This window comes from Perna viridis, chromosome 7 (genome assembly GCF_037379345.1).
Source record: "Perna viridis isolate PV_CMFRI_1.1 ecotype Kerala chromosome 7, ASM3737934v1, whole genome shotgun sequence".
NCBI lineage: Eukaryota > Metazoa > Mollusca > Bivalvia > Mytilida > Mytilidae > Perna > Perna viridis.
In genome coordinates, this window is record NC_142451.1 from 37,569,653 (window position 1) to 37,641,741 (window position 72,089).

General features: G+C 32.6%; 3 protein-coding genes and 2 long non-coding RNA genes across 10 annotated transcripts; 2 read left to right on the forward strand and 3 right to left on the reverse strand.

The window, feature by feature from the left end:
• Nucleotides 1-3,143: 3,143 nt before the first annotated feature.
• LOC148612559 (outer dynein arm-docking complex subunit 3-like) lies at nt 3,144-12,614 on the reverse strand. 2 transcript variants are annotated; one of them, XM_088594127.1, is made up of 13 exons: nt 12,454-12,614; nt 11,344-11,465; nt 10,922-10,999; nt 10,469-10,648; nt 10,167-10,271; nt 9,373-9,621; nt 8,648-8,791; nt 7,557-7,717; nt 6,935-7,091; nt 5,775-5,792; nt 4,839-4,994; nt 4,237-4,324; nt 3,144-3,737 (listed from the first exon to the last, which is right to left on the reverse strand). In XM_088594127.1, the coding sequence occupies exons 1-13, from the start codon at nt 12,530-12,532 to the stop codon at nt 3,610-3,612; spliced, it is 1,665 nt and encodes a 554-aa protein (XP_088450253.1). In that variant the 5' UTR covers nt 12,533-12,614; the 3' UTR covers nt 3,144-3,609. The 2 variants fall into 2 exon arrangements, with proteins under 2 accessions (XP_088450253.1, XP_088450254.1); XM_088594128.1 differs by lacking the exon at nt 5,775-5,792.
• A 53-nt stretch (nt 12,615-12,667) lies between these two features.
• On the forward strand, nt 12,668-15,372 carry LOC148612560 (anaphase-promoting complex subunit 13-like). 4 transcript variants are annotated; one of them, XM_088594133.1, is made up of 2 exons: nt 12,668-12,714; nt 14,761-15,372. In XM_088594133.1, the coding sequence occupies exon 2, from the start codon at nt 14,770-14,772 to the stop codon at nt 14,995-14,997; it is 228 nt and encodes a 75-aa protein (XP_088450259.1). In that variant the 5' UTR covers nt 12,668-12,714; nt 14,761-14,769; the 3' UTR covers nt 14,998-15,372. The 4 variants fall into 4 exon arrangements, with proteins under 4 accessions (XP_088450259.1, XP_088450257.1, XP_088450258.1 ...); XM_088594131.1 differs by lacking the exon at nt 12,668-12,714 and adding an exon at nt 12,726-12,879; XM_088594132.1 differs by lacking the exon at nt 12,668-12,714 and adding an exon at nt 12,731-12,932.
• A 1,205-nt stretch (nt 15,373-16,577) lies between these two features.
• Nucleotides 16,578-29,809, reverse strand: LOC148612561 (uncharacterized). 2 transcript variants are annotated; one of them, XM_088594135.1, is made up of 9 exons: nt 29,506-29,809; nt 25,904-27,606; nt 25,451-25,566; nt 22,609-22,758; nt 21,422-21,541; nt 20,906-21,080; nt 20,545-20,590; nt 19,820-19,885; nt 16,578-19,327 (listed from the first exon to the last, which is right to left on the reverse strand). In XM_088594135.1, exons 2-9 carry the CDS (start codon nt 27,475-27,477, stop codon nt 18,743-18,745), a joined length of 2,832 nt encoding a protein of 943 aa, XP_088450261.1. In that variant the 5' UTR covers nt 27,478-27,606; nt 29,506-29,809; the 3' UTR covers nt 16,578-18,742. The 2 variants fall into 2 exon arrangements, with proteins under 2 accessions (XP_088450261.1, XP_088450260.1); XM_088594134.1 differs by having other exon boundaries at nt 21,422-21,560; nt 22,589-22,758.
• A 9,205-nt stretch (nt 29,810-39,014) lies between these two features.
• On the reverse strand, nt 39,015-46,566 carry LOC148612562 (uncharacterized). The gene is made up of 3 exons (XR_015924425.1): nt 46,450-46,566; nt 41,240-41,387; nt 39,015-40,255 (listed from the first exon to the last, which is right to left on the reverse strand). It is a non-coding gene; the product is annotated as an uncharacterized LOC148612562 (long non-coding RNA).
• LOC148612563 (uncharacterized) lies at nt 45,353-54,046 on the forward strand. Its single transcript, XR_015924426.1, has 4 exons — nt 45,353-45,421; nt 47,234-48,288; nt 49,024-49,052; nt 49,300-54,046. It is a non-coding gene; the product is annotated as an uncharacterized LOC148612563 (long non-coding RNA).
• The last annotated feature ends 18,043 nt before the right edge of the window (nt 54,047-72,089 follow it).

Genomic DNA, 72,089 nt, shown 5'->3' on the forward strand with positions numbered 1-72,089 from the left:
CTGAACACGATATAGTCTGATAATATTTCAAGCACCTGTGCCTCAGCCGCTCAAGCCGACATGTTTTGCACTACTTGCTGAAAAAAAGTTTTTATTATTACTTTTCTTAACTCCGTAAAAAGAATTTCAATCTTGCTGATTTTTTTCCACTTGTGAAAATGTTTTAAATTGAACATCTTCACAGGTATCGAGTGTACAATGTACTTTTTTCTAAACTTTAATAATATTGTACATTTATTTTAGGATAGTCCTTACTCCAGCAATGCTAGAGGTTGTCTGGCAAGCTATTTTCTGACTTGGGGTATAGAGGAACGGAATTCCAACCTCTTACGTTGTAGGAGTAGGATAGTCCTAAGCTAGTCTTACCTTGGTCTGTTCTAAAACTGTTTGTTCTTTATGCAGAAGGAATAGCTGACGATGATTACTTGACATACCTTCTGAGGGAACATTTAATTGTTATAGGTTGTGACTTACAGCGAGTACTAATATCATAAATAATTAACTTCGGGGTGACAATTACCTGAAGAAATCAAGGTGTACAAGCATACGCACTGTACGTGCTACTTTTTATTATAATTGAAGTAAACGGGGACAAAACAGACTTTAAATAATGAAAATTTATTTATCTACATTTATTTATTTTAAAAAAAATCATACCAGTCATGTTCTTTTCGCGAACTTTTACTTTTTTTGGAAGTAAGTAGTTTCAATTTTGCAATTGTAAAATAGCTTAGAATGTACCTTCTGTGCAGGGAATTGGCTTTCGGCACCTACGAATTTCTCGTTTGACAAAGGTGCGTTACCATTCCCGAATGGCACTCAAAAAAGTTAAAGAGGATTATCTTAACTAAGTACCCCTGAATAACATTACAAACTTCACTTATCAAGAAAGTTTATGTATAGTTATGAAAGTTGATAAAATATTTGGAGGAGAGGCTAATGAAGATGTAAAATCAAGAATACGAAAAGCCAGAGCAGCTCAAGAACATTTGGAAAACCACGGATCTGATAAGACAAACAAACATACGAATTTTTATCAGCAATGTCAGTGCAACCTTCTTGTACTTGGAGGACGCATGGCAACAATAGAAAGGATACAGACTTTCATTAACTAGCTCTTGTTAGGACGTATCTTATAGTTCCGTCAGTAACATTTTTAAGGAACTATGGGAAATTATAAAACCAAGAACTTTTGCGAAGACGTTGGAGGTGGATTATGATTTTACATGTAGATATGTGGATATACCACATATTAGGAAAACCACCAACAAGTATTACACGGCATGTCCTAATATGGAATCCTAAAAAATATGATATTGACAAAACATTAAATTTCGACAAAAATATACCGAAGCGTCAGTAGTGAGATTATTCAGATGCGTGGCCTAAATGTGAACACGGGAAACAAAGACGATCAATACATTGTACTGTACCAAAACTAAAGCACTAGCAATATGACCTCCCAGCATTTACTCCGGAAGGATAACCATGTCCCGCTCCACCAATGGCACCCATCATATTGCAAGTTAGTATGATCAAGTAATAGTCTAGGAACAACAACGCTGTTTCCCAACACAAGTCCCAAAAGGGTGCTGTCAAAACAATTCACACTAAGGCGATATCATTTAAGTGGTACCCGCCACGTAAAAATGAAAAAAAAAAGGGATGGCAACATCTTCAAAATGGTCCAACCAAAAAATTATATTTTGGATTTTTGCTGAAAACTGAACTTAACCTGTACTTTGGTACTAAACAACTGTGCACAGTACTAAAATAGTGTCAAAGACAGAAATTGGCGAGTTGCCGTTAAGTCGTAAACAAAAAGTAGAAGAGCACAACACAGGCGGACAGACACAAAACTTTTTAGTAGGGTCTCAAAAAAATTAACCTCGCCAATTGGTGTGGCAGGTATAAAAAGCAAAAGAGGTAGACCTAGTAATACTTGGAGAAGGGTTTTAGAGGTAGACATAAAAACAAATGGAAAAAACTGGAATGAATTAGAAAGAATACCACAGGGTTACATAGAGGTAGCTTGTTGGGAGCCTATGTCCCAGGAGGGTATCTAGTACGATGAAACATGCCTATACCGAACCCAATTTCACATGTTCAAAAAACATTTCAGCTAATTTGAAGTGATGTCAAAAACCGTCTGCTTTAGACAGGTATTAGGTTTATTCAGGGTTCAGTTGACAGGTTCCAGTGTTCTTTTACTTCAGCCAATCATGGTTAAAGAGTTACACAATGCTTTTCAATATTGTTATGGATACTTTAGATTACTGTAAAGAGTAATTAAGGAGACCAAATTTCTAGTGGAAATCAATAGAATGTAATCCAGAGACAAAGACCAGGCATGGAAAACAGGCACTCACAAGAAAGAAAATAAAATAGTCAAAATAATTCATACAAAGTAACAAAAGTAAATGAGCAACTTGGACTCCACTTAAAACTGGGACCGTAGACCAGGTGCAACGGTACGGCAAGTGTCCTCTGCTTTTCTAGAAATACATGCTGAGTTGATAATATAAAGTTCAGGGTAGCTGAAAGAGGAAAGGAAAACTATGACACATTGAACAAATCAGTTTTCATGGTGCAGAAAGATACATCATAACGGTCATGAAGTGTTGATTTTGGCAGATTCTGTCAAGTGAACATTTTCACAGTTTCACAATGATAAGTGTTAGATAATGTTAAAAATCAATTTCACCGTAACAACTTTTTTGGAGTTTTCTGTCCACAGTGAAATTAGTGAAAATTAGTACACCATGAAAATTAATACATTTCCAGTGTTGCATCAGATTCACTCTTTTACCACTAGTAGAAACTGCTTTGTTTACTTTTAATTGTTAAAATGGCAGCACAGTGGATATTTTGCAGGAGAAGAATCTGTACACCCTTCTACAAGCACTTGAGTTCACCAACTGTTTTTACTGGGGTTCAAAGATGCTCCAGACTTTGTTTTCTAAAATCACAGGTTATACACTTCGTATTTTTATACATTACACACTTCTAGATGTTTTTTCTGAACTGTTGCTTTTGATATGCCATGCATGATTTATTTAAATAATTGGTGAAAGGGCTCAGCACACCATGATATGAAGTTTTAAAAGAACAACTTGATTTGACTTTTTATATTAACACAAGAATTCAACAAAAGATAACTTTATTTCAATAAAGTAGAATTTAAAACAAAAAAAATAGTATCACCATGATCACAGATAAGCTCCATGTTGAAAACAACATAAACTTAAAATAATTTCCGTAAAAATTATTTGTGCTTGTTATTCTAATATTTGCAATACTGCCACTTACTCATAGCTAACATGACTTTATAATATATAGGGTCAATAAAAAACAATAGATATCCATGCAGTTTCATATATACAGTCCTACTGTCTTTTTCAAAATATTTAAAAAAGAAAGGAGAAAAAGATGACGAAGGTAAATATATTGGAAAATCTATAATGCCTTGTCTTTGATGGACAATTTCAATTTTCCTAAAAATATGTTTGAATACATTCAATAATGTATAACTATATGACAATACTGTTAATTGCAAGTCAGAAAAATAAGTCAAGTCTAAAATGTCAGGATAACACAATATTTAGCACTTTATTTTTTGGTTTTCTTCTTTTTGGTTGTTCTACGTTTGGTCTTAGAGTCCACGATAAATTGTGAATTTTTCTTGATTGTGTTTCTGTTTGGAACATCTCCATCATCTTCACCACTGTCTTCATCATCTGAAAAATTCATAGAAAAAATATTAAATAGTCAAAATGAACATCTGCCCTACAATGAATAAATACTATAAATACAAAGTCCTTCAGATTACAATGCAAAATCTTCTATTTTATTCTTTTCGTAACATTTTTATCACATAAAACTATAAACTTGTGATTTTTATTGGTATTTTAACACAGGAAGATGTTTTGCTTTTAATACTAAACACAACACTATGTAATTGGCAATTTTCCAAGGATTTGAATGGTAGACCAGTTCACGTTCTCATGAAACCATGGAGTCACATGACAACACTTACATACCCTATTTTCAGTCTTTATATTGTTTAGTTAACTAACCTATCATATCTCAATTTTCTAGCAAACTTCAATGTTGGAAGGGTTATTGGGTTGTCTATGTTTAACTACTCTACTTTTATTAGTCTGGCATACAGACTATTTATACACGACTCACTAGCATAGTCAGAAATATTCGAATTCTACCTAGAGTATAATATACCTTCAAATACAGCATCTCCTCTTTCTTTCTGTGGTAACTTAATTCTGGTGTTGTATGTGGGCAGTTTAGAGTCAAGGCTGGCATGATACTGAAGATAAAATATATTGATACATACATGATTGTAGTTCTACAAGTTAATTTTATCGGAAAATATTTTTAAAAGGGAATCAGCTTCAGCAAACGTACTAATTTTTTGCTATGGACAGAAAACTGCGAAAAAAAAATACCACTGAAATCAATTTTTAACACTATTTAATTCTCATAATATTTTTAAAACAGTGAAAATTGATGCCCACCAATATACCCACTTGACAGGATCCGTGAAAATTAGCAACTGCGAAAACAAATATGTTTACAGTATTTAGCTTGTGTCTCTCATTTTGTTTGATTTTCTGCATATAGTAATCAATCTAACAAAAGCAGTCAGATGGTCAAGAAAAAAATTGAGAATGTTTTTCCCTGAATTTAGCTTAGCTGGGTTTGAAACTTTATACAGTAACCGTGACCTTTGACCTGTATTAAATAGATCAAAAGTTCAAAGTCAGTTCAAGGTTAATAGAAACTAGATTGCTAGAGGTTGCTAAAATAAAAACTATTCCTACCTCCTCTTCCTCCATCTGTTTAAAGACCTCATTCAGATCTTTACCATCTAATTCTTCTAACAATTTCAATAATTTCTCTTCACATGTGGACAGCTGATCTAGTACATACTCATCTGATGTAGGTGGAATCTTAGCTGATGGAACATGACCTTTGGTCTAAAACAAATTAGAATAATTAGAAAAAATTAAGCATAAAGATAAGATGATACTACATAAATTAAATAAAAATCTTAGCTGATGCAACATGACCTTTGTCTAAGACAATAAGAAAATTTAGAATACATTGTATTAAGGTTGTCTTATACAAAATAATTGTTATGTACTAAATAGGGTCAAATTAAATAAGAGGTCGAAGACACTTAAATGTTCTTCTCTTGAAATTTTGAGAAAGTTTACCGCTTCCAAGAAAACTCCAAGTGGCTGATAATTGTTCTCCCAAAATGGCTTTAAACACTTTAGACAAAAAAATCCTTACTTTAAAAAGTAACTTTAAACCCATTTACAAAGGAATATCAACAGCCCAAGGTCATAGTCAAAATAACCAACTTTAAAAAGAATTTTAAAAGTAAGCTGGGTTCAAATCCTAATTTGAAATATTTGAACACATGAACAGAAACTATGCAAACAAACAAAAATACTACATAATAGGAAAAACAAACACATAGTAAAAATTACACAGTTTCAAACATGCTAGTTAGATTGACAGGTTCTATTTCAATATAATGAAAATTAAGTTATAACAGATAATCTGAACTTTAGAAAAATCAGTTAAAGTAGAAACTCATAATAGATGTACGTTGTTTAAAAATCTTGAACTTCATATGGAAATATCGGTTGGGAGAAAAAAAGAAAATCACTACTACAAAATCAGGATTTTAGAACTAAATATAGGAGAAGTCTAAAACATTTCAAATGTCATTTTGTTCTACTCTGTACCTTGCTTTTGTGTTCTTGCTGCAGTATGTAGAAAAAAATATATCATTTGAATTACCAATCATCTCGTTTTAGAACAAACTACAGCGAAACCTGTCTAAACTGAACCCTGAATAATTAGAAACCCTGTGTACACTAGATGTATCTATAAAGTCCTAAATCATTTGAATCTATGTCTAGTAATAAGAATATCCTGTTATAATTAAATTACATAACAACACATACTCAATCAATTTATACTATTTAGATATGTCTAAGAACCCAAAAATAAACAGAACACTACAACACCCCAAAATTTTTGGAAGTCCTTAAAGCTTCCTAAGAACATAATTTTAGGGGCCAGGGCCACCGGGTCCCTGGCTAAATTCTCAGACTGATATCAGTATTTTGAACCTGTGTTAACTGAACACCTGTCTAAACCAAACACATTTTAAAGTGCAAAAGGGTTTTGGTTTACAGAGATTTCACTGTATATATGATATAAATTTAATTCAAGACAATGATATCATGAAGCATTGCCTTTTGTAAGCAAACCAGCTTATAATGTGGTAAATTGTAGTTGATAGAAAATAAAAAAGAACAAATTAAAAAAGTTTTGCAACTGTAACACACTAGATCAATTAATTGAACAATATTTTACCCAATATCGAAACTGTAAAATGTTACAATAAAATTTCATGAAGACCTTATCAATTTAAATTTCTTTCAAGTTTAAAGAAATAAACAGGGGCTAAATAACTAATACTAATATTTTGTTTACATTTTTAGTCTATGCAAAAATTCAACTCTTTGAAAGAAAGATATAAAAAGTGAAAAGTAAAGGCTTTTCTCTGTCAAAGCAGCTGTAGTTTACACAGTCTACTAATGTGCACTGAAAATGAATTACGAAATCAGAACAGGACATAAAAATAAAAATAAAAATTACCAATATGATTGAGACGAAATGTCAAAAATATAAATTGTATTATGGTATTTTTTTAAGGTAAAGACAAAACAATTCTTTTCTTCAATTTTTTTTGGCGATATATGATAAAAGTGTTTATCCTCACATTACAGTTCAAATAACATATCAATGTCTTGGAAAAAATGAATTATTTGTATATGAAAGTGTGAGGTGAGTTGATATAAAAATGTAAAATGACAAACACTTAAAAAATACCTACAGCTTTAAGAAGGTAGAGTTTATCAGCAAGATGATCCACACCAGCCTTGACAGAGACCATGATGGTACTGTTTCTGTGGAGTTCTTCTTCAGCATCATCACGTCTCTCTTCTTCCTTATTTAAGTGGTTCTGGAAGTCCTCAAGCATTCTCTGGCCACTACAATGAACAACATATTGAGTTTATAAAAAATGTTCAAAACCTTTTTCCAGAGGTGCAAAGAGAAAAGGACTTTTTTATGTTTCAGACAAGATGTCCAGAAAAATTGAATTTTAAGCAGCACCTACAATTGAACAAACTAATGCAGCACCCTTGTTTATGTATTTTTTTACATAATGAAAATATAAATTTTTCATTTATCTTTAACAATCTGTTTAAAAAATTACATGGTAAGAAAATTTAAGTACACATCAAGCTTTACAACTCGGTAAACAATTTATGACAGTACAAGTAAAAATTGAAATTTAGAATCCAGGTTTTATCTGAAAGTTTACATTATAGTTTGACAGCATCACAAGTACAACAGAATATGATATTCTAAGAAGCAATTAGTAGTTCTGTTGGGTTTTTATATGTTCTAGAAAAGATACTTTCAGGAGATTTTTAATTACAAATAAATCTTACCTTGATAACTTAGCATCACCAGAATATTTCATCTCTTCAAACTCTTGTTGTAATTTTTCCTTATCTTCCCGTAATCTTGTAATAGATTTTTCATTTTCCTTCTTCAAGTTCTCAAGGTGGGTGGTAGTGTCTCCTTGGTTTTCAAATCTGTGGACAACTTCCTACAAATACACATTTCAAACTGTACACTTTTTGTTTGATCATATCATGGTTTACACAGACATGCTTTATGAACAACAAAACTGGAAACTTGCAAATTGGAAGTACACATATGGTAAAAGAAATTAAAAACAGAAGGGTATATTCTGGATTTGAAAAGGTGGAAGAAAATCATGTTTGCTTACAGCAACATCACACCAAAGTGAAAAAAAAAAGAAATTATGTGGGCAGACTAACCAACAGAACAGACAGTGATTCCTATATATCCTCAAATCTAAAATGACAATAATAATAATATGTACAAATTCCCTCGTACTTCCTGGTAACAAATAAGAGGTTGTCCATGTAAAAACCTAGCAATGGGTGGCACATGACAATTTTTTTTCAAAAATTTTCATCCATTTCATATCACAAATGCATCCTTTCTCAAACTTGAATGTTGGTTTTTGTTTAACTGAAATGGTTAAAGAGAAAAAAATTACATAGAAAGTGTGGGAAATTCATTTAAAAAGGGAGATAATTTTTTTGCAAAATTTGGTTGCTTGTTTAACTTAAAAATTGTTTTCCCAGCCACCCATTGTGACTTAAATCATATGATATAAACATTACATTGAAACAAATTTCAGTGGGATAAAAGTTCCATGTGCCAACCATACCTGCCTGACTTTTACATGGACACCCTCTTAATTACAATGGTAACTCAAGAACAAAATATACAATTAAGAACATTCTCGGACAATAATAATTTTTTAAAGTTTAGTGGCCTGAGCCAGATTCAAAATAAATTTTGGATAACTGTAAACTTGAAATTCTGTACTGTATTAAGACATTACACTAGTTCTATAATTAACAAGCATAGAACCCTACTGATTTCTATTTCTATAATTAACAAGCATAGAACCCTACTGATTTCTATTAACTTATCATCTCACCATTGTATCAGATACACCAGTAGCTTCCTTGATCCTCCTGAAAGCCTCCTCATATGAGGTAATCTTCTGTTGCTGTTCTTCACCCTGAAGAGCCTGTTTCTCCTGGGGAGACAACTCATCCTGTTGGATGGAACCTCTCTGTTGCTGTAAAAAAACAAACAATGATGAAACAGTCTTGAGCTTTAAATTAAAAACATTTTCACTTCATATGATTTTTATCCTGAAGAAGTTCTTTCACATTTTATGATTTAATGAGGTAGACCTAAGGTAAGGGACATACCTCATGATATCAGTGATATGTTTGTATCATATTTAATTTCATCCAAGTCTGTCAAGAATTCATTTGAAACAGAATGAAATCAATCCAAGTTACTTTGATGCTTGCATGAAATTCAAGTAAAATGGATTAAACAAGCATACCAATGAATTGTAAGAGTTATGCCCGTAACCAAGGTCTACCTCCTTATTATGATTATTTGAGTTATTCCCCCTTTTTTGCAAAACTTTTATCAGTGAGTTCACACTAAATTTTACTAATTAGTGTATAATAAAATGTATATGGATAATACAAATATCTGTATTATACAAATCAGTAAAGTTTTTCAAATTTCCCTCTAAAAATATATTTTCTGCCTTTAATACAATAATTAATGTTATTGTAAAAAAAAATATGTGAAAAGATTACTCTTTATTTCTAGAAGTATTTTTTAATGATGACAACTTACAATTCTCCTCTCAATTCTCTCATGCTGTATTTTCTTCTCTTCTGCTTCTTTTTTCATTTTCTGGAGTTCAATTTCTCTCTGTTTCCTTTCAGAGTAAACAATCTTCTCATGCTTAGACAACTCTTCTTGGGCAGCAGTTTTAGAAATTTGGGCATCGTCATGCATGGCTTTCAACTCCTTCAATTCAGCCCTTACATTTCTGATCTCACATTCCATGGCATCCAAAACACTTGGGAATTTCTCTGCCTCCTGCAATTTACATGAGAGATAAAAAAAAGGGTAAAATATATTCAAAAATTCAAATTTTCTGAGTTAGCAAAGTCTGTCAAAATCTTTTCAACTTTTGCTTCAACTGTAATTTTCCTACAAATATCAAGAATTGATATGATTGAATTTTCTATAAGTTTCTAGGGATGAAATGATACTCCAAGCTACATATTTCTGGTAGACGGTGCAACTTGCAGTGTTTCCTATTCGATATATGCTCAGGATCAGAAGTAATTATTATTTGTATTTCCCCAATGGCCCATGGGAAATCTTAACAAAAATGTATCGTATCAAAAGTAATAGTATCATTTTGTCATAAAACAATACATATCGTATTGTGAGGTAACTGTATCATTTCAGCCTTATAAGTTTCCAAAAATAAATCTATCCATGTTCTAAGGCTTCAGCATCATTTGTTTGTTTGATATAGGACTAATCAATAAAAGCTTCTCAAAGTATCAAAAACAGAAAATTTAATAACCTATGTTTGTTTAAAAAAAAGCAGGAAAAAAGTTTTTACTACTTACAACTTGCAATTTCCTGTTAATGTCCTGGTAAATTCTGTATAGATGTGTAGCTTCATCCATCTTCAGCTTTGTCTTGTCATAACTGTTTTCTAGATATCTGAGAGTCTAAAACAAGTAGTCAGAAAAAATAAATGGTTCTGGAAAATCAAACCATATTTACTGTTAAATTAAAATATGTATTCTTGTTTGATAAAGACTGTATGGTATATTCATCATCAACCAGCCATAAGTTTGTGTAGGTCATTAAGTTCTATTTTTCTTGGTTCATATTTTCTTTTTGATAAAAATATACCAGTAAGTACCTGTGCATCAACAGATTCTCCTTTGTCTGTAGAAACTGCATCAGCAGAGTCCTTCATCATCTGGTCATACTGTGTCTGCAGACTCTCAATTTTCTTCTGTTTAGTTGCAGTTTGATGCTTCAAAGCATTCAACCTCTTCTTGGTGTCACATAGTTTGTGTTTCATCACAACAATGGCTTGCTGAAAGATAGATATTCATATTCTGCAGACCTAGTGTCCATGACTAAATTTTATCATGTGTCATTTCTCAATATAAAAAAAGAAGTTGTATTCAAATTTCAATAAAAATCAATCCTTAAAGGTTGCATTTGAACCATATACTATGAATAACACATTAACCAGATACATAATGATTAAAAAAAAACCAAAGAAATAAATTGCAGCAGCAATCTTAAGAAATATTTGAGGCAACTATCAAAATAGAGCTATTTCAAGCCACAACATGATACTTACATCTCCACTTTTATTTTTGAACTCTGCCCTCTGGACTGGCTTGTCTTGAAAAGCTTTGTTGATGACATGCTGATCTTGCTAAAATAGAAATTTTAATTCGTGAAATAATTCTAGATTTCTGATGAAATTTTGTATGACCTTTTAGCTGAAAACACCTATAATGTTTACAATATAGCTGTTCATATATCTTTAAGTTCCTAGCTCTCAAAATTATAAATGTTAATTTATATAGAATAACAAGCCTTTTTTTGGGTATATTTGTACAGTTAAGGTAAACTTTGAAAGTATATTTATATATGTTTATTGTTATAAGGAGCTATTTCAAAAGAAGAGCATTAGATTTGTTAAATTCTATTTTTCCAACATTAATTCAAAAGGAGTCTCTCGTGAAAGAGAAAAAAAAGGACAATCCATATACTCACAGACAATGAATCGCTCAGTTTCTTTCTGAGTTCTTTGACCTCTTTCCTTAACTTGAGTACAGTATCCTGGTTATGTTTCATAGCATGTTGAGAGGTTTCATAGTAAGCTTTTCTGTCACCCTCTGAAAAAAAAAACAAACAAAGCACATAAGTTAATGGACTGATTCAGAAAGTGTACAAATACTAATACTCATACTAATGTGCAGCATAATAGGATTACCATGTAGTTATTGATTGGTCAGAACCTATTTCATTTGTAGGCATTGACTGTACTGTTGTTTAAGATGATGAAAGTTGAATTTTTTAACTGGTCCATTGTGGGCTCAGCTTAACACAACAAGGAAACCTCTATATTCGCCTATAAGGTGCTATTTTTCATTTTTAGGGGTAAACAGACATTTGGTGCGAGGGTAAATAATGTATACATGTATCTCAATCAGGAGATCTTGAATAGACTAGTACATATATACATGTATGGACATTATACTCTGTTCCCACTATATTGCCATATTGCTAGAACAAGAACATAGAACAATGCACATTTCCAAAATTTGTTACACAAGTTCTCTCAAAATAACCCATGGTCACCAGTGACATCTTCTGCATTTTGATTGGCATCGTGGATTTGACATTATTTATTTACTTTTATTTATACGTTCAAGTATTCAATTATAAAAAAAAATATTATATGTTTTCGTATTTCTTGAAACAAATTTATACGATACAAGAATGAAGTCTATTTAGATAATTTCAATTCTTTGTTTTCTATAGGTGGCAGTTTACTCAAATATTGCTAGTATCCATCTCTGATGACCTGAGTCTATATCTTTAGGATATTGACCAGGAACCTAGACCTAGTGACTAGTCCCAGAAAACATGTATAGATCAAACTATATAAAGGTGTCGAATCCTACACATTTTCAAAGAAATAAATTTAGACAATTGTACATTGGTAACTTACAGCACTTTTGTAAATATCAGTGTATTTAAAGTAAAGGTCTACATGTAGCTACCATTCTTACTGATTTTTTTTCCCATATCACAGACAAATTTAACAGACCATATTTTTACTTTTTTTTAGCCAATTTCAACAAACAAAATATGACTTACCAAGAAGAGCAATCTTAGCTTTAAGCTCCTCTATCTGTTCGTTGACAGGACGCTGCATTAAAGAATTTCCCACCGGCATCTTGAATTAATGAGACAATTATCAAGTCCCAAAACACAATCCAAGTTTTTTGTTGGTGCGTCTCCAAGGTGCCCTCCGACTGCGCATGACCAAGGTGAGTTAACTCTGACGAACAGAGTTATCTCCACTTGATTGGCTTGGAATAATTGACTGGTTTGATTCTACTTATAAAGCCATTACAGGTTATATTACTTGGGAATTTATTAAACAATTTGTCACTTTATATCGCACAGTGCAAGTCTGTACTTTTTACATTGATCTCCGAATTCATAAGCCCTGGCCTGCTGTCAGTAAGAACGGACAGCTCGAATAACCGAAAAGCTCGCTCGGTATTAACCGAAAACCAGGTGAATACATCCAAAACTATACACTGAAAGAGATTTGTAATAAGTGAGAATACGTATGTATCTTTTCATTACAGGTCCATGACGTTATTGTATCCTTGATAGATCTGTTAATATATTTTCAGTTTCATTGTCAAAACTAGCTCTTGTAAGGGACCGGTCAAAATTTATCGCCACATAGGACCAGTGCAAAAAAAAAAAAAGTTGCAACCCTATGGCTATCTGACTTTAAAAAAATGATGTATTATGTCAACTTGGTAAGAAAAAAGATAGTGTCCTATCATGGTTTTCTTATCAAGTTTATTTGAAAATATTATATTAACACATACAGTGTATTAAAGATCTTACAAATGAGGTATTGATATAAAGTTATTTCTGTTTAAATACATATAGTTATTCCAATTACAATGAATTATGTTAAATAGTTGTATTTTCTACTGCATTTATATGTGGTTGAATATTTCTGTTACATAGATTTTTCTAAAGTTAATAAAAAAGTAATAAGGCGTAGCTTGTATTGAGGCAGTTGCCTCGGTAAAAACAAGAAAAGAAAAAAAAACAGAACTGATAAAGAAAGGACAAAAGATGGTATGTCTCGTTTACTATGGTTTATTTTATACCTGGGATTTTATATGATAAATGTTTCCGTCTTCTTTTCGGAAATATCTCATGATTAATCCGTTATTGGTTATGATTTAGAATGTATAAGTTATGTCCTGCTATCATTTGATTTGCAGTGAAAATGAAAGTTGACTCAGGCCAGTTTGACCGATCTGTTTAGTAAAATGAGTAAGGTTTCAAAACCATCCGAATCATCTAAAGAAAAGCAACAAGTCGATGATCGTCAAGATCAAGTCCCAATCATGTCGTCTTCAAGTTGTCAACATTAGATTCCCAAAGGTATGCATTTGATTCTATTTGTCTTGGAATTTGACAATAATTCCGTGAACAAAATTTGAATACTATTTACTGAATTTTAAGTTGAACGTCAACTTCCCATTCATTGATCATTGTTTGGCTCAACTAGAGGAAAGCTTCTTCGAGGTCAAATCTGGGATGTATCTCGTGTCTCAACTTGTGCCAAATAAAGTATACGGATTGAGCGAGGCCGACATGGCGAAAATTTTTGAATGGTACAGCCCAAGACTTGCCGGAACCGGAATCCTTTCATTCAGAAATTTTGAGATGGAAAAAGCTTTGTGAAAAATCTCTAAAATTGAGCTCCTTGTCCGATAGGTATGTCCATGCAGATCTGGATTACTACCCTAACATTTGATGTATATTGCACATACTTCTTACTATGCCTGTTGGTTCTGTTCCCTGCGAAGAATCGTTTTCAGCCTTACGAAGGCTGAAAACATGGAACAGAACCATCATGACTGAAGATCGTCTCAATGGGTTGGCGTTGCTTCACATCCACAGGAACGTTGACGTTGATAGAAAGCATGTAGTTGATGCATTTGATGCAAGCGGAAACAGACGAATTGGAGCTTTACACTTTTGACATTCACTCCCTCGAATTTGTTATTAAACTTCTTGTTCCTACATTAAAACCTTGAAAAACTACTGAACTAATTTTATCATTTGAAACTAAAATTTGGGCTAAGAATTTACATTTTGGGTGCAAAATTGTCCTCAATGTCTGCTGGGGCTGCACCCTTCCTCGGTAAAAGAACGTAGCAAGGTACGCCCATGAATGGTTTAAAAAAAAATGTGTCCTACTGCTATTTGCACTGGCCCTATGTGGCGATAAATTTTGACCGGTCCCAAATATTGTCCACTACATTCTAGAATTCAAGGAACATAGTGGACAAATTACAAGGCTAGTTTTAATTTGATTGATTAGTTACATATGTTTTAAATTTTTTTATCATACACTTGTAGATTTCACCAATGGACAGTGAAGTATGCCGTGATGGGCGACTTATGGATTTAGTTGATGATGAGTGGAGAAAAGACAAGTTGCCAATGGAAGATATAAATGTCCCACAGATGGAGTTACCAGAACTTGAACCAGATAACGGTCCAACGAATGAGACCTTAAGTGAACAGGAGCAGAAATGGTCAGATTTAGGACTGTCTGCTCTGCATGAACAACCTCCAACTACTGTTAACAACTAACATGATTTAATGTTGTTATAGAAACCAATATCACATAAACAATGCATGGAGTTACGAGTTCTGTGATTATTGCAGTTATGCTTGTATAAATGGTGAATATTGAACATGAAGATGAAGCAAAAAAAAACATGTACACAAACTGAACTATCAGTGTATATACGCATGGACAATGTGAATGGAATACTTAAAGAAGTGAAAAATGGTCTTAATTTCAGTACTGAAATACTTGCAAACTAAAGATCAGTGATAACTCTTATTTACTATTTGAATGGATGTACATAATAGGTTTTAGGTAGAAACAAAATATACAGCCAAATAAATGCATGTACATTATCATATTGCATATTTATTGACTACATGTACATGTAACTCTGAAATGCCATTAAAATAAATTATCAATGAATTGTCTTTATTGTTGATGATACTTAGTTGTCATGGTTCAGTAAATGAACAATGTTCAAACTACAGACAAGGAAAGCTTTGATGGATTTGGATTGAATGAGTATGACCCTAACCTTTTTTTTTAAGACTTTCGAGTCAGAGGTAAACATTTCCTTAAACTTTTTGTAAATTGCTAATTTTTTATGTAAACTTGCAAATATCAGCAATCTTAGGCTGTGTCAAACATTTCATTACAATTTAAATTCAGAGCTGTTTAACAGTTGTCAAGGTTGAATGTTGTGTCCATACTTGTCCCAACTGTTCAGAGATTGTATCATGCAGTACCCTGTGAAACATTAATGAGCTGTTTTGTAGGCTTTGGAAAATATCGATCAAAGGATGCTATTTGATGTTATCTTATTTTCTGGTAGTGGCCAGTCTAAAATAAAAAAAACAAATGTTTGCTGTCAATCCAAGGTAGTCAATATAAGACAGTCACAAACAAATACGCTACAACTCAATATGCGGAAGCCATATATATCAAATTTCAAATCCTTCCAACCAAAAGTTCCGAAACAATTTATTGGACAGACTTTTGCACTGAAGTATTGTAAGAAGTATTTCCACTGACAACAGAATTTTATTTAAAGGTTTAACAGTACATAAAAGATTGTAATGAAAATTTTACCTTTTGGACTTACAAATAAGGTCGTTTTTATGCAAGTGTTTATTTTGTGTTGTTCATTTTTAGTAATGAACCTGTTGTCAAAGTCCGATATTGTTGGGTTTAGAAAAGTTCTCAGTTAATTCAAGATTTGTTTATGATTGGATATTTTATATAATAAGATATTATAAACATGGTAATTTATTCAAGCTCATGCTCACAGTCTTTAGCTAAGTCTGGGTTGCTCATTTACATTGTACCTTTGTTTCTTAGTCTGTTAATTTGTTAGTTTCATGTTTTATGTTGTGAGTGTCTATTTTCTTTGTCTAGTCATCATCCATTCCTAGGATTGTATTCTTTTTGATAATCATTTGTATCCTGGTTCCCAATTTCCTCTTACAAATACAATTTTTTTTTAACAAATTGATTCCATGGGTTGGGTTGTCTGACATATTCACCAGATCCTTTCTTGTTATACTTGCCCTCCTTTTCAGCTTGAAGTCCTTATTCAATAATTCAATAACAAGAACAAAGATACAAAAGAAGTATAATTTATTTTCAAAGTTGTTATATGAATCACAGCAATCGGAACACCTCAGCCTTTGTAGTTACACAAAAGAAGTACCTCGGAGGCACTAGGCGGATGGATCCGTCTTTGACAGATCCGGTTCTAAAATTATAGTTAAACTGGTTGCATTTTTTATCCTTACTTTCTTTCTTGGCGCTTCACTTCCAACCAAAATTCTTGGAAGAGTTGTTGTTCTTTATTTCTAGTGCTATCTAACTAAAATTTTCAGTGCCACCTGGTGGATAGAACTACTTCGATTTGCATATGACTACAACTCCCGCATTTTTTTCAAGAAGAAATTCTCCTTTCTGCACCCGAGAATATTTTTTAGTGTAGCGGAAATGGCAGAGTAGCTGCGATTGCGAATCACAGTAGACATCAATAATGTCAAAGGTTAGTACAACAAAAGTAAACAAATAAGAAAATAAGTTACCGGGGTAAAGGAAAACAACAGTAACTAAATGCAGAAACAGAACTATATAAAAATAAAACAAGATATATTGGCTCATATAAAATTACTGCCATAAAGAATATTATGCATGTGCTACCATTCAACCTACTTTTCAGAATAATACTTAACTACATGTCAGTATATATACATGTATCCCAATCCAAAAAAAAAAAAGGAGTTACAAATTCAGACTGTTCAATTAAAAGATATGAGGTATCCACGGAAGGCACTTTTTCACCTGGAGAGCCACCCATAAAAGTTCTATTGAGGTTTTGTATTCCACTTTATATTATAAAAAGACCTGAACACCCACCTATATACCAAGAATAGAAGTGCCTTCCCCTTCCTTCGTTTGTTTTGCTGGAACAGCCTTATGTATACTATAAGAAAAAAACTAAGGTCATATTTTAAAATACACATATATTAAACCACCATTTATTCCATCACATAATAATAATGGAACTCGCATCATACAGTAATTGTTTATAGCAAAATTACTACAACTGGATAAAATCATCATTATTTTAAACCACTACAAGTAGAAAAATTTTTTTTGTGACAAGGCCCTATAATACATTTCAAACTTTTCAAAGTGCCAAATTATGTATTTAATGTATCTTAAAAGAAATGCTCTGGATTAATGAGCTTTAACATGGTTGTAAATGCTGTACCCTTATAAACTATTGGGTCATTAGCATTAACACAAAATTCAGATATTTTTTTTATTGTGATAAAATATGATGATACTTAAGAATAGGGGTGTGTCAATATTTTTTTATCCACTGAGATATAAACAAAATTATTTTAACCAATCAGATTAAAGTATTTATCTCAAATTAATTTATAAAGGTATGTCAAATTCTATGGTAGAAAAGAACACTGATCTGAAACTACAGTACATTGCCACAATCTGTGTGGTTGCATACAAATCACAAAGTTGCAACTTGCGTATATAAGAATATATGTATACCAATATCTGAAAAATAAATAACAATAACAAAAATAGAATTCTAACTAGAACAAATACATCTACAGTCCTTGAACCGATCCGCGCAACAATTTGACGGATTGATGACCGTTGACTGATTGATCGCTGACGGATTACTGACCGATGACCAGTGACCGATCTGATCACAGTTTTGTTATGTAAAATGACATAAAATGTGTTTGAAATAAAATAAATGTAAAATAGAAGTATAAATTGATGTTTAAATCTATTACATTATGTAAATATGTGTAAAATTGACAAAGACAACAATAAAAACCGTAAAATACATAGAAAGCTCTGCGATCACCGGTTTAATGGATCAGTTTGACGGATCGATGACTGGCCGGAAATTGATCGGTGATTGTTCATAATTTTTGTTGCACGGATTGGTTCAGGTACTGTATGACAACTGTAAAAAGTTAACTTGAAGATCACAGATACTAATACATTCAAATTAAAAATCACAAAAGGCTATATCTCTTGAAATGTAAATGAGATACTCATTGTAATAAAACTTGATTTGTACCAAAATGTATTGTCCATGGCATTGATCTGAAGTTTGAAATGATTTGGTTGAGTAATTTTTAGGTTATTAATCTTGATATCATGTGTGACAGACTATCAGACAAACAAATGGGCTTGACAACCAATATTCATAAACAAAAATATTAGTAATAAAGTCAATAAAGACCACTACTTTTCACTGTCAGAATCAATTTCCCTCTTGATATACATAACACCATCTTCAGTTTCAACAACCTCCTGTGTAAACAATGGAGACCCTTTACCATCACCATTAGTACTTTGGCTATTTTCATCATCTGCATCATTGCTCTTTTCATCTTGCTCATTTGACATTTCATTTTTATTGTCAGACCTAACAGATTTTTCTATTTCCTCCTCAGCATTCATCAGTTGTTCTTTATTTTGCCAGATGCTCTTTGTAATATCAGCACCAAACTTCTCATAAAGATTCATCTCCGCTGTTGTTAAATGGTACCGCAACAATGGCATGCCTGGTGTCAGTGCTTGCTGAATTGCTGAATGCATCTCTCTAGAAGGTAGTGAAGAACCTGAAGGAAGCATATCTGCTCTAACATTAGGTGGAGGTCCATCAGAGATACGAGTAGGATCTAATGATGTACTGGTCCCCAATGGAGAAGGATTGAATGGTCCCCATCCTCTTGTGACTATGGACTTCCTCAACATATCTCTAGCTGCCAATCCCCTGTTATCAACTGTTCTAATGGCATCCCTCCATGTTAACTTCGGTTTTATCTGAATAAAAAAAAATGACGTGGAATGACATAGAAATAACTCCAAAACAGGAAATTTAAAGTAAAATGCATTAGTAAAAGATTAACCAATACTCATGATCTTATCAGGCACGAGTTCCATAGCAACTTCTACTGTGTCTTAATAAGGGAGTACATTTTATAAGGACTACAATGTATTTTCTTTTAGGCTAAAAAAACTGACAGTCCAAAATGGATAAATTACTCTATAAAATGAAACTTACCAGTAGTCCACTACATGTGTTTGTACTATTCATTGCTCTGGATATTTTGGAATCTCAAATTTTATTTTCAAAATGTCTGATGTTTGCATATAAAGAACTTCTGTGTATGTTTTTTGAAATATATATACATATATCAAAATTATCAAAATTTGCTCAAATAAAAATACTATATTAGAGAAAATAAAGGATTATCATGTAGCATAAATTCTCATTCAAAATCATTTGCATTAAGCCTGCTACAATATATGTACCCCATCGTCTTTGATCACTGGTTTCTGTGGAGGTTTTGCCTTTGGTTCAACTAGAGATGCAAAGTCCTACAAAATATGTTGTAATGAAAAATGAAATATTAAATTTAAATGTTAATGGTATTTGATTAAAATTTTCTTTCTCCTTGAAAAATAAGCAGCATACCATAATACTTAAACATCTTTCAAAAGCAGACATGGTTTTATGGAGTTAACCAAAAAAGAAACAGAAATTGCTGATATCGGCAGTAATCTTATGGTGCAAAAGAACAGTAATAGTAAATTTCTGATTTGAAAAATTATAAGTCCACTTTAAAGCTGAAAAAAAAAACCATAGAAGACAGATATTTGTTTTAAAATTATCACTACAGAGTTATCTCCTTCTTCTTATAGCAAGTTTAATGGGATCATAGATAGAAAGATTTCATAGCATAAATCAAACATATTCAAAGCAATTCATTTTTCCTAAGAAAAGACAACTCTTGTAAATAGAATACCCCTTAAAAAATGACAACAAAAACAAAAACAAAACAGAAAGTTCTCTTACTTAAATATTGATGCAACAGTTTAGTGGTATTGGTAGTAGTAGTTTTGAGTTACCTCCATTTTGGTTAAAAGTTAATTAACTTCACCGTTCAAACTACACAACATGATTTCCTATATCTTAATACATTTTCTTGCATTGTAAAGATTATTTTGAAACATTTCTATTACAGAAATATACTTACTTGTTTGGTCACATGATCAGAAAATGTCACTCCAAAATATACAGTAGTAAGTGTGTTAAGGAATATACATCTTGTAAAAAAAATGAATTTTCAAAGTTTCCTATGCCTTAAATGTTAAATAAGCAACTAGAAAATGCAAAACCTGGAGATCCCTTTGCCTTGAATATTAAATTTTTAACTTTGAATTAAATATTCAATAGCAACACACTGTAAGTTTCCTGAAGATAATTACATTTGAAGCTGTGATCAATTATACCAGTTTTCACACTGTCCACACCCAATGGCTTTAAAAATGGTGTATTTTTCTTTCTTTCTTTTAAAGATGCTGTCGACTGATACATTCTTGATTTATAAAGGATATGCTTTATATTTTCCCTTCCTTTTCATCTGGACTTGAGGAAACAGTATCCTTATAGCTCTGTTACACTGTAATCCCCAATTCAGAACCTCTTGGTCCTCAATCCTTCGTCCTAAAATCTGAAGTACATCATCTCTAGATACTCCTGCCTCTAAATCACCTTTCCACTTGAGTATAGCTGCAATAGAAGATAATGGCCATAGTACATAGAATATTGCAACTCATATTTATTGGTACTTAGATAAAATCATTTTACCCAGTATATATAATCCTAAGGTTTTTGGCATATTCAAAGGTTATGGTTGCTGTTACAATTATGAACTGCAAGAAGCAATTCATACTTTAGTACTGTGACTTGTTAAACTAAGAAGTGATTTTCTGCTCAATTTTGATTTCGGTTTTGCATGTTGATGAAAAAATAGAAATTATGCCCCCACCCACAAAAAAAAAACAAGTCTTATTTAAATTAAAAATTGTATCTTTTTCACAAGTTTACAAAATTATAATAAAAATACAAACTAGGTAGGTGCTGTAGAATTCTATCCAGATCCTGTGTCATGTCCCTCAAGGCAGTACACTCTACCTCTGTAGAGTCATTGGAAGCAGCAGCTTCCTGTTCCTGCAGTTGTTCTATCAAAGCTATACCAAAGAAATAGGTTGTGGTCTTGTTAAGGAAAACAATATTGAAAAGGTTAAAATATTAATTTAAAGGGAACTTCAGCATGTACCTGAATTCATTCTGGTTGATATTTTCATTCTCAAGCTGCTATTATTTATATAAAACATACAGATGCTTACTGGTATGTAGAGGGCATTTTCATGATACAATGACTACCTAAGGGACAGTCGTATCATCTAATTGAATTGAGTCCACAGAGGAGGGCATTACCGATGCTGAAGGTAATATCACTCCCCACGGGCAGTAATTTAATCAATGATGCCCTCAAGGCATTTGAACACACACTAAAAACCACATGACCAAGTTTTAACCAATAATAGGTCATTTTTTCCTGATCTGAAACTACGAGTCATCACTGATTAGGTAAACAGAATACCTGTAAGGCTAATTGTGATCCTTTGTCTCTCAAATTAACAGTTCTTTCAAAGTACAATCGGGAGGGTTGAGTGCTCTCCAACATTTTAAATCCTGCCACATATTTTATGTGCCAGTCCCAAGATAGGAACCTGTAGTCCGTGGTTGTTGTCATTTTTATGTTCATTATTATTCGTTTTACATTTTTGGTCTATAAATTAGGTCCATTTTCATTTTTTATGAATAGTTGCACTTCATTTAATTGTCTGGGCCTTTTACAGATTGCTTTATTTGTTTGAGTTTTGCCCTTCATTGAAGACAGTGAGGTGACCTGTAGAAGTTAAAAATGTTTGTTGCATGGCTTTTGGTTGTTGACTATCTCATTGACAATCATTGAGCAAGAATATATTGATAAACATGATTTAATCTTTATACTCAATTTTTTTATGTTCAGGGACATTTTTCTATCCACTGATAAGCCACCGAGTTGGAAATTCACTGAAAAGTGTAACTATTATTGAACTCAATAATATACATATTTTTGCATTATGGATACTTCAAATCCCTTTAGCAGATCAGGCTAGTATAGTAAACTCTACCAATATGGACTCTTAAGTATTTTCAACAGTGGTAGTATTAGAATCAAAAGGATATTTTTTATATTTTCCCTTACGTTGAGCCAGGCTATCAGGAAACATTTCCCTCACAGCTCGGTTACAAGCGGGTCCCCATAGAGCTATCTCAGGTTCATTGGCCATGATGCTGGCTTTCTGTAACAGTAAATCACGGGAGACATTTCCTCTAGGATGTATCAAAACTACACCTGAAAAAAAAGTTTGTTTGTTTCTTTGTTGGGTTTTAACGCCCGAGCAGCAATATTTCAGCTATATTCAGGCGATGAACATGAAGTGGATGATAAAATGAACATGAAATGATGATGAAATGAAAAATGGGATGGGAAACATGGACAATGGGGTCGATAAATTTTGATTGCTACTGGAAACAGGGAGAGGTGGGTAGGGTCGGGCAATTTAGCCTCCTGTGGCGGAGCCCTATGGTTCCTACTTTGGGAGAATACCACAGTAGGGTTTTTTAACGTGCAAGGAACGTGGCGTCTTTCCCAACACGGTGCACCACTATGGTTTGCAGTCAGTTTTCCGTATTATAGCCTGACAACCCCAGCATGTAACACACCAGGGATACCCCATTCCACCACCTGGGGCACACATCCCAGTTGCTCTGTGGTCAGAGCGCCCTAGCCTCCGGCTAGGGTTCTGAGCACTATTTAGTCGCCCTTTACGACAAGCTTAGCGCTGCTGCAGGCCTATTCTTTTGACACCCGGACCTGCACGGGTCACATTGAATATAAAGCTGTTTACCATAAGTGAAAACAATACAACCACAGTGTTAGATACATTATGTTTTACATGTATTGTATTTTTAGTTGTAATTTTTGTGATTACAAGTTTAGACAAAATTTTAATTGCAACTGCTGGGAAAGAGTAATCAACGGAACCAAGGTTATAGTGGTAATCAAAAGAATGTAATCCCGAGACAAAGACCAGACATGGAAAACAGACATACACATCAAAGAATATAAAGTAACTAAAATCATACATTCAAAGTAACAAAAACTCGGACCACTAAAAACTGAGAGCATGGACCAGGTGCAGCGGTAGGGTAAGTGTCCTCTGCTTTTCTAGAGAGACCCGCCGAATTGCTCATAAAAAGTCGTCCGGGGTAGACGAAAGAGGAAAGAAAACTATGACATGAACAAATCAGTTTTTATGGTGCAGATACATTGTAACAATCCACAGGTTCATGATGGAGACCATAAAACTTCTGTAGTGAAGACTTCAATCTTGTAGCAACATAACCCTGTTCCAGAAGCCTATTTGTTAGAATTCTAGCTTGATACAAAAAGTCTGCATAGTTTCTGCAAGCTCTGGCATAATGTATGAATTGTGATATGAACACTCAACACACGGGTTGAAATTATGTTGCCACAGATGACAGGAAAGTTGATAATTCTGAATGAAAATTCATCATGTTTCTCGTAAAGTTTGGTCAATAGTTTTCCGTTACCATCGACTTCTAAGTGTAGGTCAAGATACGAGGCTGACTTCACAGTGTCTGTAATATCCTTTATCTTAAATTCTTTGGGGTAGATGCAATGTATCAAATCCGCAAAATTAGGATTGTTTAAAGATAATACGTCATCGATATAACGGAAACTGAGATTAAAGGATATAGCTAAACGATGTTCTTTCTTTTGGATCAGATCAGATATAAAGTCTGCCTCATAAGATGAAGGAAAAGGTCAGCAAGTAGAGGAGCACAATTTGTTCCCATTGGAATGCGGAGTGTTTGTTGAAAAACGCGTTCACCACACTGGACAAATATGTTGTTGATTAAAAATTCCAGCATTTTTGTGAACATCTTCTTCTGTATATTTGGAAGATAATTTGGAATTATCAAAGCAGCTTGATATGACCATAGATGTCAAACTCCGAATCAGTTGGCGTGAAATGTAAAGGAAGGCAAAGGAAGGACAGAGCTGGATGGAGGACACCTTATGTATTGAATAAAACAAAGAGGATCTGATGTTGATGAAATGAATAAAACACAAGGCCAAAGATTGTTGAATACACAAGTAAAGACACAACATTCAAGCTTGATACAGTTCAGAGTTTTGAGTCTGAATAAATATTTGACACAGGGTAAGAATTTGACTGGAATCAGAGTGGCCCCTTTTTACCCCTTATCCATAAATAGTTCCAGTCACAACCCCAAAATCAATACCAGCCTTCCTATAAAGGTATAGCCCTTTGTGGCACAATTTCAAAGAGATCCATTGACTTTTAATCAAGTTTTTGCCTGAACATTATAAAAATGTTTGTTTCAAGGCTCTTTTCTGTTCCTGAATTCCTAAAAGGTTCCAGTATTCTTTTTGTAGTATATTTTCAAAGAGATCCAATTATTTATAATCAAGTTATTGTCTGGATATCATACTTGTTTCAAGATATTTTTTGGCCACTAATTCCAGAACAGTTCAAGTCACAACCAATGAAAATAACCTCAGGCTTCCTTATGAGATATGGCACCTTGCGGTACAATTTCATAAAGACCCTCACATTTTGGAAACCAAATTGTCTATGGAAGATGGCAGATAGATACATGTACCATTATATGACCACAATTTTTTCATGGTCTTCATAAATCTGGCTTTGTTGTTTGTTCAAAGTCTATGCTCTATCAAGTAAAAACAAAATCAGTGATTGGGGTTACATGGAACCATGCACCATCTATCACATTTTGAAAATGTCCGTTTGAATCAGTATTAATTTATGCAAGAACATTGAAGACTGGCCCATTTTCATTCTGATTACAGATAAGAAAATGGCCGATCACAAATTTTAACCCCTGTAAGAAGCCTGCCAATCTTTACATTAAGTTAGAAGTAATCTGAAAATTTATTTTTAAGCATGAAATTCTAGAGAGAGATATACCCTTACATGGGAGGAGTTCTTTGATCTTTTGGATTTTCTTTTGTTCTGTTTTGCAGTCTGTATAACCTATATCAGTGATCACATCAGTTTGTTCTGGCTCATGCTCAGTCTCAAAATGGACTCTTGAGAAAAAAAAAAAAAAGCAAATAAAAAAAAAAACAACAAAAAAAAAACAAGTATTAGTTTGAACTAAGTTGTTCATACATGTACATAATTCAAAAAGTCATGCAACATTATCCTAACTTAATACATACCAATAATTTTGGCATTGTCACTGATTATCAAGACTCATTGCTATTCAGGTTATTTTTTATCATGCTCTCTTTTACATTTTTTTACACTTTTAAAATATGTACAGGACTACACCTACATGTATGTGTGTACTATTCACAAATGTACATGTAACAATTGATTTGAATACTTATGACCTTTTCACAACTAATAATTATCTCCCCTTACCTGTAATGAGAGATGTCATTACACCCAAATGGGCACAGAGAACACCGGTATAAGAAATAACTAGGGGTGCTTTGGTTCAGCTCATTCTCAATTGTTCTTGGGTTCATCTCTCTCTCAGAAACTTTTTGGAATAGTTCTGTATCAACTGTCCGTGCAATAATGTCAGTGAGATTCCCAGTAAGATTAAGGTGTTCATTTGATGTAAAACTATTGGATTGAGGATCATCTTCAGACATTTCATTATCTTTATTACAAGTATTTATACTTTGATCATTGTCATCACTTTTTGTAGATTCTTTCTCATTTTGAGATTCTTGAATAGCACTTATTTGATTAAATGGGTGAAAATCTGACACTGTATTTTTCAACCTGTCAAGTCTTGCATGATTTTGTGAATCTTCTTTTTTTGATACATGTGGTGTTGGCACTCCAATCACCTTTCTGGAGATCTTACTTTTAGACGGTTTTCTTGCACTGCCAGCATTGATATCTGAGTCTTCATCAGATTCAACAGTTAGAGCTTGCATTATCATGTTTGTAAAATTTCGTTTTCTTCTACTTCTTCGCCCTTCTGTTGGTGGATTAGAAATTTGGTTACTTTCAACTGGTTCTGTTTTAACTACAACATTTTTTACCAATTTCTCATTGTCATTGAAATGTTTTTCAGAAACTTCTTTCCCATTTTGATTTTGATCTTTCCCTTCGCAATGATTAACTTCAGAATTCAAAGATTCACTTGACAATTTTTTGTTAATATAGAAATTAATTTTTTCATCTAAAAAGGACATAAAATGGCCCCTCTCATTAGCATTCTTCTCAAGATTGTCTGTTTGTTCTGCAACTGTAACTTTGACCAAATGTGCAGTACTCTTACAGTGCTCTGAAAACATTATTTTCATTTGGGTCTTCCAATTACAGACTTGGCAAAAATAAACAATATTTCCCCCTTCTCTTACAAGCTTTGTGTATTTCCCAAACTCTGGTGTTGAACTAAGGTAGTTTGTATTATTTCCCCCACAACCTGCAGGACTCGCATCAGATGCAATCTGATCAGTCAACTTTTGGAGATTTGCGTAATCATTCTTTGTGCATGGGTTTGATATACCCTCGGCACCATGAGAAATAAGGAAATGTGGATCTTGATCAACATCTTCCTCTTCCACATCCCTCAACTTTTTCTTCCTTCTAAATCTTTCTCTTCTTCCTCTTTTTCTTTTATTACAATCTATATTTTCTGTGTTGACATCATTTGTCATCATCTGATGATTCAAATGGTCTTCATCTTCATCTTCTGAACTGTCATCATCACTATAAAAATCTGAATGCACCAACTTCTTATGAGCCCACAGATCTTCCTTCGTTCTAAATTTCAAGCGACAACTAGAACATTTTTTTAGGATGTCACTGTTTTGCAAATGAGTATTATTAACATGGGCCAAAAAACTTTCTTCTGAAGTGAGAATAGATGGCAAAGAAGTACAAAGCTTGCACTTGTAAAGAATTTCTGCAAATTTTCTCACATTCTGGAATGATTTTTCTAATACTGCAAAACCTCTGTTACTTTCTTGATCCATTTTAGATATTACAGTTGTACAAAGCTGAGCAAAGCAAAATTGTTCACTGCATAAGGAACCAAGTCCGTTTGTGTATGTAGGACAGATTGTAACAAGTCCGCACAAGGGACACACACATTTCTTTCAAATCTGTAATGAGAAAAACCCAAGTTCATTTAAGTTAATCTGTATATATGTATTTTTGTTATATGGTATAAATATACTGGTATACATGAAGTTTTAATATTTTTAAGTGTTGTCTCTTACATACTGAATATAACATGTAAAAATCCGCATATTTTTCTATATATAGGGCCACTGGCCTATGGGTTGATATAGGTCGAGGGTTGATAAAGCCTGTCATACAGAATTTGACATGTCATGTTCATTATCTCATATATTTAACCATACTTCAAGTATGGTCTGTGAAGGGGTGTGATATAGGGTATGCTATATTCTAGGGGTGTGATATAGGGTATGCGATATACATTTGTAGGTCTAATGGTGTGATATAGGAGTGCAATGAAAGGTAAACGATAACAGGTTTAAACAAACACTTATAATGCATATACATGGAAGTTATATTTTAATCTAGATATATGATATAAAGCAATAGTATCAATCACTACAAGAATAACTCTTACAAATGTTAATTTTGCATGTCAACCAATACTACATGTACAACTTGTAAGATGTAACCAGGGGAATGCAAAAAAATACATTCATATATTCCCTAGCAGTGTAAAAAAGATATGATATTCAAAAGGACAAACTTTAAATGTCTAGCAAAATGTTTCTGCAAAGTTTGGTAACAGTCTAAACAAGAGACTCCCAGGAGCCTGAATATCTCATCTGGTTTAATTTTTGCCTTTTAAGGGCAATAACTCTATCAAGGAATTGTCTGACGATTTTGATTCAACAGAAGACATTGGTAAGCCTAATTAAAAGGATCATGTACAAATGTAGTGTAGTAGCTGTTGAAAACTATGATGGGGAGTGGATAATTATTATATCATTTTAATTAAAAAAAAAAATATAAAAAAAATAATGGGTATTTTACAGTCTTCATGGTTAACTTTCTAATCACAAACCATATTTTGTAATTTTGAGATTTTGTAATATACATGTACACAGTCAAATGTATATTCTCATATTCGGTGTGGCGTCACACTTAAATTTTTAGGGTAAATTGAAGGATTAATTCATCTGGAACTACAAAGTACATATTCCAAGTCCATCTACTGAAATGTAAAAATCATTCTTTTTCAATCAAAAAATATGTATCTTCAAATAAAGAAATTAATATTTAAAATGCTCTGGATTATCTGTTCAAAGGTTGTTTAAAGAATATCATTTATACAGAAAATAGCAGTAACATATTTTGAATTAGCTTTCAGGGTTCTATTGAAAATAACCATTAAAGGTACAAAAGTACCTACATGTACATACATTGTACATGTATGAATGATGTATGAAACATCACCTCACTATGTTTACCTCCTGATCTTGAAGTGCCTTGATGTTTGGAAAAGAAAATTATTTGCAAGTGAAATAAATTTTACAGGCCTACATGAACATGTACCAGCCCAATGGTTCAGACTATTCATTGTGAAGACTGAACTATTGTGTAGTCTCCATGGTGGAAAGAATGCAAAAATGAAAGAAAAACATACTTTGAAGATCTAGAGTTCAATGTATTACACAGGTACATGATATGTTAACCAATTATGACATTAAAGAATGTGGAGAGTAAAATAGGGAAGGGTGTTGAATCCTTTCAATTTACTTCATCTGTTAATGCCAAACAAGATCACCAACCCCTTTTAAACATTTTAGAAGCAGCACATTTTAATTCAGTGATGGAAATACAGAGGCCACTGTAGAGGTTACAAACTTGCAGATAGGTATCAATTGGTATTTTTTGCTTTCATCAATACAATATATTTAACTCCTTGTAAAAATCAATTAATTTTAAAAGATAAAACTTTCAAAAATACAAATTTATCATAATAAAAGGCGTACGAATTACAGCTACAACAAAATACCAACCGTTATCTCTCTAAAACATATTTTCAAAAGCTGCTGACATTGGCGGCTGACAAACGTAGGATGTCATGGAATGACCTTCCAAGGCGTCAGGGTCGACAATGGTAGTCGTCAGGAAATGCGTGTCAGTCTGTCGCGGCGTGATTTTCGCTTCTGAATGGTATTTACTAAGTATGCAATGTCATGCATAATTGCATTAGTTGCCATCAACATCTTTCTTCCTAAGAAGTTACAACTGACAGCTCAAAACATGCTTGACAGGGGAAAATATTTGTAAACAAACCAAAGCACTATTGATTTTGTTGACATCCGGTAAATAAGGGGGGTAATTTTTCGCGCGCACATTCAAAAACTACCATGCGACTTCCACGTTTTCCTGAGAAAAAATTAAATCATGGTTGAAATGTGATGGTGCGTACCTCCTCGGGACATGTAAGGTCATTCTCAGAATATGGTTATTGACCGGGGCTCGTGATTTTTTTTACGAGTTAAGTTCAATGACGAAATTGTGTTTGCCACTGTAGATTTCAAACCTTTCCGACAGGGACTTAGTATCAAGTTATACACTTTTTTCTAATAATTTTGATATGGGTAGATATAACAATGAAAAAATATAGCATTTTAGAATCCATTTAGTTTTTTGTTTAAAGTTATACAGTACTTTTTAAGATATATGACTGATAGTCTCAAAAACCCGTCCGTCTTTTCTAATACTTCAGCGTGTAAGACCCTCCCTTCCCCTCTTTTGTCTAACGCGCATTTCCGTGTTTCAATTCCTGCACCTGACTCTGTAGTGTAAAGTAAAGTACAAATGTAGTATAACTTAAAATTTTATTTGTAAAGTTAGCATAGTGTAAATATGTACATATTTGCAAGACAAATATGCATGATCGAGCTCTTTAAATCGACTGATATTTTATAATTAAAAGCACACCAAAGGATAATAAGTAACATACATACAAATTAAGCCTAGCATGTATTGCACAAGCACACATAGCACTTACACACAGTACTTTCACACGAGAGTTCCATAGCTTAGCTGCTTCATATCCGGAACTCTTCATTCTTAATATTCATGCCGTACCTTGTGGTTCTTGTTCTTGGCATGTGAAGTCAGCTGTGTTTTAGTACCCGGCAGAATATGTTTTAGTTTTTAAAGTAACAGTATCCTAAAAAATCAGGACTGGATTTCGTAATAGTTTTGAAATTAAGTGTCTTAGGCCATGGTACTCCAGTGCCGTAACCAGAAATTTTGAAAAGGGGGAGTGCACTTGTATAACAGTTTCACCTTTCAAAGGGGTGCACATCCAATTTTAGCTGATTTTCTCTATGATTTTTAAATATTTTAAGCAACTGAGAGTGCACTTGCACCCATTGCACCCCCTCTAGCTACGGCCATGTACTCAAACGTTTGATTTTTTTTATTGTTCTAACAAATATTGATAAATCTTGTGTTGTCTGACACAAACCATAAATCATAAGGCTTTCTCTTGTAGTTTGTTTATATTTGGTTGGTGTTCCACTACAGAGGGCAATAACTTCTAGGTTTCATTGACATGTTGAAAGAATAGTACATTGTGACAAAAATCTCTCACTTGGCATTTCTGCATATAACATTACACCAAGAAAATTGGGGGAACATACAAGAAAGGAGATTTTGCTTTATCTTTGACTTCCGTTTACACGAATTTACTGGAAAAAATCTGGTATATCATCACTTAGAATCAGGAGGTTAAGAACCATATATAGCATATGCATGGTTTTACAAGCATATAAAAGTGTAGCAAACACAGCTCTCTTTTTCGCCATTATATTTGATTTTTTAAAGAAATTTATGATAATGGTAGATCTCAGCACATACCAGAGGTAAAAAGATCAAGGACAACGTTACAAGGTATGGTAAAAACCGCTTGATAAATACAGCTTTAGCAACCAGGCAACAACTTTGTGGAATTCCTCGCCAAACGAGGCAAGGAATCAGTCGCCATTTGACGACGTAAAAATATTTGTACAGGGTGCTTTTTGAAAGAGTAATCAAGGGAACACAGGTTATAGCGGTAAGAATGTGATCCTGAGGCAAAGACCAGACATGGAAAACAGACATACACAACAAAGAACATAAAGGAACTAAAATCATACATACAAAATAACAAAAGCAAATGAGCAACTCGGACTCCACTAAAAACTGGGAGCATGGACCAGGTGCACCGGTAGGGTAAGCGTCCTCTGCTTTTCTAGAAACACCAGTCGAGTTGCTCATAAAAAGTCAAGTCCGGGGTAGACAAACGAGGAAAGGAAAACTATGACCCGTTGAATAAATCAGTTTTCATGGTGCAGATGGATACACCATAACGATTCACGAGTTTATGATGACGACCATGAAAAATTACCGATTGGCTAGACCTGTTTTCAGTGCTTTGTGCTATTTCTCGTATGTGTTTCTCATTTCTGCTTTTTAAGTGCTATTATTAGCACGTGCTCTTTATTCCTTTGATTGTTGTTCAAATCAAGTTCCCAACTGTCAGGTAATAGATGGATAAAGCTAGTACTTGAGTAACTAAAGAAGACTTAAAGTGGATTTGGTTTTATAAAACTAATTAAAAAGAAAATGTCCCAGGGTTAAATTCTTTTGATTTCCGCTAGAACCTTGGTTCCCTTGATTATACTCTTTCGAATGTAAAAGTGATCATTTAGTACCCGTAGCTGTTTCGATGAATATATGTAATTCCCGAACTTAATAGAAATGATAGAAAACAAAACAAACAAAACATAAAGAAAAAGAAAAGAAACCAAAGAAAACACGAACACGAAACCCCAAACTAAACTAAAAAAGACAATAAAAAATAAAAAACAAAACAAAACAAAACAAATAAACAAAACAACAAAAATAAGCTGATTACATTTTATACTTACAAAATGTTAAACGGAAATAGTTTTTACCTTACATATGCATTCAAACTCTTTTTTTGCCTTTTCGTCAACAGGGTATTTCAATATTAATTATCAAATTATTGACATTTCATGAAATATTAGCATTTTGTTTTAGATAGTCCCAATGATAATCGTCGCATAATATGAACGCAAACTATTTGGGCAATATATTACCACTTCAAAATAGCATTCTGGGATCACACGCCACATAAAAATACTACTAAGTTTTCTGAACGCGCAATGTTTAATTGCAAAAAAAAAAAAAATAAAAAAAAAATAAAAAAAAAATAACGTTAATACTCGACAAAAATGGCAAAATTTGCAAATAGGCTTGATATTCCAAGCCTGCGTGTTATCAGACAGAATGCTCCTCTTTTTTCTACAAATAGGTATTGACGTGTAAAAACCACTTTTAAGTACATCTCGGTCTACGAATCAGACAAAACGTGTATAAGGTGTAGAGAAAAGAAACGCGGAGATTTTCTATTGCATTATCCAAGTATTCTACCTCATTATTCCTAGATATAAAAGTATTTGTAAATTATTAATTCGTCAATTAAGGTTAGCCGAAATGCACTACGACAAAATGGCGGATAATTTTCCCGCGGTTTGTTTCTAATATCAGCAGTAAAATATCTACGTCACAGATGCTTCAGGACAAATTTAAATAGCTTTTAGGTTATCTTGATGTGAATATATTTTAGGCGAAACTGAATAATTTTTGAAAAATGATGTGCCACCCGTTGCTTAATTTTTACACAAAATTAATGGTACTTAAAGAGGACACTAACTACATAATCTTGGGGCAATGCTCAACAGGGAAATTCGAAAAGGTAACACTATTTTTTTATTCATTTATTGCAAAATAAACATTTACAGGTTAGGCAAATAAACAGAACATACAATACGATCATGGCATAATAGAGATAAGAAACATGTATGCCTCTAGAAAATCAACACAATTAAAATATGAAATAGTTTATTGGACGAGTCAAGCTGGTTAAAATCTGAGCATTTACCATACATTAAATTTCAAAACTAAGTTCTTTATCTATCATTAGTTTGGCAGTTGAAAAATAAATTATTGTAATATAGATCAAGATTGGGATTGCAATGACTTGTAAACTCACACTTGTAACAATACGACTATTTTCAAAACAGTTGACTCCTGGTTGGCTTTTATTTGGGGTAATGAACGGTTTTTGATTATTGTGGAAGTGGAAATACTATATGCTATTATTGTGTATAAAGTATATAAGAATTAGTTTAAAGAGCCATCATTTTATTCATTTGTAAACACTTCTGGAAAATGGTACATATAACACGACCCTTATTACAGACAATTTAAGAAATAGTTGTTAATATTATTTGAATGGTTTTCTACTTTCGTATAAAATTTATTTGTAGGTTTCAATCATTTACATGATATCTAAAAAATCAACTAAAAAAAGTTAGATTGCACTTTCTCAATATTGGCAAAATACTAAAGCATCAAAACAGAAGTTCAAATCAGAAAAAAAGACGGCAATTAACGTAAAACAGGAAACAGAGAGTGTCCACACACACACACATTCTGAGACGTATAATATTGATTTGTTGTGACATGCATCATTAATATGATCCTCTATCCTACATAATAACACCTAAATAAACTGTCCCGTACTACCATACATTGTGTACCAAGTTACAGCCCTAGATTAATCCTACGAGGAGGAATGACCCGGCCAGCGAAAGCTATGTTTATTATATAGCCTAGCTGGCCGAGTGGTCTAGGGCGCTGGACTTTGTGCAGGCGGTGTTGCCATAGATGTCACAGCTGTACGAGTTCGAGTCCCGCGGAAGGAACGACCAAAAATTTGCATCGCAAATTTGACAGTTCTAACATCGTTGGGAATTTTTCAGACCTTTATATATATATATATATATATATATATATAGACCCCTCCCTCCAAAAATATAAAACCAACCAAAAAAAAAACCCACAAAATTTGCATTTGCAATATGAAATCTCACAAAAATTAGGAGTGTTTTCAGGTGCTCCGGAAGGGTAAACATGTCGATTTTTGAAAAGAATTGCATGTGTTATGGGTAAATTGTGTTAGTTAAATATATATATATATATATATATATATAGCGACAGCAGCGTAATTGTCCACACTTGGTTATTTTGAATATTTCTTTCAAAACTGAATAACAAATCTCTATATTAGGAAAGCACATTGCAGGTAGTAATTCACTTTACACTAAAAGTCTTAATGACACATCTTTACTAATATGTTTGCATCGATATGTGTTTTGCCTCTCCAAACAAACTGTTTCCGGTAAAGTAACAAATAGAAAAAAATAAATTGTCTTTTCAATTTTGCTGTAACAGTTCTTAAGTTTATGGATGTTATGGACACTCCGAAATGGAGAAAAAGAATTGTTTTCGGCATACGCGTTCGACCAAACTTTACAAGGTAACGTGATTTTACACTCCAGTGGTCAGACTTGCCTGACACAGCTTAGATTACATGTATCGTAGATCATAAAGGGAATGGATATGGTGAGGATTTTAAAAAGACAACAGCCCAATCGGGTTAAAAATTGCCAGCTCAAGGCCAGTATTCCGAAATTCCAAAACCCTAAAACAATGAGGTACATTCATTATTTTGCACATGCATGACAGAAATATTCGGTGCTGAAATTGGATACATATTTAAATATTTTAAGTTTTGGTATACAATTAATATCTGGACTTTAATCTTCTTTTGTACTCCTTCAAGCAAGTGTACATGCAGAATACCGACCTTTGCATTATCAATATGATTTGTATTTCTTATATATGAGACAGAAAATGTATTATTGATTTCATATAATACATAATGTGGTCCTTTAATAAGCTTATACATCGCGAAAACTGACTTAAGTCGAGATAAGGCACTGGAAAATATAACCATTCTAATAACTTTTCAGCGTGAAATTATCACTAAAAAGAACATGATTTGTATTCGGCATTAACAATCAAGTTTTACGTTACATATTTTAAATTTTGATTTTACCTAGCAGTCAATCTAGGTAAAAGTTCATTAGAAAGATCATATGCAAATCCAAACATTTGACTTCCGTTATTCTAGAAAACAATAGAAAATGGTTGCTATATAAATGACAGCGTATTGAACCAAAAGAAAAGATGTATGTCAAACAATTTTCCCTTTACTATCTTGCTAATATCTGTTGTACACTCCCATCTCATAAGCATACAGTTATTTCTAATCACATTCGCGGGGTATCACGTGGTATCAAATCACATGGTTAACAAACCTACTTGAATACTTATCTTCATCTATTTTTGTAAATCTTTGAACAATGCGCTTGATGTCAGTGTTTTTTGTTTTGTTTATAAATATATTTTTAGAAGGTTATTAAGGCAATACCTTTTTGTCGAATATATATTATTTACATAATAGCATATATGAGAATATGTCCTAATTTGTTCAATCTATAGCATTTTAATATTTAACAGAGAGATTTGACAAGTTTTATCCTTATTCTTTATTGACACCAATTGAGAAAGAACATTGCCAAGTTTATTGTTTATGTTCTTACCACAAAAATTGTTGAGTATGTTTTCTTGTAATACCAGAAAGTTTAAGACATGATTTATAACTTTATAAAGAGCATAATTATAAAAAAATACAAGAGCTACAACCAACAGGTAAATACTAAATAAAACTTTTAAAAATATAAATATTACTTCCAATTAAATACACCAGTTGAACATGTCATACTTATCAAATGCCAACTATCTGAAGATCAAAATAAGAAGACAATGTCATTTAACTGAGTGAGAGACTTTGCTAGAATAATAATAGAATTTGGATTAATTTCGGTATATGTATCATCAGTTATTAACCCCGTATACCATCCTACAAACATAGTTTATACACCGACAGAAAATATTACAAATTGCTTGTAATATTTTTAAATAAATGAAAAAAAGGACATTTTTAAACAATGTAGTTGATGCATTCATTTTCGTGCATTTTGGCTGACATGTTTTAAGAGACCTTCATAATAATGAATACACGGCAAAAATTTTACATGGAGTAAAACCAAATGGGGCCCTGTGTCCACCCATGGACGAAATGGAATAAATCAAAAACCAAATGGGAAAGGCAACTTCCATGATAGAAATTGCTAATGAAAAAAAAACATCGCTTATTTTATTAACATGCTCTGCTATATATGCCTGTTTGTATTCTTATATGGTATGAAACAATTTTATAGCAGGACTGCAAAAGCGAAATAAATAACAACATTAATAAACAAACGAAAATAAAAAAAAATACAATAAATGACAACAAAAACAGCAAAAGTGACGAATTATAACAATGTTTCAAGGGGTGGGGATTCACTGTTAAGTTAAGAAACAACAATTAAATACTATATTAAGTCATTGTGTTATAAAGCTTACTGCGTTTAAAAAAAAGAAAAAAAAAAAAAAACCTTTGCCATGTATTACAATACAACGCAAAGAATTTCCACCATACAATAAAGTATGTGCACGATAACAATATTACGCAAAGAATTTCCACCATACAATAAAGTATGGGCACGATACTAACAGTTGGTTTTCTTTCTTAGCTATGCTACAACATACTAAAACAAGTTAAAATTCTACAACGTAACAGTACACAAAATTTAGAATCAAAATCAGAAATGACCACAGTTCTACGTGATCTTGATATAGCTCCCATAGATACAAAAAACTCAGACTATTTCGCTGTACTTGTGTAAATTGTTGTTATGGGACCAGTTGCAGCCTGCACTGTGGTGTGAGGGTTTCCTCGTCATTCATTTAAGACACATGGGTGGCTTGAAGCTGACATTATACATCTCGGCGGGGTTGTTGTCTCTTTGACATATTCACTATATCTGTTCTTGCTTATCTATGTTTGTACCATCCTTTTCACCCGAGTTGCTCATTTGCTTTCGTTACTTTGTATATATGATTTTAGTTACTTAATGTTCTTTGTTGTGTATGTCAGGTTCCCATGTCTGGTCTTTGCCCCTAAATTACATTCTTTTGATTAACCTTGGTTCCTTTGATTATTCTTTCATTATTCCTCAGTTTTTTTTTTATTTTACTGAAGTCTTTAGCGAAGTTATGACATTTCTAGGATGTATTTAACGTGAACAAAACTGACATGGGAAAAATATTCACACAGATATAGAAACGAAATAAACACCTAACATCCATGATTTTTTACCTTTAACGGTATATAACCTTGTACCGATGGCACATTTGCCCAAGATAGTCGACACGTTTTCGGACAGAAAACTGTTTTTTATCTGCTTTGTAGGGAAACACTTTTTGGCGATCTGTATCTAAACTTGTTGTGATTGTTTAAATTAGAAAAATGTTGAAAGATTATTCAAGGGAACCAAGATTCTAGCAGAAATAAAAAAAAAAATGTAATCCAGGGACAAAGACCAGACATGGAAAACAGACACACATCACAAAGAACATAAAGTAACTAAAATAATGCATACAAAGTAACAAAAGTAAATGAGCAACTCGGACTCCATTAAAAACTGCTTTTCTAGAAACACCCACCGAGTTGCTCAAGAAAAGTTAAGTCACTGTAATAGATCTGATGTTAACAAGAACTAACAGCATTCGTCATGGCCATTTAGTCAGCAAATAAACATTAAAATAAGCTCAATGAAGATTTGTTTGTATGATGTAATAGACGTGCTTGAATAATTTCATTAATTATCTTGAGATACATGTACGATGAATCACTCCCTGCCTGATTTTTAGACAGACCAATACTTAACCTTTTTGTTCAGCTGCGTATTATCTTGTGTTGAGCTCTTAACGACACAAATCACCATCTGTGGATATCAAACTCGTTGTGTAGGATACACTTGTGATAAACCTTGCCAGTTTGACCCCTTACCGTCGGCACATCATTCTTTTCGCTTTGCTTTTTTAGTTGTCATGATATTTCTTTCGGGTATTATGATGGCATTGTCAACATTTGAGTCACTGTAATGGACTCCTCTATTTTGATTTGAAACATTTGAATAATGTTATCTTAAAATGTTGATCTGATATTCCATTTTAATGTATACCATGATAATGCTCATGCTTAAAAAAACTTTTCTAAATGGATTTTTTGTGGTTGTTACAACTTTTCTTTATGCTTATATCTGGTATGGAATCATACTGATCACTGTCTATCATTAGGTGTTTCATTCATGTTTTAAAAAATGTATTCAATGGTAATTCAACGAAATTATTCTGTGCACAGAAACCTCGATTCTGATGTATAATACTAATTCAATATGTACTACATTATTCAATATTGAGAAAAATGTCCAACTAGGTCGGCTTTCCCTCAATATTTAATAATAAGTCTGGAAGTTGTTTTACAGTCATGAAGATCGACATTAATTATTATAGGGGACTTATACTGAAATTATGCTGTCATATTTTCAGTTTAAGTTTAAAAAAGTTAAAAATAGATTGCATGCTAATAAATAAACAACATATGGTATAAAATGTTTTATATATATGTCAATGATCCGAAAATATAACTACAGCTATCATTTTAAAGATATCATAGTTTAATTGTAATATATCAATATTTAAATTTGGAACAGGCCAATGTTTTTCGTCAGCTGGGGCTAAATTCAATGCTGGACGAAACAGGGAGTAACATCGCTACTTCATTCAATGTGTTCCGTCGCTGAGAAACATTAAATAAGAAATTACTTCATTAAAGTATAAAAAATACTCAATTGGACAAAATTTTTATCAGCTATAACATTAACTGGTAAGATAAGCAATGCGGAGCAAAGTATTACCAAGGAATGAACTATTTTTTAAGTATTCATTGGACGTTTTTCCATTGTATTTTGGTATAATATACATGGTATATTAATAGTTTCTTCTACAGTGGAGATTTTTCTCTCTCAGATTTGTGTTTTCTGATATCCCTAGAACTGCGACTTTTTCTTAGTTGTTTTTTCTTATTTTGTGTAATGTTTATCAATGTTCACTTAATTTAGTCTGTTATATCACAACTCAAACACATCACCATTTGTTTGCATTTAGTTCGTTCCTTCAATCGTCCACAATGTTTAACTTCAGTTGGTATAGTACTGATAATATGATATTCATTAACCTTGATCAGAATGATTTCCTCGAGAAGTCAACAAAAAAGAAACTGTATAGCAGTTTACAAAATGTCTCCATGAACTTTACAGGGTCAATATAGTATGTACAAGTCTGATTATTGTCAGATGGAATAGTAATAGATAAGACATGTAAGACCTTTTTGCCGTACCTATTTTCGAATATCTCGTTATTCGGAACTTCTTCGTGATAAGCTTTGGAACAGTGTTATTTTATTACTTTGAAGTCGGTGGCAGACGACGGAGTTTTTAATTCATTTAGTATATATTAAAGTTAATAACACCTGTGGTAGATATAACAAACCGAAGATATAATTCTATGTCTCGATAGCCTGATCCGTAGTATAAAAGTTTGAAATCCTTATTCACAATTCTATTTTAAGATTGTTTTATTTTATATGTCCATATGACTCTATGTGTGCTAACAAATGAAATAGATAAATAATTTAAATATTGAAATATTTTACGTTAACGAATATTCACAGCTGTCAGTAATTTCGACCTTCTACTATTGTTTCTTCAATTACAAACTGTTTGAATCGTTATTTGCGGTTAAAAATAGGCGTAGCTTCTTCATCTAGGAGCATCTTCTGAATAGGTAACTTGTCTTGACACAACACTGTCATTCTGTCAAAGTCTGAAATAAAAACAAATATAATGATAATAGGTATGGTGTATATGTCAAGGAAACAATCCCACTGGAAAATGTAAGCAACCTACACTACCAACAAAAACGTGATTTCATTGTTCACACACACACACACACACACACACACACACACACACACACACACACACACACACATGTGGCTATTTGAGACTAAAATATATATACTTGACAATATTACACATAGGTTCACTTTTCTTGAAATTTCATTATTGTTCAAGAATAAGAGTCTATTTCATTCGTAAATTACTTCTTGATATTTGATACACAATAATATAATTCAGGATTTTTTCCCCATTTTGAACTTTCATATAGTCACTTTCCCTGACATTAGAAACTTATATATTTAAATATTAGTTTACCAGTGGGGATAATTTGATTATCTTTTAATGGTTTAGTGAGTATGTAAGGTATTCAACACACAAAGCGCAATCCATATGCACCAAGAGAACCAATTTGTTCCACCTGTCATAATTTTCCCTTTCCTCTTTTGTATATCCCGGACTTGGCTTTTTATGAGCAGCTCCGCGGGTGTTTCTATAAAAGCAGAAAACGCTTAACCTACCAGTGTATCTGGTCCATGCTCCCAGTTTATAGTGGAGTCCGAGTTGCTTTGTACGTATTATTTCGGTTATTTTAATGTTCTTTGTTGTGTTTGTCTGTTTTCCATGTCTGGCCTTTGGCCATCCCTAAATTGCATTCTTTTGTTTACTGTTTTTCATAAAATTTCTTTTATCAGTTGTGTTAGATTAACAAAATATAATGGAAGGTGAAATCATTTCAATGAATAATATCCGGGCATGATTGCTAGTGGTTTTGATGTTTCACATTGTCATGTGCGAATTAATCTATTTATATTAGAACTGGATTCATGCCATATATAATTTTCGAGATGTTGCAAGTCATATTAATTAAATAACTAATAATAATTATTTTTCGTCATTTAGTGCATACCTGCAATGATTCTGGAATGTTCTAAATATTTAACAAGCTGTCCAACTGCTGAACTAGAATTGGCATCTTTTGATACCGGTATAGTCTTCCCTAGATAAAACTCCGGAAAAGTATTTCCCGATTTTGGGATAGGATCCAGAAAGTAAGCCTGCAATTTTATTTCAGAATTCAAATATTAGTGATGAAATTAATATAACATTTCTTTCACATAACTTATATACTTACTGACCCCGTGCGGGTCCGGGTGTCAAAAGAATAGACCCGCAGCAGCGCTAAGCTTGTCGTGAACGGCGACTTAATAGTGCTCAGAACCCTGGCCGGGGGCTAGGGCGCTCTACCCACAGAGCAACTTGGTTGTGTGTACCAGGTGGTGGAATGGGGTACCACTGTCGTATTACATGCTTGGGCTGTAAGGCTATAATACGGAAAATCTGACCACAAACCATAGTGGTGCATCGTGTTGGGAAAGATGCCACGTTCCTCGCACGTTAAAATTTTTTTCTGTGGTACCCTCCCGGAGTAGGAACCATAGGGATCCGCCACATAAGGCTAAACTGCCTGACCCTACCCACCTCTGCCTATTTCCAGTGGCAATCAAAATTTGTCGACCCAATTATCCTTGTGTCCCAACCCATTTTTCATTTCATTATCATTTCATTTTCATTTTATCATTGATTTAATATTTGCCTGAACATAGCTGAAATATTGCTGCTCGGGTAACAATCAATCAATTATATGCTTACTGTCTTAAAAAAAATCCTTGACAATTACTTGACTTACAGATCAAACTTCAGGGTATACTAGTGGAATGGTCTAACATAAAAAAGGATGTTTATCAGAGGTCCATATTAGGTATCTTATTAGTTAACAGACACAAAACAATAATTTAGACTTGATAGAAGCATGGTAAACTTTATAATTATGCCAATGACAACACTCTGGTGTCAATTTTGAAAAATCGGAATAAGTAAGTAAGTAAGTGATTATTTTTCATAGTGACCTATGTCAGTATACATGATAGCTTTTTTACATTATTAAGTATGTTTTAAACACTCGGCCCCTTGGACCTATACATCTGCGTATCTTTTGATATAGAAACAATACGGTAATTGACATCTTTAACGTAATAACAAAAAAAAAAAAAAAAAAAAAAAATGGAATTTGAATATAGAAATATTTAAAAAAAAAAAGCGTTATCAATTATTTGTATATGTGAGAACGTCTTAAATTGAAAGCTCAAACAATAAACTTTGCATTAAAAGGTTAGTCTTTGCAATAGTGTGATGAATGTATATTATAGAAAAAAGTGCCATACTCATGGAATTTCTAGTTTTATTAAAAGTTAAAGGTTATTGTTGTAGGGTAGAATACCTTTGAATTTAACACGATTTTTAATTTATCTGCTGTAATTACTTTAAATGAAATTTTTAAACTAATAAGTGTTTATACTGATATTTTAAACACTTTTGTATTTAAAAACCTTACTAAAATTTATTTCAAGAGAATACGTCAATACTTCATACTTTGGAATCCATCCAGAAAACAACACTGCATGTAATTTTATTCCATGGGATTGAATTTAATTTTTTATTAAATACTATTCCAAACTATGAGAAGTTAGACGATATGTGATTATATATATTCGTATACTTGGGATAAAAGATTCATTAATAGGAAAAGAGAACTTATATCTTTGTAAGCAAAACTGAACTTCACTTTGAAATGAACTGAAAAATAGAATAAATGATAAAGTATCAAAGTAAAACATAAAATTGCAATATTTTCAATTTTGAATGTTTTACTTAAGTTTTTTTTTCAGTCAGTTCGCGTTTATAACCTATGCATATGTATAGACAAATACAGAGTGAAAGTGCTAAACTCATTTCAGCTATGTTTTTCCTTAACTTTTGCTGAACATACTTGTGTTCTTTCTTAAGTATTCTTACAAGTATTTGAATTATATAGCATTTTTCGGACAGCACACTTCAAGATAGAGAAATTATTTGAATTCACAAATGACTCAAAATTATAACTGTTGTCGTATAGCTTAATAAATCGACTTTGTTTTTATGATATATTAAGATTTATTTTTGTTCAGTAATCAAGGGAACCAAGGTTACAGCGGTAATCAAAAAATGTAATCCAGGGACAAAGACCAGATATGGAAAACAGATATACACAACACAGAACATAAAGTAACTAATATCATACATAAAAGTAACAAAAACAAACGAGCTATTCGGACTGGAGAGGAATGGAAAAAAGTAATCTAGCTGATAAAATTTATACTTATCCACTCCCACAAAACCATTCTAATAGATTATATTTAATTTGATAAATTATTTACCCAATTACTTAGGTTAAACAATGACGTAGTTAAAATTTTGCAAACTATACTTTTATTGAAATGTCTTTTAACGACAAGGACGTTTAATATTGCAGAAATTAAGATGGCGTCGTTTTTTTCACCTATTTCAGTACAAATGGCGGCAACTACTATCGGAAGTAGTTCGAAAATAAGTCAACCTAATGTGGCGGAATCTTCCATTGTGGAAAAAAATAAAGTATAAAAAAATGTCTTGACAAAAACAAATGAATATTTTTAATCTGGACCACACGCGGAAGGAGGAAAGAACGAGCAGATGCATAGGGCAGAGGCAAACAGATAGGTCTGTATATACTTTATGTACTATGAAGATATTAAGAATCTAACATCTGTACGAGTGCAAAACAGGAAAATCGCAGACACTTGATTGTAAAACTAATATAAACAAACTGCAAGAAAGAATCAATCATCCGTTGTTCTCGTGATTTGGCTTTGGTCATGTGACATTATTACCGATGTAAATAGTTGTAACTTTCATTTTGAGCTTGCCGCGGTGTTTAACGTTAAATGTTCGAGTCTCAATATGTTACATCAGTTCAGTTTATTTCAAAACGAGTTTTACCCAGACCGAGTTGATATCATAACATCTGAGTGGATATCCTTGCTCTGATTCATTTTGAACTGAGTATTTAAGCGAGTGCACGGCGCAGTTTATCGCTTCTTCTACAGATAGCCAGTTCCGGTGTGTTTATAATCAATGCCTTTACATTGATTATAGTTAACTCTGGATGCACCGTCTTCGAGGATGTCCACAGCTGAGCGATTTTGCATGATCCTGATCGAAGATGTAACGCCTTTAAATTTTTTAAACGATGTTTTGTGATCAAGGGGAAACAACCGAACAATAATTAGCATTAATTGATAATTAAACTCTACGACAACCGTAATGACTTTTCATTCAGAATTGTCAACTTTCCTTTCATCTGTGGCAACATCCCCTCCGCACCAGCGTATAGAGTGTTCATATCTCATACGTTATGCCAGAGCTTGCCGAAACTACGCAGACTTTTTGTATCGCGCTAGAACTATAACAAATATACTTCTTGAACCGGGTTATGCTGCCACAAGACTGAAGTCATCACTACAGAAGTTTTATGGTCTTCATCATTAACTCGTGGATCGTTATAGTGTATCCATCTGCACCATGAAATCTGATTTACTCAACGGGTCATAGTTTTTCTTTCCTCGTTTGTCTACCCCGATTTTGACTTTATGAGCAACTCGGTGGATGTTTCTAGAATAGCAGAGGACGCTTAACCTATCGGTGCACCTGGTCCATGCTCCCAGTTTTAAGTGGAGTCCGAGTTGCTCACTTGCTTTTGTTACTTTGTATTTATGATTTTAGTTACTTTGTGCACTTTGTTGTGTATGTCTGCTTTCCATGTCTGGTCTCTGTCCCTGGATTACATTCTTTTAATTACCGCTATAACTTTGGTTCCCTTGATTACACTTTGACAGATACTATAACACATACTGATTTTAGGCGCACCGAATGCCTCAACTATCATTACTGGTGTTCCTGACTACCGAATGCCAATATACCATTCAAGCATTATACTTAGGTCTTTATTTTGTTAACTCCACACATATACGCCAAGGTTTGAATTATTCATTGAATTTAAAATTCTAACATCATGACGATAAATTCAATACTAGTTCTAATAATGGTATTGACTGTCAGAACATTTAAAATCCAACACAAAAGTCTCATATCACAACTTAGATGAAGCATATTTGTACATTGCTATACACTGGGTATGAAACAATTGATATAATTGATATAGGAACTTATTAAGGTAAGCCAAAATGAACCTCCTATGACACAAGTTAGAAATTAGCTAAAATATTTTTTTACATTTTCAATGAATTTCCAAATTAAGTTTTTTTTTATATGTAAGCATTCGTCATGTTTTCCAGTTTTTATGTATGAAATATATGTTAACAGAAATACAGATTTAAATGAAGTCACTCGGTAGAGTGAAAGCGCAAAATTCGTTTCTCTTAAAATTTTTCCCTAATTCCATTGCATGTTTGTGAACATCTTAAAAATTATAAATGCACTACTTGACAATTTCTATGAGCGTGAATGAGTACTATGAAACAACTCTAATGATGAAGTCATAGTTGCATTTGCATTTATTTTCATAATATTTGAATTGATAATTATTCGCTGACTTTAATACAATAATAGGTTAGGATAAAACTATCAAAACAAAATTCTCCCAGGTAGTTTATTGTAAAGTAACTGCAAATTATATGTCTTGAAATATAGCTATATGAAAGGTTTTGTTAGATATACTTTGTCTTATTAGTAAATATTTCAGGAGTTTTTTTTTCACTTGACAACATAAGATAATCAAATTTATAATAATTGACTAATGATAGTTTGAATTCAATCTGACGAAATACTGACATAATAACTTAAGTTAGATCATAACGAAATTAAAAATATATATATATATCGTAACCTTATTACAATTAAAAATTATTTATAAAATCAATATCAATGACGTGTAAAAATGGCGACCGGAAACGAGATGTATGCCTACCCAACCCACTTATGTTTATTTATCAAAGGCCGGTTCATTATTTGTTATTTTTTTAAATTAAATTTCTTCATTTCTATCCTTTGAACCAAGTAAGTCTTGAATACAGAAATTACAGATTATTGTAGTAACCTCTTTTGATTGTAAGCAAAGATGGTGTACAAGGCACAAGCCATGCAAATGATTGTAAACAGCTCAGTTCGTCACGACAAACATCACATACATATACAAATAAAAGCGAAAATGTAAAAAAGTAATGAACAAACACAAACACTCACCATCTTTAGGAGGGACAGCATGATTTTGTTTTTGCTTTTATCAAATTTACCTCGTAGGATTACAATAACCGGTCGCCATCTTAAAACAGATAGGTTACAAAGTGATAATTCGGTAAAAAGTTTCTTTATCACCAAAAACATTGAAAGTATGCTATTTTATGAGAGTCGTAACTAGAAGACTCAGAATTGAAGGCCAAATAGTGCCGTTACGTGGCAATTCTATGCAGTTGGCTAACAAAAAGCTAAAGAAGCATGCATTGACTAAACTCCCATTTTACTCCTTTTCATGTACCCATCCCCGACAATATATAGATCAGTTTCATAATATAATTAATGCATGGTAAATCAAAATAATGTTCATATATATCAGTTTCAGAATTTTATAAAACAAGAAATTTGTTGAGTCGCTAATTGTGACCCAAATAATTCATTGACTTTCATAGGTAACTGTTATGCATCAATAAATACATTTACTAACGAATACTTTAATTATACATTCAAAAATCTCAGAAACATTTTTTAATGAACAATATTTTTGAATTGTTTCCATTATGTTATGACTTTGGTAAATTTTGGCTGCATGATAACAATGCCTTAGAGACGTTAAGCGATGATTTATGTATACTGTCTAACTGTGATTTTTGTCATAATTATAATGTATATACTTTTTGTGGAAGAATGTTTAGGTTTATACCATACTAGCCACAATATGTATTCCAGGAGATACAAGATATTACCAAGTTGTCTCCGAAACATGACAGCATTTTGCTTCATATTTTGCTAGATAACAATTGATGATTGAAACAGGTTTTCTGGTAAAGAATGTTGAGCAAATTGCTGTTTCTCGTCAAGAATAATGGTGGGAGAAAATTGCAGGAGTTGGTGAATAATGTGAAAGACATTTTGTTCGGAAGTTCACTGAAATATCAGTATGTTACTAATAAATCTAACAAGGCTGTTGAGAAAATGATTAATTTCGAATTTGGAGCCTAAGGCATATGAAATAATAAGTTCTTAGACTTTATTATCAGCATCAGTATTACTTTTCGTAATATTATTCAGACTATAGAAAAAGAACGGATATGGTGACAGTCAAAAAATGCGCTAACGTATAACCTACATACAAAATAGAAAATACTTTCAGAGATCACCAAAAAGTCTACAATAAGTGTAGACACACCTCTTAGTAAACCCTGGAAGGCTCCGACACCAACAAGACGTCTTATATACGTCTACAAGTTCTACTTATCAACTTCATTAAAATTGTGTCAGAAGCATGCACTGTGTATTTGTCAAACTTGACGACTTGATGTATAGTAAAAGGAAAATTGTTTCTTGATTTTTCCGTTACATGTACTAGTTCATCATGTATACAAAATATACACAGTCATTACTGTGGTTGACAATGAACTTTACAATAGCATAACCATGCATTGCAAGGTATGTTTCTTAACAAGTTTGCTACATTGGGTCTTATTTGTTTTACTGAGAATGTACCTTTGTTTCCTCGGTAACATGTGTTATCTGACAAATATATACACCTATTTTCGTTTTACGTAGTATTTTAAGTCTTATTTCTTATTGTCGATAAAACAGATACCGATAATGAAGACCTATTATCTAGTAACGCAACAATATTATCATTTGTCATTTCATTTATTGACAATGCCAAATGAAAATACCAAATATGGAACCCACTCAGAAAAAAAGAAGTAATGTAGACCTCATACCACACTAAAGAAGAAGAAAACCATAAAAGCAGAATTTGCAAGTGTCGGGATTCAGCTGGGCAGACCAAGTAGATAAAAAACGATTGAGACGAATAGAGACAAATAATAGGTTTGTATGTACTTTATGACCGAGCAGGGATAAAACAAATTAGTGAATAATTGTGGACTGCCATTAGTTTTCTAATGCAAGAATATTGATATTTATATCTTACAAATGCTTTAGCCTGTCTTCCTAATGTTTCCTATTTGGAGGATAGAAAAAAATACTCTGTTTAGCACCAAATGCAGATAGTCGTTTGGCATTGAATCATGTCTACTTTTTAATCAAGGAAAATAAGAGTAGTTGAAAGCTTAGTTATATATATTATAGTTATGTACAGCAGGTAGCTTTATTTCTAAATAGGAAATTTTGTTTTTAAACTTATTAAAAGGTATAGAAGTACCAAACAAGGAACTGTCAATATTTTCATGTTTTCCCCTATAAACTAAACGTTGAATACACCCTTAACAATTTATAATTTTCAGCGTTAGTAACTCAAAAAAGGAGAGTAAAACTTGAAGTTTAGTTCATCAGATTAGACTGATATAATATAAGTTACAAGTGAAAATAAAAAAAAATTGATACATTACAATAATAACAATATATAACGATTCAAACATGCCATAACTCACATTTATTAAATACCCCGGCCCTTTATGTGAAAGAAAATATACATAATTTTATATAATTTATGTCAACAAATGTCATGTTAAAAAAGCCCCCATCCATTTCCAAGAATGCATCACTAAATTCAAGGTTGATATAGAGATTTAAAATTCAAAATTGTTTCAATTTTACTTTCAGAAAGAGAGATCAGCTTATGAAATGACATAGTAAGTTTTCTGATGATGAGAAAAATGCAATAAAATAAAGGAAGTACATACATGTGAACTTTTTTGTTGAAATAGTGAGTGATGAACAACGTGTTTAGAAAACATTAACCAGTAAATACTGGTGTTTTTATAAAATATACATTTAGCAGCTGATGGAGGTAAAAAGAAAAAAGGGTATGTCACTTAAAACTTAAAAAAATGATTTGGTAAACCCATTGTAATTAGAATAACTTTGTCAATATTGTAGACGAATGTTCATAAATACAAGGGACGAAAGCAGTTTACGGTCAAAGGCATGATTACTGAATAAAAGAATTTTTCGATAGTACATCATTTGAACCATCAGGTGAGGGTTGTTTTAGTACATCATTTGAACCATCAGGTGAGGGTTGTTTTAGTACATCATTTGAACCATCAGGTGAGTTGTTTTAGTACATCATTTGAACCATCAGGTGAGTTGTTTTAGTACATCATTTGAACCATCAGGTGAGGGTTGTTTTAGTACATCATTTGAACCATCAGGTGAGTTGTTTTAGTACATTATTTGAACCATCAGGTGAGTGAGTTGTTTGACCAAATGATGTTAAAGTAAGTTATCATACATTCAATAACTAAATTGAAGTAAAAAGAAAAGAAAGAAAAAAGAACCAAACTGCCAAAATAACCCAGGTAAAGTTATGGAATTGTCATATGAAATTACATGGATTTTAGTACACATATATTCGATAAGAAGGAAAAAAGTGACGAGACAAACCAATACAAAATCTAGCTGTACACATCATGATTCTGCAACGTAGTGCAGAGAATTATTATATAAAATATCAATACAAATGTTTATTCAGTTTTTATACTGTATTTATTTTATATCAGCACAGTACACAAATCAAATTATTTATAATGTCATGCACTTACATAATTTATATTGCAAATACAGGGGTGATATCTCGTAAGATCAATATTCAATACTCAAATATTGATAAGGAATCTGAAAAAAAGAACTTTGAATCTGCATTTTTATAACATTGTGGTATCAAAACAAAGAGACAATTTTTTAATTATTTTGTTTTATATAAGTTACATTTGTTCTAAATGAAGTATTTCCTGATTTTATGTTAAACCAAATATGTAAACAATACAAAATATCATAAATATACTTATTATTCAGAAAAACTTTAAACCAGGAAAAGAGTCAAAGAAAAAAATGAGCAACCAAGATACCATTTTTAACTGGGAGAACAAACAAGGCACACATGAAGGGTAAGCACCCTCTGCTCTCACAGATACAGTCGCCTTGTTTGATAAATTACTGTGGGAAGAGTTTTGGATAATGACCCGGTAAGATCCCTTTGGTGATAAAACATATGTATCTATTTGGTTCTAAAAGTTGTCTTTTAATTTGTCAATATTATTCATAGAAAGGTTTTTATTGTTATTGCTCTTTATAGATGGAAGATGCCAACGAAAGACGTGTCAAACAATATTGTTACAAATATCTCTTAGTTATTAGTTGATAAAATATTTACATGTTTTTCTTGTATGGTATTATCTTTTATAAGTCAAGGGGAGGTAATTATTAAATATGTAGCATAACTTAATATGATATATATGCTTTCTTCCAATGAAAGAACAATCAGTTTCTGTTTTAAAAGGGCCTTTAACCTTATTCAGAAATTATTTTTAATATGCTAGTTAATATCAATCTGGAAAACCAAAGAAAAGCTGTCATCGAAATAAGTTAAATGTTATAAAGGCCTTTTCAATTTATGCCTAACTGTGGGCTTTTTTAACAAGTGATATCTAGATCTATAACATACTTGTCACAATGTATATTTCAGGAAATACAATAGTTGACCAAGCTGTTTCACAAAACCTGACAGCATTTTGCTTCATGTTTTGCTATAACACTTGGCAATTGATACATGTTTTCTGGTAAACTGTGTTGTTTTTTCTGATGAAAGATAATGGTAGGAAAAAACTGCTTGGTAAGAAAATATAAATGCATTTTGTTGTTAAGTACAATATATAGTATGTTATATAAGTGTGTTACTAGTAAGGCCAACGAGGGTGTTTATATAATGAATAATTTCGACTTTGAAGTCTAAGGTTTGTAAAATAAAACCAATTTTCTAGAGTTTGTAATCAGCATCAGTATTACACTTTGTAATATTCTTCAGACTAGGTATCTTATATACGTGTACACGTTTTAATTATCTTCATAGATTTGTCAGACTTAAAGACCTGATGCATGGTACCAGGAACATTGTTTCTTGACCTTTTAGCTACTAGTTTATCATTTATACCAAATAGTCAGTCAATACTGATGTTTTGAATAGTAGAACAATGCATAGCAATGTGGTACGTCTCTTTAAAAGTGTGCTACATTGAGTCTTATTTGTTATACTGAGAATGACACACATTGTATCTTTTATAGAATTGCAAGATGTGTTTCCAAACACATAAATACAGTCATATTTGTTTTATTTCGTTTGCTTTTATATTGTTACTTGTAATCTATTACTGCAGTGTTTCACATCAACATTAAAGTCTTGAATTTTTCAACATTACTACAAAGAGTCATTTTAAATGTAACTAAAGAATTTGTCTTTTTAATTTTGTTTCTAATTTCTGATAAAAGAGATTTTGGTAATGAAACACTATCAAAAGAAATCCTTCTTGCATTGTAAACGATACTAAAACGGCGGTATTTTACATGGCAATTCCATGTATTGACAATACTAAATGAAATATGGACCCAACTCGGAAAAGGTACAAATTGACTCAATTGCAGGGGAGAACGAGCAGAAGACAAAAGACAAACGTAAATAAATAGATAGGTCTGTAGGTACTTTATATCTTATTAAGATATTAAGAATCTAACACCTGTACAAGATAGGGAAATCTCAGACACCCGGGTTAAGATTTTATCGTTCCGTATCCAGGCCTCGCTCAGGTAGAGAAATATTACCTCCTACCCAAGGGTACATCATCTTGCACGAGAAAGCGGGTGTTTGAATTTCACTTGTTTTTCGATAAAATGAATTGAAATGACCTGTATTTAACAGCTGATCATTACGTATTAAGCAAGTGATTCGTTACGACCAGGTGTAACATTTAGGTCATTTTGAAGAAATGTGAAGTTGGTTACCTATTCGACATTCGTTTGATGTTCGTTTGATATTCATTTGACATTCAATTGACATTAACTTCAATTTCATTAAGTTAAATTTCGATATAAAAAGTAATTTCATATTTAAGACATGGCAGTCGTGGCGATTTTGACACAAAACTTGCATATTTATATTTTCATCGACTTTTACCCCCCCCTTAAACCGAAGTGTATCATACAACCACTGTATATGGGTAGTAGTGCTCTAATAGGAGAACAATCTACAGCCAATTGATACTCGATTGATAGAGATTGAAGTATCTCACCGGGTCTCAAATGTTGGAGGTCGGGGCGATTTTGACACAAAACTGGCATATTTATATTTGCAACGACTTTTATCCTCCTTACCCCGAAATTTATTAAACAACCACTATATAGGAGTTGTAGTGCTCTAATAGGGCAAAATTCAACAGCCAATTGATACTCGATTTCTAGAGATTGAAGTCCCTCACCCGGGCTCAAATGTTGGCGGTCGGGCGATTTTGACACAAAACTGGCATATTTATATTTGCAACGACTTGTAACCCCCTTTATCCCAAGTATATCAAACAGCCACTAAATAGGGGTTGTAGCGCTGGTATAGGGCAACAATCAACTGCCCATCGATATTCGATTTCTAGAAATTGAAGTATCTCACCGGAGCTCAAGTTTTGGCGGTGGGGGCGATTTTGACACAAAATTTGCATACTTACATTTGCAACGACTTTTACCCTCCTTAGCCCAAGTCTATCAAACAACCACTATATAGGAGTTGTAGTGCTCTAGTAGGGCAACAATTGACAGCCAAATGATACCCGATTGCTAGAGACTGAAGTATCTCACCGGGGCTCAAATGTTGGCGGTCGGGCGATTTTGACACAATACTTGCATATTTATATTTGCAACGACTTTTAACCTCCTTTACCCGAAGTGTATCAATCAACCACTATATAGGAGTTGTATTGCTCTAATAGGGCAACAATTGACAGCCAATTGATACTCGATTCCTAGAGACTGAAGTATCTCACCGGAGCTCAAGTGTTGGCGGTCGGGGCGATTTTGACACAAAACTGGCATATTTATATTTGCAACGACTTTTAACCCCCTTTATCCCAAGTGTATCAAACAGCCAATAAATAGGGGTTGTAGTGCTCGTATAGGGCAACAATCGACAGCCCATCGATATTCCATTTCTAGAGATTGAAGTATCTCACCGGAGCTCAAGTGTTGGCGGTCGGGGCGATTTTGACACAAAACTGGCATATTTAAATTTGCAACGACTTTTAACCTCCTTACCCATGTGTATCAAACAACCACTATATAGGAGTTGTAGGGCTCGAATAGGGTAACAATGGACACCAATTGATACTCGATTGCGAGGGATTGAAGTCTCTTACCGGGGCTCAAATGTTTGGCGGTGGGGGCGATTTTGACACGAACGTTGCATATTTATATTTGCAACGACCTTTACCCCCCACCCCTTAACCCGAAGTGTTTCAAACAACCACTATATAGGAGTTGTAGTGCTTGAATAGGGCAACAATCGACAGCCAATCGACACTCGATTACTAGAGACTGACGTTTCTCAGCGGGGCTCAAATGTTGGCGTTCGGGGCGATTTTGACTCAAAATGTGCATATTTATATTTGCAACAACTTTAAACACCGATTACCCGAAGTGTATCGAACAGCCAATATATAGGGGTTGTAGTGCTTGAATGGGGCAACAATCAACAGCCAATTGATACTCGATTCCTAGAGACTGAAGTCTTTCACCGGGTCTCAAATTTTGGCGGTCGGGGCGATTTTGACACGAAACTTGCATACACTACCAGGAATTTAACTACAGATTTTATGTACTTTTAATGCCGATATAAAATCAGTTCTTTCGAATAACATTTTAGTAAGGAATTTCTTCCGGTAATTTCAGTACTTACCTTTTTTTGTCATTTTACAGTACTTTGAATTTTATTCATTTCTCAGTACTGAAAATATCAGTCATTTTTCAATACTGTGGTTTTCTGTCGTTCCTTAGTACTTTTTCATTTCAAAGAAAACTATAATATTTACTGATTTTTATTTCACCTCTCATGAGTATGCGTTCATTGAATGTGCGGCCCAAACTCCAAACATCTTTTTAAGATTAGTTTTGGAGATGTTTTGTTCTGGTTTCCTTCCATTTTATATCGATTTTGCATGGTTAAATGCATTTTAAATTGTGTAAGTTGTATGAGTTTTCATTTGTTCAAATATGAACACATCATAATGAAACTTGGTACATGTACATATAAAATTAAAAGCAGAATGTGTTATGCAACAATTCTTGATTGTTTTCTGTAACCATTTTTTTTATACAGTACAGAAATGACACATTTAAATGAACGACTTTTTTTTATTTTGAAAAAGCATCAATTTTTAACGTTTAAATATGAATAATCAATATCATGTTTAATCGTTTATTTACTATATATTAAACATCAACAACTTACAATACATTTAGTTTTTTCCTATTATATATAAAAGAAGAGAAATATTATAAATTAATACAGGAAGTATATTCATACACACCAGTAATAACTGGAAAGACTACAAAGACTGTAATGCATGTGAATATAAAAAGTCTGCGTAGTTACGGCAAGCTTTGGCATAACGTATGAGTTGTGATATGAACACTCCATACGCAGGTGATGAAGTGATCTTGTTACAGATGAAGGGAAAATTGAAATTGACAATATGGGATGAAACGTCATCGCGTTTTTCGTAGTGTTTGGTCGATAGTTTTCCTTTACCATCGATCTTTAAGTGTAGGACAAAATATAAAACTGACTTCAGTCTATAGTATCCTTTATCTCAAGTTCTTTCGGGTAGATGCGATGTATCAAAAACTAAGACTGATATACCTTTCTTATACGAAGTACATATGTTTTTATTTCGTAAAGCTTGCAAGATCTATTTTGCAAATAAGACAAAATTCTATTATTTTGACTATTTTTAAGAAAGATGTTCTCCTTTAAACTGCAATGAAAATAGGTGTCATTTTCAGTTAGAAATATCATTTTTTTTTATCTGTAATGATTTCGTGGTTCATTGTTATAGTTTGTATATAAAAGATATAGACAAGTCAGTTTTCTCTAAAAAATCAGAATATAGTTCAGATTATAGGCTAAAATATATTTGCTATGTTTTATTTGTTTTTGTTTTTGTTATTTCGTTATTTTTTATTTCTGGACAAAACATGACTTACTCGATGTATTTATATTTAGAAAAAACAGTGGACGTTCCTACCGGTCTACATGGTCCATAAGCTCAGGTAAAAAATCTTCCGTTTCATGTAAGTGGTTCTATCTTCTTCAAGTTGGTACAAATTGCTTGGTATGTTTTTGAAGTCTGTGTTTGTCCGTAGAAGCTCTTAAATCACCTTCACCATAAATACTCTAGATCATATTAATGTTATATTTGAGAAAGGGCTTTTATGTTATAATATAGTAACAAAGATGTTTCAATTTGTTGTTTATACCCAAAAAAAAATTGTAATTAAAAACGATAGTAAATGACTGTTTCTTGTTCTTTCCCTATTATTTAAAATAAAATGTTCCTCCCATTTTGTTAGTACTATCAATTCTGTACATGTCACTATGAGTGTGATTTTGACTTTGCACGAGAAGATATCAACTCATTAAAATTGTAGATCAAATGGATGAAATATATTATAGCCGAAGAATTCAATGGAGAGCTATAGGTGCCTCCAAACGTGATTGCTGGAATGAAGAACACTAATTATCAGTTTATTTAATAGTTGTTTATTCTGTCAGTTAAGTCAATTATACATGGAATCTGTTTCTTCTGACTTTGCCTTAATGGTATAAAACAGTTTACATTTAGTTTAGCTTAAAACGCTATTAATAATTTACTGAAAATGATCTTTAAATTTTTTGGTGAAAATTAGGTATATTATAATATTATAAATAGAATATTTTTGAAACCGTGCTCCTAGAGAGATATCTTCATATAAATTTGGCTTAGCCGGGTTCGCACGAGGTAAAAATGTTCAGCATTATGAGATCTGTGAGCAAACTTTCTTATTAATCTGTTATGCAATGTTTGAGTTATTGTCCATTAAAACTATGTTTAATGTTATAACTTCAAAAAATAGAAACTACTGGACAGACTCTAATGAAAATTAATTTGATTGTTCTTTAGTTAACAGCGTTAGAATATATATATAAAGGTCTGAAAAATTCCCAACGATGTTAGAACTGTCAAATTTGCGATGCAAACTTTTGGTCGAACTCGTACCGCTGTGACATCTATGGTAACACCGCCTGCACAAAGTCCAGCGCCCTAGAACACTCGACCAACAAGGCTATATAAAAATATAGCTTTCGCTGTCCGGGTCATTCTCCTCGTAGGATTAATCTAGGGCTGTAACTTAGTACACGATGTACTAAGTGCGGGACAATTCATTTAGATGTTATTATGTATGATAGAGGATCAAATTAATGATGCATGTCACAACAAATCAATATTATACAAACGTCTCAGAATGTGACGATTCTATTCGCTACTCTACTCCATCGGATCAAATTGATACAGGGAAGATAATGTAAAAGAGTAATCAAGGGAACCAAGGTTATAGCGGTAATCGAAAGAATATAATCCAGGGTCAAAGACCAGACATGGAAAACAGACATACACAACAAAGAACATAAAGTAACTAAAATAATACATACAAAGTAACAAAAGCAAATGAGCAACTCGGACTCCACTAAAAACTTGGAGCATGGACCAGGTGCACCGGTAGGGTAAGCGTCCTCTGCTTTTCTAGAAACACAAGCCGAGTTGCTTACAAAAGTCAATTCCGGGGTTGACAAACGTGGAAAGGAAAACACTGACTCGTTGAATAAATCAGTTTTCATGGTGCAGATGGGTACACCATAACGATCCACAAGTTCCATGATGACGACCATAAAACTTCTGTAATGATGACTCCATTCATGTATCAACATAACGCTGTTCCAGAAGCCTATTTGTTAGAGTTCTAGCGCGATACAAAAAGTCTGCGTACTTTCAGCAAGCTCTGGCATAACGTATGAGTTGTGATATGAACACTCCATACGCAGGTGCTGAAGGGTTTTTGCGACAGATGAAAGGGAAGTTAACAATTTTGAAGGTTGGTCAATAGTTTTCCTTTACCATCGATTTCTAAGTGTAGGTCAAGATATGAGGCTGACCTCACACTGTCTGTAGTACCCTTTATCTTAAGTTATTTATGTGAATGAGAAAAAATATAACTAAATCATATTATGTCAACAAACTTCATGTTTGAAACTGCCACCATCGATTTCCAAGAATGCATTTATTTTACAAGGAGTTGCCCGTGACTTCTGACCTTTTTAAAATAGAATAGCCACCTAGACACCTTCACTCATGCAGTTAAACTGATGTAGAAGAATTTTTCCTTTACATGAAAAAAAAAACCTGTCATGAGTTTAAGTATGTGATCACTGAAGTGTGATGGAATAAAAAAATAAACATCTCATGTCCTGGTATTATCAGTGTTGTGTTAACAAAATGTTGTTTTACCATTTGCCATACGTTCTCTAGAAGTTTATGTTACATGTATTTATATGCTAGAGGTAAAAAAAGCCACTCTGGTTAATTTGACCATCCTGTCGCAAAAAATTACAATTTTTACTATAAAAAATAAAAGAAGTGCTTAATGTTTTTTTTTTCACATTAGTTTATACATATTTCAAAATCTTTTGGTACTTTTAGTTGTGAGTGCAGTAATTTTGATGATAAAAATACTCTATTTCTTTGTAAAGTTTTAGTATGAATATGTTCCTAAATGTTTAGGTTGAAAATTGAAAGAAAAAATATCATAATTGTACTTATTATTCAGAACAAAAATTCAAACAAGGAACAGATTAAAAATACAATGAATAACAGAGATTCATCCAAGAAAACAACAAAAACTCTAAAGACAAACAAATGAGAAGCCAAGATACCACTATAAACTGGGAGAACAAACCAGGCACCCATAAAGGGTAAGCACCCTCTGGTTTCTCAGACACAATCGCCTTGTTTCAGAAAATACTGTCGAAAGAACCTTGGATAATGACCCCATAAGATCGCTATGGTGATATTTAAAAAAGATGTATTTATTTGATTCTAAAAGTTTTCTTTTAATTTGTCAATTCAATATTATTCATAGACAGGTTTTTACGTATGCAGCATATTCATTGTTATTGCTGTTTATAGATAGAAGATGCCAACGAAAGACATGTTAAATAATATTGTGACAATTATCTTTGAATTATTGGTTGATAAAATATTTAAATGTTTTTCTTGTATGGTATTTATTATCTTTTATAAGTCAAGGGGAGGTAATCCTTAAATATTTAACATAATTGCTTTCTTCCTATAAAAAAACAGCAGTTTGTGTGTTTAAAAGGACATTTTAAATTATTCAGAAACCATTTTAATATGCTATTTAGTATTAATCTGGAAAACAAATGAGAAACTGTCATCAAAATAAATTGCATATAAGAAATGCCTTTACAAATTATGCTTTCCCTATGCCCCTTTGCAAGGGATCTTTAGATTTATAATATACTTGTCACGATATATATTTCAAGAAATACAAGAACTGGCCTAGCTGTTTCAAACGCCTGACAGTATTGTGGTTCATATTTTGTAGCTAATACTTGCGAATAGAAGCATGTTTTCTGGTTAACTGTGTTGACAAAAATTGTTGTTTCTTATTAGATATAATGGTGGAAGAAAACTGCTTTAGCTGGTAAGTATGTGAAAGGCATTTTGTTGGTAAGTACACTGTGTAGTCTGTTATATTAGTGTGGTACTAGTAAAGCTAACGAGGGTGATTATATATTGAATGATGAATCGAATTTGGAGCCTAAGGTTTATGAAATAACACTAAGTTCCTAGAGTTTATATTCAGCATCAGTAGTACACTTTATAATATTCCTTAGACTAGGTGTCTTTGAATATTAACTTCTTCAAAACTATTACAGGAGCTTGCATTGTGTTTCTTAGATTGGTCAGACTTGATAATTTGATGCTTGATAAAAGGAATACTGTATCTTGACTTTCTTGCGCTACCGGCTGACTACGAAGTAAAGAACAACCCATCTATGCATTGCAATGTGGTATGTTTCTTGACAAGTGTGTAACATTTTGTCTTATTTGTTTTACTGCGAAGGTATTTTGGTTTCATCTGTAATTTGTTAGATGTGTTACCTGGCAAATCTATGATGTAATATTTGTTTGATTTTAGGTTGCTTCTATTCTGTTCAGGTATTTCTGGACAGATCCAGGAGAAATAAACAACAGGGACGGGTGTGTATGTACTTTGTTTACTTTATCACCCAGGGGCGATTAAGATAAATTAGTGAATAATTGTTGATTGCCGTTAGTTTTCTATAGGAAACATATTGATATCTTACCAACGCTTTAACATGTCTTCCCAATGTTTCCTAGTTTGAGGATAGAAATAAAAATGCTCTTCTCAGCAAACAGTGTACATAGTAGTTTAGTATTGAGGTATGTTTACTTTTTGTCATCAAGGAAAATAAGAGTAGTTTAAAGCTTATTTGTATATATTACCTATGTACAGCAGGTTATTTCTTAACAGGAGTTTTTTTTAAATAGATATAGAAGTACCAAACAAAAACCTGTCAATATAACAAAATATATTTATGTTTACTCCTATTACCTGAATACTGAATACAATCTTAGTTTATAATTTTTACTGTTAGTAACTAAAAAAAGCGAAACTTTGAGTTCAGTTTATCAAATTACATTAAATATTATGAGTTACATGTGAAAATTAAAAAAAAAAGGTTGATACATTACAATAATAACAATATATAACAAATCAAAAGTGTAATAACTCACATTTATTAAATACCCCGGCCCTTTATGTGTAAGAAAATATACATTATTTTATACAATTCATGGTAACAAATTCCATGTTTAAAACTGCCCCCATCCATTTCCAAGAATGCATCCTTAAAAACTTACTATTAACTATCAAATAGTGATTCAAAATTAAAAGCTATTCCAATTCTACTTTTTATGCAATGCAAGTGCCATTACAGAATATAGTGTTATACATAAATATTTAATGAAGGCTTTTGTATTTTTATTCAGATTTGGACGAGTAAATATGAAACAGAAGCACAAAATTTATATGTATCAACTTCTGGACGTTAACAATTATAGTTTTAACTGTCATTCTATGAAGTCAATACTTCAAGGTATACAGAATGTCACCAAATTTGTACCAAATAGTACCTGAATGAAGCAAAGATTGGGTAACATTTCATTTTTTTCTCTCAATTATAAGAGGCTAAAATGAGGACCACCTATAGGTCCCCCTCTTTGGCCCCTGAAATTCATCATATTCCTAAAAATCACCTCATTTCGAAACCATATTGAAATGCTCCTGATGGAAAACAATGCAGTCAAATGTTATAACTATATCAGTGTATCAAATATCTCTGTCTGAACAAAATATAACTAATTTTAAGTTACACTTTAAGGGAGATAACTCTTGATGGAGGATGAATTTCTAAATTGGAAAAACTACCAAATAGTGCTAATCTTCAGACAAAAAAAACTAATCAGAATGGACGCCTTGTTTTCATCCTCAATGATATCTAATTAAAGCTTTTGACTTATTTTTTACATCATATCAAGGTTGTATTCAGGTTCTGAGGGATTAAGTTCTTTTAAAACCTTAAATAGAGACAAAATAATAATCTATGAAAATAATTTCACTTGCAACCAACTATGCCGATAAAAAACACAAACGAAAAAACACATCGCTCTTTTAATGAATACTGCAATTTAGCATATAATATAGAAAATATAGTTTCCAGTACAATATGGACCATTTGTTTCATGTTTTGTGCATTTAACTGCATCACATTGGTATACATGTTTATTATTAATACACCTATGATAAGTGAATGTTCAGTAAAATACAACTTCTACTACATTTTATGATGTTTAAAATAAGGAGGCTTTTTTTTTAAATAAATGTCTTATTTTATTGACAGATTATAAAAAATTCAAGAGATTTCAATTGGGTTAGCTGTTAGCTATTGTTGACACTAATATTCATGATGAGAAGGGTGTAGCATAATGCCCATTTTGCTGTATACATGCATTTGTCTTTTAGGGTCAAGTCCTAGGCACACTGTTGTTGTGGGAATTCTTGCACCACTCAATGAAGACCCATGTTTACATGTTTCTCTCTCATAACAGCTAATTATACTCATATTGCATAATTAGAACCAAAAACGATATAAATTTATGGTTAAAGTCCTGGAAATAAAATAAGTCAAGATGATATCGACTTATCTTGAATTATTGTGGAATTGTAATTCATTATAAAACATGCAAGAATTTCATTAAAAAAATCTCACTTGAAACAATCTAGGTGGTATGTTCCCTGGAATATGATATTTCCCATTTAATATTACCTCATTTTAGTAAAGAGAGCTTTAGGAAATTAACTACACTACTGAAGAAAGTATGTGAAAGTACAATTGAGAACAAAAGAGCCAGCAACATTTTTTCCATGACCTACATTTATGCATGTAAAAAACAAACCCTCATACTTACAAGAGTGTGGTAATTCATGACTGAGACACAAAAATATAAAATTGGTAGTCATGCACTGCTTCTCTGCCTAGCCTGTGCCATATGAGAGATTGAATTATGAATGGTTGGTAGGGAAACGGAATGAGTCTGAGTGTGCTAACATGCCTACCTGTAGGCTGTTATAACTGTCAGGTCAAGCACCAGGCAAAGTCAACTTGAATGGTCAAACATTCTCTTCCTGAAATGCATAAATGAGGAGGATAACAAATCACAATCAACAAAAACTAGATAAAAATGGAAATTATTCAAGTGAATGGTGAATATGAAAAGCTAGCTATCAATTTCAATATACCTTGAATACACAGGCCCCCATTTCAGACAGAGCCTTGCTCTCTAAGTACTAACACTCTTATGCGGTAATGAGGTCTGTGCTTCAATATTATACTTTGTAGCTAACCATGGCAAGACCATGTGGAATATAATTTGCTACATTGTACCAATGACTTTGAAAATTATACCTTTTTAAACAGTAGTTTATATAAAGTCCCAATAACGGTACCCAAAAGCAATAGAATCTGAATATCTGCAAAATAATAGCTACTGTCATTTTTATATTACGTAATTTGAACACTCACAACTAGAACAAAATAAAAAAACATAATAAATGAGCAACCTCAATTGCTGCATGTCCGCAGCTAGGGACTGATACAATTCCAACTTACAAAAATGTACATCTAAGTTTTATCAAATCAAATTGTGAAGACAAATAAATTGAAGATGTAAAACTGTAAAAAGCATAGATTTATTAAAATTTCAATTTACTCTACTTCATGCTTTTACAGGTTACATCTGCCTCATAGTATACATGTATTTGTAATTTTACTTACCAGAATCAACTTGTACAATATGCCAGTGGTTGCACAAGTTCTTTCCTGATCTGATTTCTCCTTCTGACAATGCAGTTGATGCAGAATAATCTTACAGAGTAATGGAGCATTGTCCTCCAAAGCAGTTTTTATGTTTATGGCTAATCTTTAAACCAGCAAATTCTTTGTTGGAAACTAATTGATTTCTTTCATAAAAAGTACATGTAGGAATAGGATTTCTGGTATACAGTCCGATCGGCGCAACGATTTGACGTATCGATGACCGATGACCGGTAAACGATCTGATAGATATAAACAAGCTTTATTTAAAGTCGGTAAGACATAAAACAATAAACATAAACATTAGAACCGACAAACATAATATTTACTGTCATACATAACCATGCAGGTAAGTAAAACAAGACACACATATACACACAGAAGACATTTAGACAAAAAATACATATAATCATATCAGTCAGTACTATGATACGAGAGCGTAATCAAAAGAATGTAATCCAGGGACAAAGACCAGACATGGAAAACAGACATACACAAAAAAGAACATAAAGTAACTAAACTCATACACATAAAGTAACAAACAAAAGTAAATGAGCAACTCGAACTCCACTAAAAACTGGGAGCATGGACCAGGTGCACCGGTAGGGTAAGCGTCCTCTGCTTTTCTAGAAACACCAGCCGAATTGCTCATAAAAAGTCAAGTCCGGGGTAGACAAACGAGGGAAGGAAAACTATGACCCGTTGAATAAATCAGTTTTCATGGTGCAGATGGATACACCATAACGATCCACGAGTTCATGATGACGACTATAAAACTTCTGTAGTGATGACTTCAATCTTGTAGCAGCAAAACCCTGTTCCAGAAGCCTAATTATTAGAGTTCTAGCGCGATACAAAAAGTCTGCGTAGTTTCGGCAAGCTCTGGCATAACGTATGAGTTGTGATATGAAGACTCCATACGCAGGTGCTGAAGCGATGTTGCCACAGATGAAAGGCAAATTGACAATTTTGAATGAAAAGTCATCACGTTTGTCGTAAAGTTTGGTCAATAGTTTTCCTTTACCATCGATTTCTAAGTGTAGGTCAAGATATGAGGCTGACTTCACAGTGTCTGTAGTATCCTTTATCTCAAGTTCTTTGGGGTAGATGAAATGTATCAAATCCCCGAAATTAGGATTGTTAAAAGATAATACGTCATCTATATAGCGGAAACTGAGATTAAAGGATCTAGCTATAAAGTCAGTCTCATCAGAGAGAAGGAATAGATCAGCAAGTAAAGGTGCACAATTTGTTCCCATTGGAATGCCGACCGTTTGTTGGAAAACATGTCCGCCACACTGGGCAAATATGTTGTCGATTAAAACTTTCAGTATTTTGTAAACATCTTCCTCTGTATATTTGGAAGATGATTTGGTATTATTTCTTACAAAGTATGAGGAATCTCTACACAGAACTATAAATTTGCATCTAGGTGTACCATCCGTTTTGAAAAACAACGATTTATAATGTTTTTAAGTCGGGATTTTAACTGAGTATGAGGAATAGAAGTATACAGTGTTGAAGGTTTTAATGCTATTATATTCAGATAATAGTCTTGAACTGATTGTCTCAAAAAGATCTTTCGAATTTTTGAAGGACCCACATTGAATTAATACCACTACGGGAGTAACAAGTGTTGTGGTAGGACTGCAGACCCTCTTTGACAGTTATGAGTATAGAAGTTAAAAGTTTTGAAAGAGGTTTCGTGGTAAATTGTGCAGACAGCCAAGTATATGCTATGTAAGATTTATGTACTACTACTACTAAAATTCTGCAACCAGTATGGACTTCATAAATTTGTGAAAGTCTTATTACTTTAATTTTCATAACTTACTGAAGCAGTTTTTGTTGTCTATATCTCCTTCTCCTTCAATACTGCTACTGTTATACAATCCAAATATCTTTCCTGAAATCGTATGTATTAGCTGCTAAATTGTTTGTGTACCATAAATCTGCTTTAATTCTAAAAAGAGGGTGCAGCTTATGGAATGATATAATGTGTTTTCTGTCGATGAGAACAATGTAATTAGAAAAAGGAAGTACCACTATATGTACGAATAGTGAGTGATGAACAAAGTTTATGTTCACACCCAATTAACCAGGAAATACTGGTGTTTTATAAAGTATACATTTAGCAGCTGATACAGCCAAAATAAAAAAAAAAACAAGTATGTCACTCAAAACGTTTAACTTGTCTGAAAATATGTATCAATGTCACTGACTATCTGAAAATTACAAATTTTAGTCTGTTAATAGCGTATAAATTGAACAAACAAGGAAAGAATTTCTGCGGATGAATTTGTTTCAAGCCCAACTGAATTTCTTAACATTAATAAGCCTTCAACATATTGTCAAATGAGAAACTGTCATGTTTAGTTATTTAAAACTCACCTTACTACTAAATACATCTTTGTATGCTAAAAGATAAAAATGAAAGAAAGAAGAATTAATTATACTTGTTCTAAACAAAATATTTTCTAAATGCTTGTATGCCAACCAAGAATTACACTTTGTTTTGTTTTTGTTTTAAATTTGTGATAAAGATGTTTGAACGATTCAAATTTGAAAGAAAGAAAAAAATGAATATTAGTGAAATTAATTTATATTACCTATTGGGAATGATAATTTATTTGGACAACCCATGCAATTAGAATGATTTTTGTCAATATTGTAGACGAATGTTTTTTGAAAGAAAGAAAAAAAATGAATATTAGTGAAATTAATTTCTATTACCTATTGGGAATGATAAATTATTTGGACAACCCATGCAATTAGAATGATTTTTGTCAATATTGTAGACGAATGTTTTTAAATACAACTTGTACAAGGAAGGAAAGGACTAAATGGACAAATCCTTAGTTACAGAATAAAGACTTCTTCCATTGTACATCAGTTAAAGCGTGAAATCAGGTGATTTGACCAGATGATGTAAAAAAGTATATTATCAAAAATTCAACATCACTAAAAAGTAAGCGCACTCTGGTTTCCTGGAAACATTCGCCTTGTTGAAAAAAATATTGTAGGAAAATGTTGGACCATGACCTGGTAAGATCCTCTTAGTAATATTTTACAGACTGGTAATTCATTTAATTAAATAAAAGCTTTCTTTGACTTTGCCAATAATTTTCAGAGAAGGTGGTCACATGCTTATCATTTGCATGTTTTATAACCTGATGGTATCCTAAATGAAGGAAATTCTTGTAAATTCTATTACAAAATTTACGTTCGTCACAAATAAAGTTTCTGATTTTATTTATAGCAGATATATGAAAGCTTTGGCGGTTAATGTAACATTACTTTCATCAAATGATTGCTTCAATTCTCTCCATGGCCTTATCTCTGGTAGATGTATAGCATCTTTGATCGTTATGTAAATGTCACTACATGACTATCGTGTATGTTTTTAGAATGAACATCCTTCTTGATTTTGTTTAGGTTTGAAATTTAAAGAAAGCATATGATCATTAGAAAGAGGAACATCATACTTATTAACCGGACCAAAGATTTAACCAGGAAAAAAGTCCAAATATAATGAAACACACAATATAATCTTAACAAAACTCACAGAAATTAAAAAAAAAACATGTACTGCCAAGATTCAACTTTAAACTTGGAGAATGAATAAATTTTCTCCATATTTTAGTGATTAATTATTCGGAACAAATACTTAACATTGATCTTAAAATAATCATTGGTACAATATTTAGGAGAATGGCGATTTTGCATTTATCTCTTTATATTAAAGAAATTATTACATATTTTTATTGTATAGTAGTTCTAAGTTCTGAAAAGTCAAGAGGGGGATAATCATCAGATAATTAGCATTAGTTTATTTTAATGCTTTGTTCCATTGCAACAACATTTTTTTTTCTTTGGGAACGTAAAATTTACCCAGAACCTATCTTTCAGTGTGTTTCTTAATATGTATCTGTTTAAATAAATGAAACTCTCAACCTATAAAAATACATATTAGAAATGCTATTTTTTTCAGGATCAGAGGAAAAATACATTAAAATTAAATCCTGATAAACTCACGATAATATAAACCAGTTTCAATTGACTGATAAATGTGTTCAACACTGCTGATACGAAGTTTTACTGTGATAAGGATTGTTAAACTATTGGTCAGTATAGACCAGTAAAGTACCCTTGGGTTATATTGTTTCAGGCTTAGATAAATTTAAGACTGATATGATTTGTACTCATTATGTCTGTTAGTCAAAGAAACATGATATAAACAAAGCATTGAATATTCTACAAGAAAGTACAATGAATGTTCCTTGCAAGAACAAACCTACTTATTGCATGGCTTTATTTGTTTAATTTTCTCTAAATTTGAAATGAAACAGTGGTAGATAAAGAATGCAAATGATTATTACAACGAAATTATCATTTTCTTAATTGCTGCTTTTCTCTTTCACTGCTAAAATGCATTCAGTACACCGGAAATCCAGGGAAAAAAAGAAATCAATTTAAAATTTTTGGTGAAAAAATGCGAAATGTATCCACTATTTTAGCTCACCTGACCCAAAAGGCAGTAAGCTTTTGCAAGCACTGGGCATCCGTTTTCATCGTTAACACTTTTTCAAAACTATTCTTCTCTGAAAAACTGAGCCATTTGGAGTTATTACCATTTTTCGACACTTGTTTGCTATTTTTAACGTTACTTCTTTCAAACATGTTCTCCTCTGACAATACCAGACCAATTAGAACCAAACGTGGTATAAATGTTTTTTTTTTAGGATATTCTGCATAGAACCGATGTAGGGATTTTTTAATCTGTGAAAACATAGCCGTCGTTTCTAAAGATAGAACATTGGGTCAGAAATTTTTCGCATTTATATCCAAAACCGTAAGGTTAAGCCAAAATATGTTATGTCTGTATAATATGATATCATTGGTCAAATTTTCATGTAAAGCCATGTTTGAAATTTTGCCCTTCTTTTGAAGAAAATTGATATAATTGTTCCTTAGGTATGAGAGTTAGGCGTTTTTATACGACAGAAATAGGTATCTTTCACAGAATTATTGTTTATCGAACAACCTTAGCGGTACAGGCTTTTTAGTTTCGCTCAAAATACCATTAAATTTTTTTTATTCACCGAGCTCATTTTGGCACTTCGTTTTTGGAAGGAGTGCTTTCAAGCGCTTTCTGTGTCTCTTACATTCAACCTTTGTCATAGCTATTCAAAGTTATTTGTCGCTGCAGACCATAATTGTAAATTTTGAACAATTTCACAAGTGTTTATGCAAGTGCACGTGGACTAAAGGTCCCCGTGGGTATTAACTAGGCCAGTGGTCAGACTTTTCTTCCGAATAATAGTATATATTATGTGGCAAAATCTACAGTATTACTTTAATGAGAACCCCAATAAAATTGAAGCATGATACCTAGTAGTGTATATGGGAGAACGTCATGATGCTGAATTTGCTCTTCTATTTTGATATATTTGGTTTCGAGTACTTTTTGCATGTATTTTATTGTTTGATAGAATAATCAAGGGAACCAAGGATTTAGCGGTTATCAAAAGAATGATATCCAGTGACAAAGACCAGACATGGGAAAAAGACATACACAACAAAAAACATAAAGTAACTAAAATCATACATACATGGAACAAATTTAAATGAACAACTCGGAGTCCAGTAGAAACTGGGAGCATGGACCAAGTGCACCGGTAGGGTAAGCATTCTCTGCTTTTCTAGGAACACTCGCCGAGTTGCTCATAAAAAATCAAGTCCGGGGTAGACAAACAAGGAAAGGAAAACTATGACACGTTGAATAAATCAGTTTTTATGGTGCAGATGGATACACCATATCAATCCACGAGTTCATGATGACGACCATAAATCTTTTGTAGCAATGACTTCAATCTTTCTATGTGTTTGGTTCTAATGCAGCAAATACGAGGGAACTCCTTAAATCACGTTTACAGCAATCTGACCTTTGTGTAAAATTAGTACTTTTGTATTTAAATCGTCGATCATAATATGTCTAAATAAAGCTATGAACTCAACACTAGCTACAACTGACAACGGTACAAATAATGATATTTATCAACACTTTGGATATTTCAGATGATTGTTTTCTATTTTTATCTTTAATAGTTCAATATCGTGGTTCTAAGGTAATGTCCGTGTTAGATTATGATTTGCTTTATATCAGCCCAATGATAATTGAAATGGTTTTAAAACAAAGCCGCGATAAGGGATTATAACGTCAAAAGATTTTTGTTTATTTACGTTCACTAATTGTTGTTGTTGTTTCATGTCATAATCTGAAAAAAAAAACAAGTTAAGATTTAGTAGTACATTTTACTTGTTTATTAGGTTGTTTGCGTTCAAGAATTTGTTAAAAAAATACATCTTTTGTTGTACTATCTTTTTTTGCCTGTTTCATTTTGGACTTGATTTGATTATGAATCGGATAAATGTTGCCATCGATCCATGCATAAAGTATACGTAAATAATAGTGAGTTGCTTTATCGAATATAATGTTCTCATGTAATAAAATGTTTTTGATATCAAAAGAATAGTTCTGTTTGTAAACCGTGTATAATGTATAATGAATATTGTCTTGTGGAAGAAATATTACAGGTCTATTATAAATCTAATAAGTATTTTCCCATTTTCTGACATTGTCTTTAAAAATTAATAAATGGCAATATTGACATTAAAATTAAAAGTCATTTGTATATAAATTTGACCGTGAGCCGTTCAAGACCCTGGAGAAATATTTTTCGAAAACATGTGGAAATGGCAAAATGACATCAAAATAACAAAACATATACCAATGTGATAAACTAATACAAAAAGACAATTTAATAAAAAAGTGAATATGAAAACAGCACACAATCTGACCATGCATGGTAAACATGTATTACTATACCAGAAGCACCGTCGTATTTATCAAACGTTTTTTTGTTGAACACGTGTGGACACAGACTGGTGACTGGTATTGCCTGAGGGGCAAGTATGGACGCAGACTGGTATTGCAAGAAGAGCAAATTTGAACATACATTTATTTTGTCTTGAACACGTTTGCATTGTCTAGAAAACTTCTCCATTTATTGATATCAATAATTGAATAATGCACATGTTGATAAATATCAATTAACATGTTTTACTAAACAACTAAATGGGGAATAAATTCCACAATGGATTGTCATAGGACAAGTCATATACATTTTACAATGTTGCTTCCTTGAATGTGTACTTGCCTGGATGTGTTGAACTTGCGCTGTCGAGTTAAGGATTGGCCATTTCACCTTTATAGCTTAGCTTGATACACTTCTGGACTCTCAGTTTTTTTTTTTTTAGATTAACAGAAACCTATAGTGTTGTACCTGTCAGTTGAATGGATGGCCATTATTGTAAAATGGTAGGGGCCATAAACTCAATCAAATAAGAGCATTTCTTTAGTAGTTGATAAATTTATATATATATATATAAGGGTCTGAAAAATTCCCAACGATGTTAGAACTGTCAAATTTGCGAAGCAAATTTTTGGTCGTTCCCTTCGCGGGATTTGAACTCATACCGCTGTGAAATCTATGGCAACACCGCCTGCACTAAATCCCAGCGCCTAGGCAACTCGGCCAGCTAGGCTATATAAAAAATCCTCCTCGTAGGATTAATCTATGGTTGTAACTTAGTACACGATGTATGGTAGTACGGGACAGTTCATCTAGGTGTTATTATGTAGGATAGAGGATCAAATTAATGATGCATGTCACAACAAATCAATATTATACAACGTCTTAGAATGTGACGACTCTATTCGCTACACTGCTCCATCGGATCAAATTGATACAGGGAAGATATGTAAACGTATAGAAAGGTCTGAAAAATTCCCAACGATGTTAGAACTGTCATATTTGTGACGCAAATGTTTGGTCGTTCCTTCCGCAGGACTCGAACTCGTACCGCTGTGACATCTATGGCAACACCGCCTGCACAAAGTGGTCTAGGGCGCTGGACTTTGTGCAGGCAAATTCGAGGTTTGGGAATGCTCCATTTTCAATTGCTCTTCCTTATGACCAACTTAGGAGTGTGTGATTTGCTAAGGATTTACATCTATAAGTATTTTGTTTTTACATTAGTCCTAGTTATACAGTTCTCTAGGAAAAGAGAATAAAACTGCATAATGGAAAAAAAATTCCCACTTACAGTCATGTACGTATATTCAACAGATAACATTCAAAATTCTTATGAAACAAAATTACAATACCGGTATATGAAGGACATCGATAACTGGTTCACAGTTAAGACTTCAATATCAATAGTCCAAATAAATCTTGAATCAAACAATTTTAATAAACTTATAAATGGATACATGTATATACATTTGTAGCTTGAAAATGTTTCCTTGGACAAAAACTATTTACTATAGCACTTGTTTTGCGGCTGTAGGAAATATAAACAGAGGCACTGCCATTATTGTTTGGTTTCAGAACCATCGTAACGTGTATGTAGATTCAGTATTTCAACACACCTGTCATTGACCTTGTACATTTTCACAATTTAATAAAACTTGGTTATTTTTACGTGTGTAGTATTAATGTTTTGATACTTAACAAAACCCTCATACTTTTAACAGAAAAGCTATTCATCCATATTTTCCTATCTGCAAATATAAGAAAAGAGTAAACAATTATTTAAAATACTTTGTAAAAATACCAAAAATGTTGTTTTTTTAACATATAAGTTGTACATCAATGCTGCGTTTGTTGTTTGAGTGTATGGTGTTACTCTACATCTATAATCATATACAGTAAATTTATATCGTACTGTGTAATTCAAAATCAATGTCTATTGAACATTCTCAGGAAAACATCTTCTGACATCACTATGGCTATAAAACATTTTTAAAGAACATTGCATATGCAATGTATTTTAACTTGCATGCACATATGTGTACAATATCATAATAAAATGAGCTAAAAAAGATGATAATTACAACCTCATTTCAAGTTCCTACACTATTTCTCCACTTATTATGCTAAGTTCAAATGTTGAAAATCAAATTTTACCATTCTCAATGAAACAATATTACTGAGGGAGATTCTTGAGTATTACAAATACATGCACATATATACATAAACCTGTAAAATAATCAAAGGTTTGTCAAGTTAAGATTTTGTTCGTATTTATACATGTATGTTAGTGTTTTGATTTCAAAAGCAAATTAACCGGGTTACCCTTAATGTACTTTTGTACATGTATAAAACATACTTGATTTAACAAATGTAGACTTGACAGACCTGTCGTACTTGTACACTTAATAAGTTTTTACACACAAAAACATGTTCATAAAGTCATAATGTGACAGTTTACT

Bases quoted from the DNA above. Each gene is read 5' to 3' on its own strand.
- LOC148612559 (XM_088594127.1), bottom strand. From the start codon at position 12,532: ATGCCGGTGGGAAATTCTTTAATGCAGCGTCCTGTCAACGAACAGATA. The intron at 9,622-10,166 runs GTAAGTAGTAAA...TGTAAATTGCAG, and splicing joins TTAACAGGAAATTGCAAGTT to GAGGCAGAGAAATTCCCAAG. The intron at 4,325-4,838 runs GTAGGAATAGTT...TTTTATCTTCAG, and splicing joins AACAGATGGAGGAAGAGGAG to TATCATGCCAGCCTTGACTC.
- LOC148612560 (XM_088594129.1), top strand. From the start codon at position 13,714: ATGATCGTCAAGATCAAGTCCCAATCATGTCGTCTTCAAGTTGTCAAC. The intron at 13,777-14,760 runs GTATGCATTTGA...ATACACTTGTAG, and splicing joins TCAACATTAGATTCCCAAAG to ATTTCACCAATGGACAGTGA.
- LOC148612561 (XM_088594134.1), bottom strand. From the start codon at position 27,477: ATGGATCAAGAAAGTAACAGAGGTTTTGCAGTATTAGAAAAATCATTC. The intron at 22,759-25,450 runs GTAAGGGTATAT...CTTTTTTTTCAG, and splicing joins GATCAAAGAACTCCTCCCAT to GTGTAGTTTTGATACATCCT. The intron at 19,886-20,544 runs GTAAGTATATTT...CATATTTTGTAG, and splicing joins CTGATCATGTGACCAAACAA to GACTTTGCATCTCTAGTTGA.